The sequence below is a fragment of the Somniosus microcephalus genome, chromosome 2, assembly GCF_052327205.1.
Source record: "Somniosus microcephalus isolate GS21.2 chromosome 2, FLI_Smic_1.0, whole genome shotgun sequence".
NCBI lineage: Eukaryota > Metazoa > Chordata > Chondrichthyes > Squaliformes > Somniosidae > Somniosus > Somniosus microcephalus.
This window is the reverse complement of record NC_140988.1, coordinates 105336751-105405512: the sequence shown is the minus strand read 5'-3', so window position 1 is coordinate 105405512 and position 68762 is coordinate 105336751. Positions and strand designations below refer to the sequence as shown.

Here is a 68762-nt window from a genome sequence, read left to right as displayed (position 1 = left end):
TCTCATAGTAAAGGATCCTCTAGGAAAGAGTGATCATAGCATGGTTGAATTTCAAATTCAATTGGAGAGTGAGAAATTTGGGCCTCAAACCAGTGTCCTGATCTTAAATAAAGGCAATTACAAAGGTATGAAGGCAGAGTTGGCTAAAGTGGACTGGGAAGATAGATTAAAGGATAAGACGGTTGATAAACAATGGCAGACATTAAAGGAGATATTTCATAACTCTCAAGAAAAATATATTCCAGTGAGAAGAAAAGACTTTAAGAGAAGGGAGAACCATCTGTGACTAACTAAGGAAGTAAAGGATGGTATCAAATTGAAAACAAAGGCATATAATGTTGCCAAGATTAGTGGGAGGCCAGAGGATTGGGAAATTTTTTAAAAAACCAGCAAAGGATAACTAAATAAATAATAAAGAGAGAGAAGATGGATTATGAGAGTAAACTAGCAAGAAATATAAAAACAGATAGTAAGAGCTTCTACAGGTATATAAAAAGGAAGAGAGTAGCTAAAGTAAACGTTGGTCCCTTAGAGGATGAGACTGGGGAATTAATAATGTGGAACAGGGAAATGACAGAGACTTTGAACAAATATTTTGTGTCAGTCTTCACGGTAGAAGACACTAAAACCATCCCAATAATACATAATCAAGGGGCTATAGGGAGGGGGAACTTAAAACAATCACTATCACTAAAGAAAATGTACTTGGTAAAATAATGGGACTAAAGGTGGACAAGTCCCCTGGACCTGATGGTCTGAATTGTAGGGTCTTAAAAGAAATGGCTGCAGAGATAGTGGATGCATTGGTTGCAATCTACCAAAATTCCCTGGATTCTGGAGAGGTCCCAGCGGATTGGAAAATCGCAAATGTAACGCCCCTATTTAAGAAGGGAGGGAGACAGAAAGCAGGAAACTATAGACCAGTTAGCCAAACATCTGTCATTGGGAAAATGCTGGAGTCCATTATTAAGGAAGCAGTAGCAAGAAATTTAGAAAATCATAATACAGTCAAGCAGAGTCAGCATGGCTTTATGAAAGGGAAATCATGTTTGACAAATTTTCTGGAGTTCTTTGAGGATGTAACAAGCAGGGTGGATAAAGGGGAACCAGTGGATGTGGTGTATTTGGATTTCCAGAAGGCATTTGATAAGGTGCCACATAAAAGGTTACTGCACAAGATAATAGCTCACGGGGTTAGGGGCAATATATTAGCATGGATAGGGGATTGGCTAACTAACAGAAAACAGAGAGTCAGGATAAATGGATCATTTTCCGGTTGGCAAACAGTAACTAGTGGGGTGCCACAGGGATCAGTGCTGGGGTCTCAACTATTTACAAACTATATTAATGACTTGGATGAAGGGACCGAGTGTAATGTAGCCAAATTTGCTGATGATACAAAGATAGGTGGGAAAGCAAGTTGTAAAGAGGACACAAATAATCTGCAAAGGGATATAGACAGGCTAAGTCAGTGGGTAAACATTTGGCTTATGGACTATAATGTGGGAAAGTGTGAGGTTATCCACTTTGGTAAGAAAAATAAAAAGCAAATTATTATATAAATGGAGAGATTACAAAATGCTGCAGTACAGTGGGACCTGGGGGTCCTTGTGCATGAAACACAAAAAGTTAGCATGCAGGTACAGCAATCAGGAAGGCAAATGGAATGTTGGCCTTTATTGCAAGGGGGTTGGAGTATAAAAGTAGGGAAGTCCTGCTACAACTGTATAGGGTATTGGTAAGACCACACCTGGAGTACTGCGTACAGTTTTGTTTTCCTTATTTAAGGAGGGATATACTTGCATTGGAGGCAGTTCAGAGAAGGTTCACAAGGTTGATTCCTGAGATGAAGGGGTTGACTTATGAAAAAAGGTTGAGCAGGTTGGGCCTATACTCATTGGAGTTTAGAAGAATGAGAGGTGATCTTATTGAAACATACAAGATACTGAGGGGGTGCGACAACGTAGATGCGGAGAAGATGTTTCCCCTCATGGGGGTATTTAGAACTAGGGGGCATAGTTTCAGAATAAGGGGTCTCCCATTTAAAACGGAGATGAGGAGGAATTTCTTCTCTCAGAGGGTCGTAAATCATTGGAATTCTCTGCCCCAGAGAGCTATGGAGGCTGGGTATTGAATATATTTAAGGTGGCTATAGACAGATTTTTGAACAATAAGGGAGTGAAGGGTTATGGGGAGCGGGCAGGGAAATGGAGCTGAGCCCATGATCAGATCAGTCATGATCTCATTAAATGGCGGATTAGGCTCAAGGAGCCAAATGGCCTACTCCTGCTCCTATTTTTTATGTTCTTTATGTTCTTATGGAAGAAGGGGAGGTAGAGTAGCTGTACTAGTTAAAAATAACATAATGGCGATAGAAAAAAAGGATGTAACTAGCAGTAAGATAGATACAGAATCCACATGGATTGAATTAAAAGAAAAGGAGGGATTCTTCACCCTAATAGGGGCATACTATAGAACACCAAATAGTGGAAGGGGATTTGAGGAAGAAATATGTAGGCAAATCTATGAGGTCTATGAGGCATAGAATAATAGTCACAGGAGATTTCAACTACCCTTAATAAACTGGCATGAAGAAGTAGAAAAAGGAGAAAAGAGAATTGAGCTTTTACAGTGTATACAAGACTCCTTTCTCATTCAGAACATAGGGAAAAATTCATGTTCACCAGCAAAGTTGCCGGCAGTTAACGGCTGCTGGAAATGGCTGCAACGCTAACTGAGTGAAATTGGTCTGGGGGGCACGGAGATAGGTGGCGCAACGTTCACCTTCCATGCAACGCCGTCCTGGTGGAAATGCTGCAGGGATCCAGGACAAAGTTCCTGTCCAGGTCCGGTGCTGCAGCTTCCCACAGCCTCTGTGAGTGAAGCTGTGGAGTTCACAAGGAATTGTGGGCAATGAAGGGTTCTGAGAATTAAAGGGGCCATGCATACTGAAGCAATGCTGTAATGTATATACCTTTAAGGGGGGAACTACTTTTTACAGCTCATGTATACTGCAGTACCGGCAGTGACCACACCTGTATATAGCACTGAGTAGTAATCTGTACAGACCAGTTCCCGTGTGAGTCACGTTGAGTAAACACCTGTCATACCGTTCTCCTGCAGTCTGTGTCTTATACACAGACACAACATTGGCGACAAGGCAAGTTTGAACCTACCTGCAACTCTGCATCACCTCCCGGGGATTCGTTCCTGGAGATCAGTGGATTGGAGGTCAAGGCCAGAGACTCGGGTGTCGACCACGGGCAACCGCCCAGTCATCCAGCAGAGACTCGAGAATTGCGGGGGAGGCTGTCGAGAGCCAGGCTTGGCTTTCCAGTCGAGGTGGTCCAGCGAAACGGGCTGGCAACAGGTAGTGTGCAGACCCTTCCCGGACAGCGGCGGGCTAGAGCCCGACCGAGCGGCACAGCAAAGGGCCGAGCAGCGTTGACTGGGGAGAGAGAGAGAGGGCAGAGCGCACAGGGCGCAGCCGGTGTTCAGGGGCCGAGCAGCATCGGAGAGAGGGAGAGAGAGATGCACAGAAACCCGCGAGGCACCACCATTATCATGAGGACCGCCGAGAGCGGTGTTGGCAGCAGCGCAGGAGAAGCACGCGAAACCTACAGGGCGCCGCCATTGCCACGAGAACCACCGGGAGCGGCGTTGGCAGCAGCGGGGGAGGAAGGAAAGCGCGGGAGACGCCATTTTAAGCCATTGGGAGACGCCATTTTAAACCACACCCAAAATGCCGAAGAGTGGCAGTATCACCGCATTTGACAATGAAGTCGAAGATTGGACTACATATGTCGAACGAATAGAGGTATACTGCAAGGCAAATGAGGTGTCAGATGACAAGAAAGCGTTGGTATTGTTAAATTTAATGGGTGCAAAGACGTATGGTTTATTACGAAATCTAGTAACCCCAACGAAGCCAATGGAAAAGAGTTTTGAAGACATAGTGACGATACTACAGGAACATTTAAAACCCACACCGCTGCTGATAGCAGAAAGATTCAAGTTTCACAAACAGAACCAGCATAAGGATGAAAGTAATGCTGATTATTTAACAGAATTGCGCAAACTATCGAAACACTGCCAGTTTGGAGCGGGACTGGCAGATACCTTAAGGGACAAGTTTGTGTGTGGGCTTCAAAGTGAAGGAACCCAGAAACGGCTTTTATCTGAAAAGGACCTTATGCTGGAAAAGGCTTTCAGCATTGTGGTATATGAAGCAGCAGCATGGGGCGCTGCAGAGATACAACAGAGACCGCAAGAATATGGCACAAATGAAATGTCATATAGAACAGAGAAGTGCTATCGCTGCGGCAGAACAACACACGACCAGAATGATTGCTGGTTCAAAGACAAAGTGTGCAGACAGTGTGGAAAAGTAGGACACATAGCACGAGTCTGCAGGTCGGGAAAGAAAACCAGCAATAAGAAACCTACCAAAGGAAAGTACAAGAAGGTACATAAGATGACGGAGAATAGTTCAGACGAACAAAAGAGTGATAACGACTCCAAAAGCAGGGAACTGAGTTGTCTGAAACTACATAATGTGATCACAACGGAGGATCACCGAACCATTTGGGTCACTCTCAAGATAGCAGGAGTCCAGGTAAAGATGGAATTGGACACAGGATCAGCTCTAACAGTCATAAACCGACGGGACTACGAGCGGCTATTCTCACACATACCCTTGAGAGACACAAAAATTATTTTGAAGACGTACACGGGGCAAAAAGTCTACCCCAAAGGAAAAATAAGGGTGACCGTTATATTTAACGGTAATGAAACACCAAAACTAGACCTGTATGTATTGCAAGATGGAGGACCACCATTACTGGGACATGAATGGATCCGGAAAATACAACTGGATTGGCATTCCATACAGGCACTGACTGTGGCTTTAAAAAAGGATGACGACATCACGCCTGGGCGACTGTCAAAGATCCTAACTGACGCGAAAGAAGTGTTCCAGCAAGGACTCGGAACACTAAAAGGCATGACAGCGATGATTAAAATTGAAGAAAACGCAAGCCCAAAATGTTTTAAGGCCAGACCGGTACCTTATGCGATCCACCCAGCCGTTGAAGCAGAGCTGGAGAGTCTGGAACGTTCAGGAGTACTGTCCAAGGTAGACTGGAGCAAGTGGGCTACACCCATCGTCCCTGTGATGAAAAAGTCGTTGAGCAGCACGCCTGGGGAACCAAGGAAGGTTCGCATCTGTGGGGACTTTAAGGTAACAGTGAACCCGGTCCTTCACACCGTACAATATCCACTTCCGCGGATTGAAGATATTTTCGCCTCGCTATCTGGAGGGAAATGCTTCACTAAGATTGATCTGGCCCAGGCGTATCTGCAAATGGAGGTAGAAGAAGCATCAAAAAAATACCTCACAATCAACACCCATAAAGGTCTCTACCAATACAACCGGCTGGTATTCGGGGTAGCATCAGCTCCGGCTATTTGGCAGAGGGCAATGGAACAAGTCCTGCAAGGGATCCCAGGGACCCAGTGTTATTTGGACGACATCCTGGTCACGGGCGAAAATGACAGTGATCACCTTGCCAACCTGGAGCAGGTGCTCACTAGATTGCAGGAATATGGGCTCCGAGCTAACCGCCCCAAATGCGAGTTTTTTAGAAAACAGATCTCGTATTGTGGCCACGTTATCGATAAAGAGGGGTTACATAAGTCCCCAGAGAAGATTGAGGCAGTAGTCAAGGCCCCAGCACCGGAAAATGTGTCACAACTGAGGTCGTTCCTCGGGCTGGTAAACTACTACCATAAGTTCTTGCCAAATTTGTCTACAATACTACACCCACTGAACACCCTACTGCAAACTGGGGTGCCATGAAAGTGGAGTGACGAATGTAGACGAGCTTTCCAGAAGAGCAAAACACTAATCACATCGAAAGAGGTATTGGCCCATTACAACCCAGCATTACCAATTCGGTTGGCATGTGATGCGTCACCCTACGGCATTGGAGCGGTGCTGTCGCACAAATTCTCGGACGGCTCAGAGAGGCCAACAGCCTTTGCGTCACGATCACTAACCTCAGCCGAGCGTAACTATGCCCAGATTGACAGGGAGGCCCTCAGCCTAGTGTGGGGAGTGAAAAAGTTTAATCACTATCTGCACGGGCAGAAATTCACCTTGCTGACTGATCACCAGCCTCTTGTCTCCATTTTTAATCCGAAGAAGGGCGTTCCGGTGATGATTGCGCAACGACTACAAAGATGGTCACTTTTTCTAGGGGCGCACCACTATGAGATTGAATATAAGGGCACGAAACAGCATGGAAATGCTGATGGGCTATCACGCCTGCCACTGCCTACGGCGGAGGAAGCACCAGCAGTGGATCCTGTCGAAATATTCCATTCGACTATAGTTGAATACCTACCAGTAACTAACACTTGTATCAAAAAGGAAACCCGAAATGACCCGACACTGTCTCGGGTATATGATTTGACGGTGAAGGGATGGCCAGCACATGGCGACTCACTGTTGCCAGCATTCTCGACAAGAAGAGAACAGCTGTCAGTGTGCCGGGGGACCTTGATGTGTGGATCCCGGGTGGTAATTCCACCCAAGTTAAGGGATAGAATGCTCAATGAGCTTCATGAGGGTCATCTGGGAGGGGTAAAAATGAAAAGCCTAGCCAGGGCTTATGTGTGGTGGCCGGGAATCAATAAACAAATCGAGGACCTGACCAAGAGCTGCTCAGGATGCCAGAAAGTCCAAAATGCACCACCACAGGCCCCTCTACACCCATGGGAGTGGCCCTCATCTCCATGGCAACGGGTGCATATTGATTTTGCTGGTCCATTCATGGACTCAATGTTTTTAATAGCCGTGGATGCGCACTCGAAATGGCCTGAGGTCATCAAAATGTCCTCCACCACCACGGAGAAAGCTATTGCAGTCCTACGGACCATTTTTGCCAGGAATGGCTTGCCAGAACAAATTTGCTCCAACAACGGACCACAGTTTGTGTCCGAAGAGTTCCGGAGGTTCTTGAAAAAGAATGGGGTAAGGCATTACACATCCGCCCCGTATCATCCAGCCACAAATGGATTGGCTGAGAGGTTCGTACAAACCTTTAAGAAGGCAATAAAGGCTATGTACAATGACAACATTCCGCTGCAGCACAAGGTGGACAATTTCCTGTTCGCCTACCGGAATGCGACACATGCAATCACCAACCAGGCCCCAGCCATGATGTTCTTTAACCGAAGGTTAAGATCTCGCCTGGATTTGCTCAGACCAAATGTACGAAGAGATGTTGAGAGTAAGCAATTCCAGCACATCCATGAGAAGCCAACAAGGAGCTTCAATGTAGGGCAACCAGTCTTGGCCCGCGACTACCGAACAGAAAAATGGCAACCAGGAACGATATGCACACGGCAGGGCCCACTAATGTACACAGTGGACGTTGGGGAGAGCATCGTGAGATGCCATGCTGACCAGATCCTAGAGTCACAGGAACAAGTCAACCCCATGCCTCGCCCATACGTACCTGGTGATGAACCCGACGTACGGGTCGCATCTACCCCAGAAACAGTAGCATCGGAAGCTGATGAACCAACCGACGACAGGGGGCCAGAATCGCCTCCACACCAAGAGCAAGACACTCGGGAAAGGCGCTATCCAGAAAGGATCAGGAAGCCTCCCCAAAGACTGAATATATAAATAGACTATTTTCAGCTAATGTTGCATGTTAAAAGTGTTAATTGTAATTAGTTTGATATTTAATTGTTAAATGAGTGTTATGGTACTGTTAATCTAAAAGGGGAGGAATTGTAATGTATATACCTTTAAGGGGGGAACTACTTTTTACAGCTCATGTATACTGCAGTACCGGCAGTGACCACACCTGTATATAGCCCTGAGTAGTAATCTGTACAGACCAGTTCCCATGTGAGCCACGTTGAGCAAACATCTGTCATACCGTTCTCCTGCAGTCTGTGTCTTATTATACACAGACACAACAAATACAAAATAAAATGCAGTGAATTAATACATTTTTCAGCCCTTTCTGCCTTTTAGTGCTCCTGCCCAGCAGTCATATAATTAGAGCCAAGCTGCCACCAACAACATCATCGAGCGGACCATCGACCTGCTGAAGCAACAGTTCCGCTGCCTTGCGAGGTGCCCTCCAGTACTCGGCTGAGCGGGTGTCCCATTTCATGGTGGTCTGCGGCATGCACCACAACTTGGCCATCATGAGGGCCCAGTCCTTGCCATCAGGGATTGTGGGACCACCTCAGAAGGAGGAAGAGGGAGAGGAGGAGGAGGAGGACAAGGAGGAAGAGGAACAGGAGCGAGGGAGGAGGCAACCACTCAATCGGCCTTCCGGATGGGTTGTCCATGATCGCCTCATCAGACTGCAGTTCGAATGAATTAGACCCCAGATCCCCGTTGCTTACCACATCCCCATCATTCCATCCCTGTGGCAGACCATATCACAGCGCAAAGCTGAAATGAGAGACACCACAAAAAATCCAAACTGAATTAATACATTTATCAATAATCAGTGAACACATGTTTACAACAAAAATATTAACCATTCACCCTTGTGCAATCCCTTAGTGCTTCTCGTTATTGTGCCTGTGCCTACCCTAGTGCTCCTACAAAGTATTGGCTAGCGGCTGCAGCGGGGCTGGTGGAAGACTGCTGAGTGTCTGTGTGGGAGACTTCAGATGGTCTTGCAGGACACCCTCGACCAGCTCTGGGCCTGGAAGGCCCGACTGTAGACTGCACCATCTCAGCATGGGTGACAGCAGTCTGGACTGGCTGGTTGTAGGGGGTGGCGTGTGCCCAGTCAGCGTCACCTCTGATTGTCTCTGAGCGGTTCAAATCGCTCCCACACCCCTGGGTTCTAGATACTAGACTTAGGTACAGGCGGCGATACAGAAAATCGAGTAGACAAGTGGTTTGGTGCAAGAAAGCCAAAATTTTATTAAAAGCAGAATAAAAACACAATCTTACTGAGAATTACTGATATAGTTACAGGCATAAAACAATTACACTTATATGGGAATGGGGAACACACGGCACATCGAGGGAAACAAATACATTAAAAACCCCCTTATCCTTATCCCACCCCCTAATACCTAACTAGATTAAGCTACGAGGGGCCAGGATTTCATGCTCACCAATTCGAAACCTGTTGCTTTAACCGGTTGGGTTTTGAGGTTCACTCTTTCTGTCCTCTGGGGCACTTCGTCGCCACATGGTCGCAGGGCGCGGCGATGGAGTTGATTATGCGAATCACCCTCCTTTTCCTCAGCTAACGTCATTGTCGAGTCGCGATGGGTTTTCTTCTTCTTCCTCGGGCGGTTTGGTCGCTGACGGGTTTTTTAAATGGTTGGGGCTCGGTTGGCGGTTTACACTGTGAAACTGATTTTACTACCTATGCTTCGAATGCCAGTTTATTCGTCATGGACGCTGCTATCCATGCTTCGAACGCCAACTTATTCTTAAATTGGGATTTTACTGTCCATGCATACAACGCCAACTTATTCGTCAAACACCAGCTTATAACTAGGCGTTTGTCCCCCAACGTGTCTTTCCGCTGCTGTTCTCTGCCCTTATCGGTTTACCATATTCTTCATCTCGTCTCGTCTCGTCTGCTTGTTTGTGGCCTGTGTGTCCTGTGAGTTTTTGAATTCGGGTCTCGTTCTCCTCCCGCGTTTGGCCCTCGGTGTAGTAATGGGCGTCCTTGTTGTTGAGCGGCGTGGGGGGCGGGAAGAGAGCCCGCCACGAGGCCAGGGCACGAGAACGAGAGGCAGGAGGCCAAGGCCATAGAAACATAGAAGATAGGAGCAGGAGTAGGCCATTCGGCCCCTCGAGCCTGCTCTGCCATTCAATGAGATCATGGCTTATCATCCAAACTCAGTACCCCGTACCTGCCTTCTCCCCATATCCCTTGATACCTTTAGCTCTAAGAAATATATCTAACTCCTTCTTGAATATATTTAAAAACTTGGCCTCAACCGCCTTCTGTGGTAGAGAATTCCACAGGTTCACCACTCTCTGGGTGAAGAAATTCTTCCTCATCTCTGTCCTAAATGGCTTACCCCTTATCCTTAGACTATGACCCCTGGTTCTGGACTCTCTGACCATTGGGAACATTCTAGCCAAATCAACCCAATCTCTCCTCATACGTCATTCCTGCCATCCCAGGGATTAGCCTTGTGAATCTTCGCTGAACTCCTTCCATGGCAAGAACATCCTTCCTCAGATAAGGTGACCAAAACTGCACACAGTACTCAAGGTGTGGTCTCACCAAGGCCCTGTACAACTGCAGCAGGACATCCTTGCTCCTGTACTCAAACCCTTTTGCTATGAAGGCCAACATACCATTTGCCTTCTTCACCGCCTGCTGCACCAGCATGCTTACCTTCAGCGACTGGTGCACAAGGACACCCAGGTCTCGTTGCACTTCCCCTTCTCCCAATTTATTGCCATTCAGATAATAGTCTGCCTTTCTGTTGTTGACACCAAAGTGGATAACCTCGCATTTATCCACGTTATATTGCATCTGCCATGCCTCTGCCCAATCACCCAACCTGTCCAAATCATCCTGGAGTTTCTCGGTATCCTCCTCGCAGCACACACACCCACCCAGCTTTGTGTCGTCTGCAAACTTGGAGATATTACATCTAGTTCCCTTATCTAGATCATTGATGTATATTGTGAATAGCTGGGGTCCAAGGACCGATCCCTGCGGTACCCCACTAGTCACTGCCTGCCACTCGGAAAAAGACCCGTTAATTCCTACTCTCTGCTTTCTGTCCGCCAACCAGTTTTCTATCCAAGTCAATACCTTGCCCCCAATCCCATGTGCCTTAACTTTACACGCTAATCTCTTATGCGGGACCTTATCGAAAGCCTTTTGAAAGTCCAAATACACCACATCTACTGGTTCTCCCTTATCTATTTTCCCAGTTACATCCTCAAAAAATTCCAGTAGATTATTCAAGCACGATTTACCTTTTGTAAATCCATGTTGACTTTGTCCAATCCTGTCACTGTTTTCCAAGTGCTTAGCTATTACATCCTTTATAATGGACTCTAGCATTTTCCCCACTACCGATGTCAGGCTTACCGGTCTGTAATTCCCCGCTTTCTCTCTACCACCCTTTTTGAATAGTGGGGTAACATTAGCTACCCTCCAATCCATGGTTACAGTTCCAGATTCCAGTGAATTTTGGAAGATGATCAGCAATGCATCTACTATTTCTAGGGCCACTTCCTTAAGTACCCTAGGATGTAGATTATCAGGCCCTGGGGATTTATCGGCCTTCAATCCCATCAATTTCCCCAACACCATTTCCCTACAAATACTGATTTCTTTCAGTTCCTCCCTCTCATCAGACCCTATGCTGTCCAACATCTCTGGGAGGTTATTTGTGTCCTCCTTTGTGAAGACAGAACCAAAATATACATTTAATTGGTCAGCCATTTCTTTGTTCCCCATTATAACTTCCCCTGCTTCTGACTGCAAGGGACCTACACTTGATTTCACTAATCTTTTTCTCCTCACATATCTATAAAAGCTCTTACAGTCAGTTTTTATGTTCCCTGCAAGCTTACTTTCATATTCTATTTTCCCCTTCTTAATTAATCCCTTTGTCCTCCTTTGTTGAATCCTAAACTGCTCCCAATCCTCAGGGTTACTGCTTTTTCTGGCCAATTTATATGCTCTCTCCTTGGATCTTATGCTATCCCTAATTTCCCTTGTTAGCCACGGTTGAATCACCCTTTTTGTTTTATTCTTATCCCAAACTGGGATGAACAACTTCTGTAGTTCATCCATGCGGTCTTTGAATTGACTAGTCTCCGAGTCAACTACTTCATTCTCCATCCTAATGAAGAATTCTATCATATTATGATCGCTCTGACCCAAGGGGCCTCGTACAACAAGATTGCTAATTAATCCTCTCTCATTACATAATACCCAGTCTAAGATGGCCTGATCTCTGGTTGCTTCCTCGACATATTGTTCCAGAAAACCATCCCGTAAAGATTCTAGGAATTCCTCCTCCACAGTATTTTTACTAATTTGGTTAGCCCAATCTATATGTAAATTAAAGTCACCCATGATGACTGCTGTGCCCTTATTGCACGCATCTCTAATTTCCCGTTTAATGCCATCCCCAACCTCCGTATTACTGTTTGGAAGTCTATATACCACTCCCACTAACATTTTCTGCCCCTTGATATTTCTCAGTTCTACCCATACAGATTCCGCATCATCAGAGTTAATATCCTTCCTTTCAATTGTGTTAATCCCCTCTTTAACCAGCAATGCTACCCCACCTCCCTTACTTTTTTGCCTATCCTTCCTAAATATTGAATACCCCTGGATGTTGAGTTCCCAGCCTTGGCCATCCTAGAGCCATGTTTCTGTAATCCCAATCAAATCATATTCGTTTACCTCTATTTGCGCAGCTAATTCATCCACCTTGTTCCGAATGCTCCTTGCATTAAGACACAAAGCCTTCAGGCTTGTTTTTTTAACGCTCTCAGACCTACATGAATTATTATTTACTGTGACCATGTTTGATTTAAACCGTTGAGTTCTTTGCCTTCTAACTTTGTTTTTCTCCTTCCTGTCTTTTGCTTTTTTCCTTGTTTCCCTTTCCTCTGTCTCCCTGCTCAGGTTCCCAACCCTCTGCCACTTTAGTTTAAACCCTCCCCAACAGCACTAGCAAACACTCCCCCTAGGACATTGGTCCCGGCCCGGCCCAGGTGCAAACCGTCCCGTTTGTACTGGTCCCACCTCTCCCAGAACCGGTACCAATGTCCAAGGAATTTGAATCCCTCCCCCTTGCACCATTCCTCTAGCCACGTATTCATTTGAAATATCCTCCTATTTCTAGTCTGACCAGCTCGTGGCACTGGTAGCAATCCTGAGATTACTACCTTTGAGGTCCTATTTTTTAATTTACCTCCTAACTCCCTATATTCTGCTTTTAGGACCTCATCCCATTTTTTACCTATATCGTTGGTGCCTATGTGCACCACGACAACTGGCTGTTCGCCCTCCCCCTCCAAAATGTTCTGCAGCCGCTCTGAGACATCCTTGACCCGTGCACCAGGGAGGCAACACACCATCCTGGAGTCTCGATTGCGGCCGCAAAAACGCCTATCTATTCCCCTTACAATTGAGTCCTCTATCACTATAGCTCTTCCACTCTTTTTCCTCCCAGCCTGTGCAGCAGAACCACCCATGGTGCCAGGAAGTTGGCTGCTGCTGCCTTCCCCTGATGAGTCATCCCCCCCAACAGTATTTAAAGTGGTATATCTGTTGGAGAGGGGGATGGCCGCAGGGGATTCCTGCACTACCTGCCTGCGCCTCTTACTCTGCCTGCTGGGCACCCATTCCCTTCCTGCCTGTACACCCTTTACCTGCAGTGTGACCAACTCGCTATATGTGATATTCACAACGTCCTCAGCATCGCGAATGCTCCAAAATGAATCCATCCGCAGCTCCAGTGCCGCAATGCGGTCTGTCAGTAGCTGCAGCTGGACACACTTCCCGCACACATGGTCGTCAGGGATGCAGGAAGCGTCCCTGATTTCCCACATAGAGCAGGAGGAGCACACTACGGGGCTGGGCTGTCCTGCCATGACTTACCCTTTAACTAATTAATTAAAATTAAATGAATCCCACCAATTTCACTACAGTTAAATGATATATTTAAGGGCCCTGGTTTACAAACTGTCCCCGCTACACCACAGAGACCTTAAAAACTATAAACCACAGACTTAAAGTTTTAAAAGAGAGAGAAATACTCCACCAATCACCTACCTGTTTTGTGGTGACGTCACACCTCGAATACTTTTTACCTCTCTCCTTCCCTGAGATTGGAGATTGGTATGCCTACCTGAGCCTCTGGGGCCTTTTGTAGTCGCTCTGCCACTCCAAGATTCCTCCCGCCACTGCCGATGCTGCACTGTGGCCTACCTGAGCCTCTGGGGCCTTTTGTAGTCGCTCTGCCGCTCCGAGATTCCTCCCGCCGCTGCCGATGCCGCACTGAGGCCTACCTGAGCCTCTGGGGCCTTTTGTAGTCGCTCTGCCGCTCCGAGATTCCTCCCGCCGCTGCTGATGCCAAAAGATGAGGGCGAGAGCAAGAGCCAAGAGAAGAGAGTGATGACCACCGATGGGCCTACAATTATACCCGTTCTTCACCCCCTTACCTGCGTGCCAAATCAGGTCAGTCCTTTGTCTAACTTTTGGCGGGCTCGTTTAAAATTATTACAGCCATTTACTTTAACGACTTCTGGGGTGGTTGTCTCCTGGTATAATGGCCTCGATATCCTGGCTGTTTGTCATTTATGGAACTTAATCGGGTTTCCTGACTTGGCAGCTACCTGTGAGCTGTTACCGATTATTTATGCGAAGAGTAGATGGCTTTCAGATTAGGGCCATCCTGGCTTGATCTGTTCCAAGGTGAAAAATGCATATTCTGTGTTTAGAGTCATAGAGTCATAGAGTCATAGAGTTTTACAGCACAGAAAGAGGCCCTTCGGCCCATCGTGTCTGCGCCGCCCATCCATCCCTGTCCAGTCTAATCCCATTTTCCAGCATTTGGTCCATAGCCTTGTATGCATTGGCATTCCAAGTGCTCATCCAAATGCTTCTTGAATGTTGTGAGGGTTCCTGCCTCTACCACCCTTTTGGGCATTGAGTTCCACATTCCAACCACCCTCTGGGTGAAAAAGTTCCTCCTCAAATCCCCTCTAAATCTCCTGCCCCTTACCCTGAATCTATGCCCCCTTGTTATTGACCCCCCTACTAAGGGGAAAAGTTCCTCTTTGTCTACCCTATCTATGCCCCTCATCATTTTGTATACCTCAATCAGGTCCCCCCTCAGCCTTCTTTGCTCCAAGGAAAACAACCCCAGCCTGTTTAGTCTTTCTTCATAGCTGAGGCGCTCCATCCCAGGTAACATCCTGGTGAATCTTCTCTGCACCCTCTCCAAAGCAATCACATCCTTCCTATAGTGAGGCGACCAGAACTGCACACAGTACTCCAGCTGTGGCCTCACCAGCGTTTTGTACAGCTCCATCATAACCTCCCTGCTCTTATATTCTATGCCTCGGCTAATGAAGGCAAGTATCCCATATGCCTTTTTAACCACCTTATCTACCTGTTCCGCTGCCTTCAGGGATCTATGTACATGTACACCAAGGTCCCTCTGACCCTCTGTACTTCCTAGGGTCCTACCACTCATTGTGTATTCCCTTGCCTTATTTGTCCATCCAAAATGCATCACCTCGCACTTTTCAGGGTTAAATTCCATTTGCCACTTTTCCGCCCATCTGACCAACCCGTTTATATCGTCCTGTAGCCTGAGGCTTTCCTCCTCGCAATTGACCACCCCACCAATTTTCGTGTCATCTGCGAACTTGCTGATCATACCTTTTACATTCTCATCCAAATCATTTATGTAGATCACAAACAACAAGGGACCCAGCACCGATCCCTGAGGTACCCCACTGGACACAGGCTTCCAGTCACAAAAGCAACCTTCGACCATCACCCTCTGCCTCCTGCCACTCAGCCAGTTTAGGATCCAACGCGCCAAGGCACCCTGGATCCCATGGGCTCTTACCTTCTTGACCAGTCTCCTATGCGGGACTTTGTCAAAGGCTTTACTGAAGTCCATGTAAACCACATCCACAGCATTTCCCTCATCCACCCCCCTAGTCACCCCCTCGAAAAATTCAATCAGATTTGTCAGACATGATTTACCCTTGACAAAGCCATGCTGACTATCCCCGATTAATCCTTGCCTCTCCAAGTGGAGACTAATTTTGTCCCTCAGAATTTTTTCCAGTAATTTCCCTACCACAGATGTTAGGCTCACTGGCCTGTAATTCCCTGGTTTATCCCTGCTACCCTTCTTGAATAATGGTACTACATTAGCTGTTCTCCAGTCCTCTGGTACATCCCCTGTGGCCAGAGAGGTTCTGAAAATTTGTGTCAGAGCCCCTGCAATCTCCTCCCTTGCCTCCCACAGCAGCCTGGGATACATCTCATCCGGGCCTGGGGATTTATCCACTTTTTGGCCTGCTAAAACCGCTAGCACCTCCTCCCTCTCGATGCTAATATGTTCAAGTATGTCACAGTCCCCTTGCCCGATTTCTATGTCTGCATCGTCTTTCTCCATAGTGAACACAGATGCAAAAAATTCATTTAAAACCCCGCCTACATCATCTGGCTCTACACACAGATTGCCACTTTGGTCCCTAATGGGCCCTACCCTTTCCCTGGTTATCCTCTTGCCCTTAATATACTTATAAAACATCTTAGGATTTTCCTTTATTTTGCTCGCCAGTGTTATTTCATGGCCCCTCCTCGCCCTCCTAATTTCTTTTTTAAGCATGCCCCTGCACTTTTTATACTCCTCTAGGGCTTCTTCCGTCTTTAGTCTTTTGTAACTGCCAAAAGCCCCCCTTTTATTTCTAATGCATTTTTGTATATCCCTTGTCATCCAAGGTTCCCTTTGCTTGTTGGTCCCACCCTTGACCTTTACAGGAACATGTTGGCGCTGTACTCTCTCTATTTCCCTTCTGAAAGTCTCCCACTGTTTTGATGTGGATTTTCCTATAAGTAGCTGCTCCCAGTCCACTTTGGCCAGATCCTGCCTTTATCTGTCTGGCTTTACAAAGTCTTTTCACAGATTCCTGCATGTTAGGTTTCGTTTCAGGGCCTGCCTGTTTGCAGGGCCTTGATTTTAAAATCCTGCTGGTTTTGGTCACGAGGTTATAGAAGCCATTTTGGGTACCCTTTTTAATAACTTGTCCATACAGGGTCCCTTTATCCATAATTTTTGGGGAATGTGGGAATTTTGAGAGCCCCACACTCCCCCCTGTTGATACTAAACTCGCTTTAAGTATCATCCTGATAATGTGAGCAAAATTTCCAGCCCTCCATAGTCAATTTTCCCCAGTAATTACCTATCTAAGATACCCATGACACATGCATTTCCCATTCTGTAAAATGTAGTGTACATAAGCATACATAGAATAATTACAGTCGTTTACACACACATCCAAGCATGGAGGGGGTCCAACACCCCTACACCACTTGGTACACATACATCTTTATTAAAACAACACATCGAAAATCTTTATTAAAAACAACAAAACACAAAAAAAACAGAAACTCAGAAATACGAGAAAATTCAAACAGGTGTATCTCCCTCCACCTTCACATAATGTTCCTTCCAGGTCCTTTGGTTTTGGAATTCTAGTATTTGACCTTTTCCCTTGCACTGAGTGCATACTAGGTACAATACTATCCCCAGCTGGCAAACCACGAGGATGTGGGAAGCCAGTCTAATTCACGAAGGGACCTCTATATTATTGAAAATGTCCCACTAGGGTGGAATCACGATGTCCAATATCTTAGCCCCTATCTCTACCGTCTTCTGCTCTAACGTGTAGAAATGTTTCTGCGAGACTATTACGGCTTTGAGTATTTTGGTAAGACGTTCTGGGAGAGGGGGAATTTCGTAGCCAAAATGCGCTACATACTTTTGCAGGTTGGTGAAATTCTCCTTCACAGTGAGGTGAACAGTGGAGGGTTCAGGAATGGGGCAATCCGTTCCTGGACCACTTGAACTTCTGCCTCAGGTTTAAAGCAGAAACTGCTGTCACTTACCGGACACCAGCTGTGCTGTCCATGCTGGTAGTGGGACGCACCTGTGGTGACACAATATGTCCCACCTCCTATATATGCTACCTGTGGGGGAACATAGCCTTGTGCCATTGCCTCCATGGTACAATTTATAGGTTTTGCGCCAACAGCTTTAAACCCGCACTGTGGCTTTGAATAGGCGTTCAAGTGCTGGGGACACAGTATTATGTGTGCTCCCCGGCTCCGGCACCCCGAAAGGTCAGTACCTGTCATAGCGTGCTCCCACTTTATGACGTAAGGTGGGACCGCTGTGAAATGAATGTGTGCACCCCCTTGAATGACTCCAATGTTCTCTACCCTGTATACCGGTGCGGGTCGGGCTGTCCTACCCATGACTGGCATCCTTACTACTATACCCATGATGGTGTGGTTGGACCGTCCACAATCTACTGGGACGGGGCAGACCTTAGAAGCTAGCCGGATTTGACACGGGCTTATTGCATTCTCAAATGGATGGAGGGCTGCGAGGTGCTTGTTGCTGATCCAGGAGGGGACTAAATCCTGTTTTAAATCCTCCAGATTACTGCGGCCCTTGCCCAGCAACCACGCCCCGTACAGCACGCACACCTCATTCTGTGCAGCCTCGTCTGAAGCATTTCTGTCCTCTCTTATGAGGGCATTTACAGTCTTTGTGTGCTTCTCCAGCTCCACTAGAATCTCTTTTAAATGGACCGTCATGGCCTGGTCCTCATGTAACTCCGAGCCTACTACCTTATTCTCATCCATTAATATCTTCCTTAACTGTGTTTTTAAACCGTTTATCTGGGTCTGCAGCTCTATGTCATCCAGACTGTTGATGACAGAGGACCCTGTGTTAAACGCAGTAAAAACATCATTCCATACTCCCCTTCTTTGTCTCCCCGTATTACCAAAGTACTCGCGGTGTGTGGTGTACAGTTCGGTTTTGTCTACATTAGCGAAATCGAACTCGTAAAACTTTCTAAACATGTCCTTTAACAGGGCCTGGTGTAGCTGCTCTGTCTCTTTGGGGCACCACTCCGGTAAGTGTACCTCGGTGAGATTTAAAATCACGGAGGCCACCGCGTAGTGTACCCCCTGGTATAGTAACTGATCCGTAGGCACTAGTACCAGCCCATTCCCTGGTCCCTTGGTGGTGGTGGGGCACCCTTCCCTGTTTGTCCTTGCTGCCTGGGTCGTGGGCAGGGTATTCGGGGGCAGGTCACAAGCTCAGTGGCATTCACTGGGATCGGGGAGTATGGGACTGCGCACGCCTTCAGGCTGGAATCCCACTCCACCCCCTCCCTGGCATCTTGCCATTGCCGGCGGAAAATGATGGATATGCCTGAGGGGCAGGCCTTCTCTGACCCCCACATACAGACATAAATCCCCTGATCTGGTTCCCACCACTTGTCCCAGCACACACTCAGTCCCCCATGAGTCCCTGTAATCGTCCGATGGGTATTGTTCCCCAATCATTCCCACCTGACTGCGGGGTTTCCCATATTTTTGCTCAGTTTCCTGAGCCACCACCACCTATCCAAAGGAATCCGTCCCTTGCATGTTAAACATACACGTTTCCCTACGGTGACGCTGACCCTTGTGGCAATGACCTGTACCCTGGGGCACAGGAGGGAGACCTCCCTGTACGTGTACCCGGTCTGGCTGGAGTACTGAGTCGAATTGGACCCCAGCCACCCTGGCCACCTTCCCTCGTGGAAGTAAACGGCGAGCTCCTCCGCATCCCGTTCACCACTTCCGTCGGTAACTATAGGTGCTCTCTCTCCCAAGCACCCATAGATATGGGAGTCCTCCACGTCACCTCGCTTTCCAACGCTCATCCCTATCAGGGCGAGTAGGAGCACACTCCCCTTCATTCTGAAATCCTTTCCTGCAAAGAGACACAAGAGCATATAGCCAGGTCCCAAGGAGATTCTCTGGCTTGGGTGAAGCATAGTCGAGTCTTGCGACCTCGACTCAAATACAAACATTCTTAAAAATACTACTACTGTATTAAAACTACCCATCACCGTGTTTAAACTTAAACTAAACACCCAAACTTAACAATATAAACTTATGTAAAATTATGTACATCCGCCACCCGTCTCCGGGCAGCCAGGCTAATCTCCGTTTGGACTGTGGCACACCGCTCCCTTCGGCGTGGCCGCACTGTCCTGTACTTTCGGTCCCTCGCAGCCTGTGGCTGCCGGCTGGGGACCTCTGTCCTTGGACATCCCCCTAACTCGGGAGGCTGTCCCTTTAAAATGGGGTGCCGGTGACCATGGTTTCCTTGGCTGGGGCGTCCGTGGGGACCTTCTGAGGACTTTGGTGGGTGGGGTTTTCTTGGCTGGTTGGCCTTTAACCCGAACCGCTGCCCCCTCCGGTGCGGTCTGTGGGCTTACCACTGCCGCTGGCTGGGGGTCCTCGCCCTCAGGACCCAAATCTGGGTCCGGGGCGGGGTCTTCGAACTCAGGTCCCTCCTCCTCTAAACCTGGGTTAGGGGCGGGGTCTTCGCCCTCGGGTCCCTCCTCATCTGGAGCCCAGAAGAGTGGGGGAGTGTCCCAATCGGTGGGCGGGATGGCCCCTCCCCTTAAGCAAGCCACAGCGCCTGCCTGTGCAGTCTGTGAGCTCGCTCCCGCTGCAGGCTGAGGATTTCTATCCTCAGACCCTACCCCAACTGGCTGTTTTCTCTTCTCGGGTTTAAACAGTTTACACTGATTAATATGGAACCATTTGGCGCACCGAGGCATCTTAACGGCGTGTACCATGGGGCTTGCCTTGTCTACAATGCTGTAGGACCCCATGTATAATGGTTTCAGACTCCCTATCTGAGCAAAATTCCTCACCATGACCTGATCTCCTATCTCCCACTCGTGGTGTTTTCGGGGTTCTAACAGCAATCGGTTACTCCGATGCTGCTTTCCCATGTTCCCAGCCGTCTGCTCGTGGACCTGTTTAAGGTGCTTGAAGAGGTTTCGGGCGAACCTGTCCCTGTTTACCTCTCTGAGCTGACCTTCCGTGAGCACCGGGGCTAGTACATGGGTGGGGGTCCGCATAACCCTGCCAGTCATCAGCTCGTGCGGGGAGTACTCCTTGCTTTTTGACTGGCTGGCCTGGATCCCCATCAGGACCAACGGTAGGACCTCGGCCCATTTTCTAGGCGAGTCCACCGTCTCTTTCCTCAACCTTTCTTTTAAGGTCCTATTCATCCTCTCCACAATCCCTGATGACTGTGGGTTGTGGGCAACGTGCCACTTCCCCTCGATGCCTAGCAGCATAAGGGTATTCTGCATTACCTGCCCGGTAAAATGACTCCCTTGGTCGGACTCCACATACTGTGGTAGCCCCCACCGCGAGAACACTTCCCGGACCAGGATCCTGGCTGTACCCAGAGCTGTGGCTGTTCTGCAGGGGAAAGCTTCTACCCATTTTGTGAACACGTCTACCAGGACTAGGCAGTACTTATAGCCTCCCTGGGCGGTGGGCAGGGGCCCGATGTAGTCGACCTGGATCAACTGCCATGGTCCCTCTACCCTCCTGATGTGTCCCATAGGTAACTTCCTTTTATGGGGGTCAGGGTTGTTAGCAGCGCACACCAGACAGCTGGCACAGAACTCGCGGACATCTTCCCTGAGTCCTGGCTACCATCCCGCCTGTTCCACCCATTGCCAGGTGGTCTCAGGCACGGGATGTCTTGCTCCTGGACCCTCATGGGCCAGTTGAAGGAATTCCCTCCGGTGTTGCTGCGGCACAATCCACTGTTCCCCCCGGAACAGCATGCCCTCTTTCTCAGAGAGGGTTGCTGTGCCGTAAGGACCCTCTAACCTTTTTCCCTCAGTCACTGCACTGAGGATTTCCTTGAGGATGGGGTCTTGGGCTTGGACCGTCTTAAGGTCCGGGGCTAAAGCTACCCCTGCACTCCCTTGTGTCCCGTCCCTACCTCTGACTGCTGCCATGGGTCTGGACTCATAGGGGTCCCAGAAAGTGCCTGTGCGGGCACCCTCCTTGGCGAGCATGTCAGCCCGCTGGTTGCCTTGACTGCGGGGTTCTGTGGAGGAATGGGCCTTCACCTTGTGGATGAAAACCTCCCCTTCCTCCCCCACTGCTGCTAGGATCTTTTCCAGCAGGGGTTTCACTGTGAGGGGTCTCCCGTCGGCGGAGGTGTATCCGTGGCGGGACCAGATGGCCAGGTACTCCGTACACGAATTGCACATAAACATGCTATCCGAGCAAATCGTGTATGGGGTGGGGAAGATTTCAGGGTGTGTAACGACATACACTACCGCGGACAGTTCAGCCTGCTGGGCGCTCATGGTGCTGGGGAGCTTAATCACCAGGGAAATGTTTGCCGCTGGGTCATAAACTCCACACTCTGTGAGTCGCTCGCCAGCAGATACCGTGCTGGAGCCGTCCACATAGATCTCGCGGCCTGTGGGGTGTATCCCAGCCCGTAAACCTATGTCCACTTTGCAAACCCCTTCTATGGAACACCGGTGGGCTGTTCCAGGATATACCAGGTTGGCTGCGAGCTTTGGTTCGCAGAGACCCTTCACCTCGAGGTCCATCTGTGAGAGGAGCAGGGTCCAGCGAGCAATGTGGGCACTGCTCACCTTTCCATCCTTGATCCTCCCATCCAGGAGCATCTGGGTGGGTGTGTGATGGGTGAGGAGGGTGATGGGAGCGGTACCTGTGAAGATCAGTGATCTTTTCACAGCCCAATGTGTGGCCAAGAGGTGCCTCTCACAGTTGGAGTAGCTCCGCTCCACATCCGTGAGTATCCTGGAGGAGTAGACCACCGGCCTCAGCCTGCCATGCCGCACTTGGAGCAACACAGCACTCAGGCTGTTCCCGCTGGCTGCTACCTCCAGGAAAAACTCTTCCCCCCATCTATTGCCCCTAGAGCTGGGGCAGTCTGCAAGTCCTTCTTGAGGCAAACAAATGTTGCCCGGCAACCCTCATCCCAAACCCACTCCATTCCCTTGTGTAGGATTTGGAGCAGAGGAGCTGCTGTGACTGCATAGTCTTCAATGAAGTCTCTGCAGTACCCGGTTAGCCCTAGAAATGACCTCACACCCGTGACTGTGTTGGGGACTGGTAACTCTTGTACTGCTTCTCTCCAAGCCTTATCTATGGCCCTTTCTCCAGCGCGTATGGTCAGGCCTATTATGTCAGTGTATAATTGAGACAAGGACTGCAGGAGTTGATTATAACAAGTCTTTACTGAATGGAGACAACCTGGAAACTGAAACTACAGAAGCCTGCTAGGGCCTTTTATACAGGGGTGGTCACTGCCGGTACTGCAGTCTGAGGCCAGTTATTCCCTTAAAGGTACAAACACAACAATTCCTCCCCTTTTAGATAAACAGTACATAACATTCATTTAACAACTAAATAATAACTAATTACAATTACAATTACGATTGCTAGATACATTGGTTGAAGTTAAGCAATTATAAGTTCAGTCTTTGAGGAGGCTTCCTGATTCTGTCTGGATAACGCCTCTTTGGGATATCAGGTTCTTCTGGCAAGGTTGAGTCGGGATCAATGTCGTTGTTTGGTTCGTCTGCTTCCAATATCACCGATTCTGCGGTAGATGCAATTGGTACTTTGGTTTCATCGCCAGGTGTATCAGATCGTGATGTGGAGTTGACGTTTTCCAGTGACTCTAGAATTTGGTCAGCATGGCGTCTTACAATGCTCTCTCCAACGTCCACGGTATACATTAGAGGTCCTTGCCGTGTACAGATCGTTCCTGGCTGCCATTTCTCTGTGCGGTAGTCCCGGGCCAAAACTGGTTGACCTATCTTAAAACTCCTGGTCGGCCTTTCATTCATATTCTGAAACTGCCTGTTCTCCACATCTCTTCTGACGTTTGGCTTAACCAAATCCAAGCGGCATCGTAGTCTTCGATTGAAGAACATCATGGCTGGAGTTTGGTTGGTAACCGCATGTGTTGCACTCCGGTAGGCAAACAAGAAGTTATCCACCTTGTGTTGTAGGGGTATATCTTCATTACACATTGCCTTGATAGCCTTCTTGAATGTTTGAACAAACCTCTCGGCCAATCCATTAGTGGCTGGATGATATGGGGCGGGTGTGTAATGCTTAACACCATTGTTCTTTAAGAATCTCCGGAACTCTTCAGACACAAACTGTGGTCCATTGTCAGAGCAAATCTCTTCAGGCAGCCCATTCCTGGCGAATATGGTTCGTAAGACTGTGATAGTTTTTTCTGTGGTGGTTGAGGACATTTTTATTACCTCTGGCCACTTTGAATGTGCATCCACCGCAATTAGAAGCATCGAGTCCACAAAGGGACCAGCAAAATCAATGTGCACCCTCTGCCATGGAGATGAGGGCCACTCCCATGGATGTAGAGGGGCTTGTGGTGGGGCGTTTTGGACCTTCTGGCATCCTGTACAGCTCTTGGTCATCTCTTCGATTTCTCTATCGATTCCCGGCCACCACACAAACGCTCTGGCTAAGTTCTTCATTTTTACCCCTCCCAGATGACCCTCATGAAGCTCATTGAGCACTCTATCCTTCAATTTGGGTGGAATTACTACTCTGGATCCACACATCAAGGTTCCTCTGCACACTGACAGCTGTTCTCTTCTCGGCGAGAATGCTGGCAGCAGTGGTTCGCCATGTGCTGGCCATCCCTTCACCGTTAAATCATAGACCCAGGAGAGTGTCGGGTCATTTCGTGTTTCCTTTTCTATGTTTGCATTCGTCACAGGGAGACATTCGACTATAGTCGAGTGGAATAACTCCACTGGATCCACTGCCAATTCTTCTTCCACCGTCGGCAACGGTAGGCGCGACAATCCATCAGCATTCCCATGCTGTTTAGTTCCATTGTCCTTGATGTCATATTGGTGTGCCCCTAGGAAAAGGGACCACCTCTGTAGCCGTTGTGCCATCATTATCGGTACGCCCTTCTGAGTGTTGAAAATGGAGACGAGAGGTTGATGATCAGTTAGTCGAGTAAATTTCTGACCGTGCAGGTAGTGATTGAACTTCTTCACCCCCCACACCAGGCTGATGGCCTCTCTGTCAACCTGGGCGTAGTTACGCTCGGCTGAAGTTAACGAGCGTGATGCAAAAGCTATCAGCCTCTCTGAACCATCAAGGAATTTATGTGACAGTACCGCCCCAATGCCGTAGGGAGACGCATCACACGCCAGTCTTATCGGTAGTGATGGGTTGTAGTGAGCCAATACTTCTCTTGAAGTGATTAGGTCCTTACTCTTCTGAAAGGCCCGCTTACATTCATCGCTCCATTTCCATGCAACTCCCGTTCGTAGTAGGGCGTTCAGTGGATGCAGAATTGTGGACAAATTCGGCAAAAACTTTTGGTAGTAATTCACCAATCCAAGGAATGACCTCAGTTGCGACACATTTTCAGGCGCTGGAGCCTTAACTACCGCTTCAATTTTGTCAGGGGACTTATGCAACCCCTCTTCATCAATCACGTGGCCACAATACGATATCCGTTTCTTAAAAAACTCGCACTTGGGGCAATTGGCTTGTAGCCCATGTTCACGTAGTCTAGTGAGCACCTGCTCTAGGTTGGCAAGGTGTTCACTGTCATCTTCACTTGTCACTAGGATGTCGTCCAAGTAACACTGAGCCCTCGGAATCCCTTGCAGGACCTGTTCCATCGCTCTTTGCCATACCGCCAGAGCTGATACAACTCCGAACACCAGTCGATTATACTGGTAAAGACCTTTGTGAGTGTTTATCGTGAGATACTTCCTAGAGGATTCTTCAACCTCCATCTGCAAATATGCTTGTGCTAGGTCAATTTTTGTAAAACGCTTCCCTCCAGATAGTGAGGCAAAGATATCTTCTATCCTTGGAAGAGGATATTGTACTGTGTGAAGGACTGGGTTCACTGTCACCTTGAAGTCCCCACAGATGCGAACCTTCCTTGGCTCCTCAGACTTATTGTTTAACGTTTTCTTCATGACAGGAACGATGGGTGTCGCCCACTCGCTCCAGTCTACCTTAGATAACATGCCTGCATGCTCCAGATTCTCCAGCTCTGCCTCGACGGCTGGGCGAATTGCATATGGTACCGGTCTTGCTTTGAAAAACTTGGGAATTGCATTCTCCTCTATTTTTATCGAGGCGGTTACGCCTTTAAGAGTGCCCAGTTCTTGTTGAAATATCTCTTTGGCGTCAGCTAAGGTTGTTGACAATCATCCAGGAGTGACGTTGTCATCCTTTTTACCAGCCACCGTCAGTGCCTGAATGGAGTGCCAGTCTAAACTTATCTTTCTGATCCATTCACATCCCAATAACGGTGGTCCACCATCTTACAGAATGTAGAGATACAATTTCCGTATTTTCTTGCCGTTGTATTCGACAGGCACCCTTATTTTTCCTCTGGGGTATACTTTTTGCCCTGTATACGTCCTCAAGACAATGGATGTCTCTCTCAAGGGTATGTGTGAGAATAGCCGCTCGTAGTCTCGTTGATTCATGACGGTTAGAGCTGATCCTGTATCCAATTCCATTTTGACTTGGGACCCTGCTATCGTGAGGGTGACCCAAATGGTTCGGTGATCCTCTTTTGCGATTACGTTGTGAAGTTTGAGACAGCTTAGTCTCTTGTTCCCGGATTCACAATCGCTCATCTGGTCTTCGGAACTACTGTCCGTCATCTTTTGTACTTTCCTGTACGGTTCCTTAGTAGCCTTTTTGTTGTCATTGGTCTTCTTCCCAGACCTGCAAACTCGTGCAATGTGTCCCATCTTTCCGCATTGCCTGCATATTTTGTCCTTGGACCAGCAGTCCTTCTGGTCATGGTTTGTTCTGCCGCAGCAATAACATTTTGCAAATCCCCATGTCATTTCGTGGGTGCTGTATTCCTGTGGCTTTTGTTGTATTTCACAGCTCCCCTTGCTGCTGCTTCGTACAATACTGCCACGCTGAAAGCCTTACCTAGCGTCAGCTCTTTCTCTGAGAGTAACCTCTTCTGGGTTCCTTCACTCAGGAGTCCACAGACAAATTTGTACCGTAAGGTATCTGCCAGTCCTGCTCCGAACTGGCAGTGCTTTGATAGCTTGCGTAGTTCCGTAAGGTAATTAGCATTGCTCTCATTTTTATGCTGATTTCTCCTGTGGAATTTAAATCTTTCTGCTATCAGCAGCGGTGTAGGATTTAGGTGTTCCTGTAGGATAGCAACAATTTCGTTAAAACTCTTCGCCTTCGGTTTGGCTGGAGTAATCAGGTCCCACAATAGGCCGTACGTTCTTGCGCCCATTAAATTTAGCAATACCGATGCCTTTTTCTCATCGGCTATTTCGTTTGCCTCGCAATATACCTCGACTCTTTCCACATACGTGGTCCAGTCTTTTATAGCATTATCGAAGGCAGTGATAGCGCCAGTCTTTGGCATCTTGAAAATCTAAAATGGTGCCTCCCGCGATTTTCCTTCTTCCCCGCCGTGTTAAGATGGCGCCTCCCGTGCTTTCCCGCCGCTGCCGCTGCTGCCAACGCTGTTGCTGGTGATTATATTTATTCTAATATCCTGTAATGGCGACGCCCTATGGTCTTCGCACCTCCCCGATCGCTGCTGCCCACGCCGCTCTCCGCGGTATTTTTATTTTTCTATCGCGCTTCAATATTTGCTCCGTTAATTGAAGAACCGTTCCCGTCATGGAGCGGACCCTCTGGGACACTTCCCTCCCTCTTCTTAGGTCCGAACGCTGCCCGGCTTCGAAGCACCGGCCGCGCCCTGTGTGCTTCACCCTCTCTCTCTCTCTTTGCTTCCCGACTCTCTGCCCGGCCCCGTTGCAGAGCCACCCGATTGAGCTCTAGCCCGCCGCAGCCCAGGAAGGATCAGTGCACTACCTCCCAACAGCCCGGTTAGCTGGGAAACCACAGACTGGAGAACCAAGCCTGGCTCTCGACAGTCTCTCCTGCAACTTTTCAATTCGATGATTTGGAGGGCGGTTGCCCACGGTCGACGCCCGTTTCTCGAGTTCCATTGGATTTTTTTTTTTTTCTTTTTCTGGCTTCGACCTTCAATAACGTCGTCTGAGGTGCTGCTGAGTTGCAGGTAAGTTCGTTTCTTACTCGTCGCCAGTATTATGTCCGTGTATAATTGAGACACGGACTGCAGGAGTTGATTATAAAAAGTCTTTACTGAATGGAGACAACCTGGAAACTGAAACTACAGAAGCCTGCTAGGGCCTTTTATACAGGGGTGATCACTGCCGGTACTGCAGTCTGAGACCAGTTATTCCCTTAAAGGTACATGCACAACAAGGCCTAGGCATTTCACCTCCTGCTGGCCGATCTGCGCTTTCTTGGGGTTTACTTTAAAACCCTTTTGCCCGAGCAGCTCCAGCAGTTCGGCTAGTAGTGGGCCATGCTCCTCTCTCGAATCGGTGAAGAGAAGCAGGTCATCCACATACTGCACCAACTGTCTGGGCTGACTGAAATCCTTTAAACTGTTTGCCATGCACTGACGGAAAATGCTGGGGCTGTTGTGGAAGCCCTGAGGCAAACAGTTCCAGGTGTACTGTTGCCCTTTATAGGTAAAGGCAAACTTGTACTGATCCTCCCTCCTTAAAGGGATGGACCAACACCCGCTGGAAATATCCAGCACCGTGAAAGTGATCGCAGATGCTGGGATACTTCCTATCAGGTCAGCAACTGCTGCTACCGTGGGTGCACAGGCTGGGATGTTACTGTTGAACACCCGATAGTCCACCGTAGCCCTCCAGGAATTGTCCGGCTTTTTAACCGGCCACAGTGGAGAGTTTACGTGGGTGGCTATCGGTCTCAGAACCCCCTGCTGTACTAAGGAGGACATGGCTGCTTCCATGTCTGGCTCCGCTTCCCTGGGGAAGTTATACTGTTTCTGTGGTCGGGCCATGGGGTCCCCGTCTACGCTGACCTCAAACCCGTTGACCCTCCCGCAGTCGTGTTTGTGTGTGGCAAATGTGGCTAGGTGGGCCTGCACAAATGCCTGGAATTCCTTTGGGGTGTTACTGACCATGAGCTCGAGGTTATAACCCTCCTTGGGCTTCATGGTACATAGGGTTCCCTTCCCTTCTTTCCCTGGGATTACTACTACCTCGCCATCCTTTCCTGTACTTGCCCCCCATAGGCAATGGTTTCTTAAATCGACCAGGATCCCATGGCCTACAATAAAGTCGGCTCCCAGGACCCCTCTTCCACCCTGCACTTCCCACTTCATTAGGACACAGGTCCACTTAGAGCGGAGTGGTCCTAAACGAATAGTGAGCAGGATGGAAAATGAGCCGGCCTGTTCTCTGCCTGTGAATCCCGACAGACTGTATGGGACCCCATTAGATAGAGGTGAGGTGGTGGGGTTAGCTGAATGGACCATGGTGCATGATGCCCCCATGTCCAACAGATAGGTCCCCTTCACCTTTTCTACCTCCATCTCCACGAGGGGTCTTTTCCATTCATCGTACCGAAGGGAACACAGGTAAACAGGCTGCATTGGCTCTAGTCAGGGCTGTGGGTTGGATGGGGCTGATGGGGTCAGAACACCAGTAGTGGCTGCTACTCTCCCGTGGCCAGTCAATAAGGACCTCACGGTGTCCAAAAATGACTCGACCGCGGCGGGAGGGATTCCTGCCTCTGCCTTTTGGGCTAGGGCTGTGGAATTCTTTCCCTTGTTGTCTGTCCAAGGGTTTTTGCACTCCTTCCTCCAGTGTCCGTCCTTCCCACACCCGTAATAATTCAGCTTATTGCTAGAAGGGTTATTCCCTTCCTGATGCCCCTCCTTCCTACCCTGTCCGGGTTTTACCTCATGCACCTTCCCCTTGGGTGGGAGTGCATCGGTTCCCCTACCGTTCTTATAGGCTAGAGTCAACTGTCTGATCACCGTAAGTTCGGCGGTCTGGGTATTCTTGGGGGCGAACCAGACTTCCGCCTTGGCCCGGACCTGTGGCAAGCTGTTTGCCACCAGGCAACGGAGCCAATGGGCCAACTGACCCTGGTTCAGGAATGCCCGATTATGTGCCCCAGGACAGGCGCTCCTATAAACCGGCCAAAACCTGTCCGCGAAAGCCTGCGGGGTTTCCCCTGTGAGCTGGACGGTCGTCTCCACACGGGAGAAAGGAATTCCCTCATTCATCCCCATGGCCTCCAGGACCTCATCCCTGAGCTCCTCATACCCGCACTGCCCCTTCTTACACTCGTCAGAGAGGGATTGGAGGAGACTACTCTCCAGGGAGAATAGCAGCATTTTGGCCTGCTCAGCACCATCGCAGTCGTTGACGCTGGCTGCCTGCTCTACTTCCCTGAAGTGGATCGAGGGGTCCCCTTTTTCAGAGAGCTTTGGGATATGGCTCACCATAGCCCTAAGCTGTTGGGTGCTATAGGGTAATACGAACTGGTTTTGGAGGGGTCCCTCGTCCTCACCATTAACGGGTGGACTGAACCTCCAATACCGAGCTGGGCACATCGGTCCCGGCTCCGGCCTCGCTGGCGGGGGCTGTTCCACCTCCGCTCCCACCACTGACTCCACCCCCTCTTGCTGCCAGACCTCGCGGAAACCTGGTGCTGCGGGTGGTGGTCGTGTGACCACCTGTTCCTCAACCGGGTCGTCCCTTGTAAGAAGTCACACAACACCAGGTTATAGTCCAACAGCTTTATTTGAAATCACAAGCTTTCGGAGTGCTGCTCCTTCGTCAGGTGAAGTGAAGAGTTGCATATAAGCACAGCATATATAGTCAGAAAGTCCTGCCAGATGATTACAGGTCATCTTTCTAACTGCCCTTTATCACACCTTGGCAGAGAGATAATCACAGCAATCACAGGTGTGAATGGTGTCCAAACAGGTCAGTCAGGAAAACATTACATCAAAGAACAATGAGGTGGGGTCACAAGGGGTCAAATGTTGCAGATGCTGGGGTCTGTATGAAAAACAAAAAACAAACAAAAAACTATTTTTTTGCTGGAAATCACAGCAGGTCCAGCCACATCTGTGTAGAGAGAGCAAGCCAATGACGACTCGAGTCTGGATGACTCTACGTCAGGTGGGGTTACATGTAGCGTGACATGAACCCAAGATCCGTCCTCATGAGTGCGGAACTTGGCTATCAGTTTCTGCTCGACAGTTTTGCGTTGTCGTGTGTCTCGAAGGCCGCCTTGGAGAATGCTTACCTGAAGATCGGAGGCTGAATGTTCTTGACTGCTGAAGTGTTCCCCGACTGGGAGGGAACACTCCTGCCTGGCGATTGTTGTGCGGTGTCCGTTCATCCGTTGTTGCAGTGTCTGCATGGTTTCACCGATGTACCATGCTCCGCGGCATCCTTTCCTGCAACGTATGAGGTAGACAACGTTGGCCGAGTCACATGAGTGTGTACCATGTACCTGGTGGGTGGTGTCCTCACGTGTGATGATGGTATCTGTGTTGATGATCTGGCATGTCTTGCAGAGGTTGCCATGGCAGGGTTGTGTGGTGTCGTGGTCGCTGTTCTCCTCAAAGCTGGGTAATTTGCTGCGATCGATGGTCTGTTTGAGGTTAGGCGGCTGTTTGAAGGCGAGTAGTGGAGGTGTGGGGATGGCCTTAGCGAGGTGTTCGTCATCATCGATGACATGTTGAAGGCTGCGAAGAACATGGCGTAGTTTCTCCGCTCCGGGGAAGTACTGGACGACAAAGGGTATTCTGTTGGTTGTGTCCCATGTTTGTCTTCTGAGGAGGTCTATGCGATTTGTCGCTGTGGCCCGTCGGAACTGTCGATCGACGAGTCGAGCATCATATCCCATTCTTATGAGGGCGTCTTGCAGCGTTTGTAGGTGCCCATCGCGTTCCTCCTCGTCTGAGCAGATCCTGTGTATTCGCAGGGCTTGTCCATAGGGGATGGCTTCTTTAACGTGATTAGGGTGGAAGCTGGAGAAGTGGAGCATCGTGAGGATGTCCGTGGGCTTGTGGTAGAGTGAAGTGCTGAGGTGTCCGTCTTTCATGGAGATTTGTGTGTCCAAGAATGAAACCGATTCTGAGGAGTAGTCCATGGTGAGTTTGATGGTGGGATGGAACTTGTTGATGTTATCGTGTAGTCTTTTCAGTGATTCTTCGCCGTGGGTCCATAGGAAGAAAATGTCGTTAATGTATCTGGTGTATAGTGTTGGTTGGAGGTCCTGTGCAGCGAAGAAGTCTTGCTCGAACTTGTGCATGAAGATGTTGGTGTATTGGGGTGCGAATTTGGTCCCCATGGCTGTTCCGTGTGTTTGGGTAAAGAACTGGTTGTCGAAGGTGAAGACATTGTGGTCAAGGATGAAGCGGATGAGTTGTAGGATGGCGTCTGGAGATTGGCTGTTGTTGGTGTTGAGTACTGAGGCTGTCGCAGCGATGCCGTCATCATGGGGAATACTGGTGTAGTGTGCCGAGGTGTCCATCGTGGCGAGGAGTGTTCCTGGTTCAACTGGTCCGTGGGTGCTGAGTTTCTGTAAGAAGTCTGTAGTGTCGCGACAGAAGCTGGGGGTTCCCTGTACGATGGGTTTCAGGATGCCCTCGACGTATCCAGAGAGGTTCTCACACAGGGTTCCGTTGCCTGATACGATAGGACGTCCGGGTGTGTTGGCTTTGTGTATCTTTGGGAGGCAGTAGAATTCTCCCACGTCCCTTGGCACTACCAGTGATGTCTGAACTGTCCTCCCCTCATTCCCTATAAATTCCGCCTGGCCTGCCTTCGAGCTTATGAGGCACACCATGCCTTTTGCCTTCCTCAGGGCCAGGCTCAGATTTTCTACCTGCATCCTCAAACCCCTGTTCGCTCGCTAACTTGTAAGCTGCCTTTACTTCTTTTACCTTCTCCTCCTGTTCTCTCACTTGTCTTGCTAGGCGGGCATTCTTTTCCCGCAACCTCAACTCATTACCCTTGGCTTCGGTGACCTGGCACTGTAGGTATTCCAACTTGGCCTTATGTTCTCCCATTAAATGTACCCTTTCCTGATTCAGGGCCTGCAATGCTACCAGTAACTTCTCCCCTGCTAGAGCCTTGTCCTGGATCTCCAGGGCTGACTCCTTTAACTCGGTTGCCTGTGCTGCAACGAGCCTGTCCAAAAGCTGGACCTGCTTTTTGAAACACATCAGCCAGACTGCCTTCTCTAGGGATTTCTTGTGCTCCTTCCCTTCTGTCCATTTGGCTGCGGCATCTACCGGACGCCCAGCCTTTAACAGAGTGGTGATCCACTTCTTTGTGATATTCACCTTACTAAACACATAATCAGAAATCCTTTCCTCCATCATGGTTTGCTCACCCGACCCATTGTCTACTGTATCGCACCCCTGTTGCCGAAGTCCTGCCGCGGTCGCCATTTCTGTAGGGGGTGGTGTGTGCCCAGTCAGCTTCACCTCTGACTGTCTCTGAGCAGTTCGAATCACTCCCACACCCCTGGGTTCTAGACACCAGACTTAGGTACAGGCGGTGATACAGAAAATCGAGTAGGCAAGTGGTTTGGTGCAAGAAAACCAAAATTTTATTAAAAGCAGAATAAAAACACAATTTTACTGAGAATTGCTGATATAGTTACAGGCATAAAACAATTACACTTATATGCGAATGGGGAACACACGGCACATCAAGGGAAACAAATACATTAAAAATCCCTTATCCTTATCCCACCCCCTAATACCTAACTAGATTAAGCTACGAGGGGCCAGGAATTCATGCTCACCAATTCGAAACCTGTTGCTTTAACCGGTTGGGTTTTGAGGTTCACTCTTTCTGCCCTCTGGGGTACTTCGTCGCCACGTGGTCACAGGGCGCGGCGATGGAGTTGTTTATGTGAATCACCCTCCTTTTCCTCAGCTAATGTCGTCGTCGAGTCGCGATGGGTTTTCTTCTTCTTCCTCGGGCGGTTTGGTCGCTGACGGGTTTTTAAAATAGTTGGGGCTCAGTTGGCGGTTTACACTGTCAAACTGATTTTACTACCCATGCTTCGAACACCAGTTTATTCGACATGGACGCTGCTATCCATGCTTCGAATGCCAACTTATTCTTAAATTGGGATTTTACTGTCCATGCATACAACGCCAACTTATTCGTCAAATGCCAGCTTATAACTAGGCGTTTGTCCCCCAACGCGTCTTTCCGCTGCCCTTCTCTGCCCTTATCGGTTTACCATATTCTTCATCTCGTCTCATCTCATCTGCCCGTTTGTGGCCTGTGTGTCCTGTGTGTTTTCGAATTCGGGTTTCGTTCTCCTCCCGCGTTTGGCCCTCAGTGTAGTAATGGGCGTCCTTGGTGTTGAGCGGCGCAGGGAGCAAGAAGAGAGCCCGCCACGAGGCCAGGGCACGAGAATGAGAGGCAGGAGGCCAAGGCCAAGGCCAAAAGATGAGGGCAAGAGCAAGAGCCAAGAGAAGAGAGTGATGACCACCGATGGGCCTACAATTATACCCGTTCTTCACCCCCTTATCTGCGCGCCAAATCAGGTCAGTCCTTTGTCTAACTTTTGGCGGGCTCGTTTAAAACGATTACAGCCATTTACTTTAATGACTTCTGGGGCAGTTGTCTCCTGGTATAATGGCCTCGATATCCTGGCTGTTTGTCATTTATGAAACTTAATCGGGTTTCCTGACTTGGCAGCTACCTGTGAGCTGTTACCGATTATTTATGCGAAGAGTAGATGGCTTTCAGATTAGGGCCATCCTGGCTTGCTCTGTTCCAAGGTGAAAAATGCATATTCTGTGTTTACTTATCTGTCTGGCTTTACAAAGTCTTTTCACAGGTTCCTGCATGTTAGGTTTCGTTTCAGGGCCTGCCTGTTTGCAGGGCCTTGATTTTAAAATCCTGTCGGTTTTGGTCACGAGGTTACAGAAGCCATTTTGGGTACCCTTTTTAATAACTTGTCCATACAGGGTCCCTTTATCCATAATTTTCGGGGAATGTGGGAATTTTGAGAACCCCACAGGATGACAGGCAGCGACAAGGGCAATGGTGGAGTGGCAGTGGTGGGAGCAGGAATGCTGTCATCCTCAGAGAGGACAGCAGGTTCCTGCTCCGCCGACCCACTGCCACTCCCCCGGGGCAGCAGCTCAGCATCCCTAGCAATCTGCTAGAGCACAGATTACTGGCCTGCTGCGACACTGTGAAAGCCCCGGTCGTCAGTGGTAGACCCAGCCACGATGGCAGCAGTCAGAGCTTGTGTGGCATCAAGCTGAGACTACATGAGAGCAGTCTGAGATTGGATGCCACCAAGCATAGACTGTATTACAGCACTAAGACATTGCGTCGCTTCCACCTGTGCTGCAATGGAAGCTGCGACATCGCCCATCACACATGGCATCAGGTCTGGTTCCCCACGGTCTCTCTGGGAGTCTACCATCCTTTGTAGACTGAAAATGATGGGCTCCCTGCTGCGTGCAGAGCCTTGTGCAATGTTGGAGATGGGCTCCTCCATGCTCCTTACCATTGCCGAGAGGCTCTCGGGCACCCTTGCCATTGCACCTATCATCTCTGTGTGCATGCCCATCACCCATCTTCTAAATGTCTCCCCATTGAGGTCCACATCTGAGCTCTGTGCAGCAGAACTTGCACGTGAACTCGCCCTCCAGGGAGCTGGCCCCTGAGCTACCCTTTACCCTGGCCTTGCTGCAGCCCACTCGTCCCCGGTGCTTCACCCTGTGCAGATCCCACTATTATACTAGCCTCTAAAGAACGCATAGTACCAGTATCTGAGCTGGTGTCTGCGGGTGAGAGATGAGTGAAGCGATGTGTTCTTCCTCCTCCTCTTCTCCCGCCTTGCTCTCTATGGTGCCCTCATGGACAGGCTGCTCAGGTGCTTGCACATTATGTGAAAGAATAAAGGCACAAGAGTCGGGTTAAGGTGAGGGGAGGGGGGCAGGAAGGGAGAAATTCATGCATACAGCATGAATAGCTGGAGAGTACAAAAAGCTTGTGGGGTGAGGGGAAAAGGGGATGTGAGAAGAAGGAGTAGGGATGAACATACCACTGTTGTCCCCAAGGAGGTCAACATCGCTGGTGGCCATGGCGCCCACCACCTGACACCCAATAATCTCCAGCACTCTATTTTCCAGCACACCCAGTGTTTGGGTGTCGGCTTATCCCCCGCCTGTGCGCTCCTGCTCCCTCCTGTTGTGAGCCACCTTGGCCTGCAAGAGAAAGGAAAGTTGTGAGTGAGTGTGGAGCAATGTGTTTGGGTGATGTGCCTGCCATAGTTGAATAGCTGTCATTGTGTGCAAGGTATGAGATGTGGGTGTGAGTGTTGGAGGTAGAGATTGTTGGTGGGTAAGTGCTGGGGGTGTGGTGCTTTGGGCACTGTGTGAAGACTACTGTTCAGATGGTGGTACGTAGCATTTGTAGAAGCATTCACTCACCCTGACCACCCGAGTGAGGTCCTTAAATTTCTTCCTGCACTGTGTGCGGATCCTGGGGACCAGTGTGCTGCCCGATACATGCTGCGCTACCTCCCTCCACATGGTGCAGAAGACTTGCGGCAAGGGCCTCCTGCCACTTGCCGGGTAGAGCATCGCCCTCTGTCTCACAACAGCAAACACCAACGCCTCCAATGCTTGTTCCCAGAATCTGCGGGCTCTCTCCCTGGGGCATGCATCTGCCATGAGTACAGCTGTTTCAGTCCTCTGGCTCCTTCTCCTTGACCTGCTGCTGCTTGCTGAGGTAGCTGCACAGCCAGCAATGCTGAAAATTAGGTTTAAGAACTGGAAAAAGCCTGTGGCAATGATGACTTCCGATTAGACTGCACCTGATATTGGTCCACCTTTGAGTGTAATATCATTGTACTTGGGCTTCAAGAATGAATTAGGACTCCAATCATTTCTTTGAGCAGTGAGCACGAATTTTGCGTGCAGTCTAAAGCATTAGCGCCTGGCGCTAATTCTCCAACTTTTCTAATTATACTGCCCATTCCTGGGCTATAATGAATTTCTAGCCCACTATCTTTGAAAATTCCACTATTCTTACTTTTTTACTTATATTTTTACTTTTTCTGCCTGACTCTTTCATCACTCTCTCTTAATCCCATCTTTCTTTCCCAATCTTTATTTTACATTCTGTACATTAGATTTAAGACTAATTTATACTTCCTGGTTTAGACTCAGGCCCTGATCTTATCTCGGAGGTGGGTAGGGGGTGGGGGAGCGGTGGTGGCGGGGAGGTGCGATTTTGCTTTCGGGAAACCTGGCCGATTGAGTTTCCCTCAGGTCCTGCTGAATTTCATGGCAGGACCTGATTACCAGCTTTTGTCTCCATTTCCCAGCTGTAGCCAGCCAGATTGAGAGGGAGGGAGAGGAAAGGCCAGAGAGGGTAGGGGAAAGATCGGGGTCTGGAGCAGAGGGGAGATCAGAAGCTGGGGTCAGGGGAAGATTGGGGTCTAGAGCAGAGGGGAGATCCAAAGCTGGGGTCGGGGGAAGATTGGGGTTCGGAGGCCAGAGAGGAGATCGGAATGGTCGGGGGTGGCTAGATTGATAGGGTTGGGGTGGTGGGTGAAACAGGTAAATTAGCTCCAGCTGCTATATGGAAAGGCACTTACCTCCTGGATCCAGCAGGTATGTGGAAAGGCACTTACCTCCTGGATGCAGCAGTCCTCGCCTCTCTTTAGTTGCCAGGTTTCCCCAGGCCCGGGTTAATTCTGAGGCATGCAGCCTCATTATAATATTTAAATGACTAACCCGCCTCCTGTGAGCGGGTTGGTTGCCCGCCCCCAGTTCTGCCGCTGTTAAAACTAGAAGTGAGCGTCTTGGACACAGGTTGGGGTTGGGTTTCAGGTTTGAACATTTTTACACCCCACCCAACCCAAACCCACCCATTTTTGAGGGTTAAAATTCTCCCTGCGTGTCTCTGTGAGGATCCTTCAATCTGATTGGTTGAAGAGCCATGCTATTGCTTTCTCTGCTCACACTGCCACCGATCCCCTGTACAGGGTGCCAGGCTGGATCAGACGCCCGATGACAGTAAGTCTCTACTCAAAAGCCTGTGAAAACTTTGTGGGCAGCTGTCAGTGTAGTGAATGGCGAATTCCTTCGCCACTGACCGCAAAATCTGGGCCAATGTTTCAGAAGTGTAGATTTGCTGATTGGCCTATATAAATCAGGTACTCCTCTTAACTCCTCATAATCCCCTCCAAGTCACACACCATCCTGACTTAGAAGTATATCGCCGATCCTTCATCGTTGCTGGGTCAAAATCCTGGAACGCCCTCCCTAACACCACTGTGGGAGTACCTTTAGCACACAGTCTGCAGCAGTTCAAGAATGCAGCTCACCACCACCTTCTCAAGGGAAACTAGGGATGGGTGATAAATGCTGGCCTTGCCAGCAACACCGACATCCCATGAACGAATAAAAAATACTGTAAGTAGATTGTTTTTCAAAGTTTTACAATGTAATTTGTGCAGCACAATAACTTAGTTTTATCCCTTTTGTGGAGTGAGTACCAAGTATTGTAATTAGCTTCCATAGTTAGGTTAAATGATTCACAATAATAATTTGAATTTATAAAATGTTTCTATTTCTTTTTGTTACCTGTTAATTCTCCCCCTTCACCTCCTCTCCTCCTGAAGGTGTTGTCTCTTTGCAGGAAAACCCAACTACATCCCAAGTGGCCATTCTTCATGGGTGAGCCTAAGCAGTAAGTGCTCTCAGTGTTATTTGACTATGTAGAGCACCACATGCAATCCTTCACAGTATGTGTTTGTGCATACTTGTGGCAGGGATCACTGGGTAGTGATCGGGAGTGGGAATTCTGATCAGTTTTCTGCTTCCTAACTCAGGGGTTCACTGGATGAACTGACTGAGCAATCCCAGAGGGGCCAATATTCCTGAAAGGAGGAAATGGACCAAAGGAAATGACAGGAGGTGTCAGCTGTAGCTCAGTGGTAGCACTCTCACCTCTGATTCAGAAGGTTGTGGGTTCAGGTTCCCACTCCAGAGACATGAGCATATAACCTAGGCTGACACTCCAGTGCAGTAGTGAGGAAGTGCTGCACTGTCAGTGGTGCCATCTTTCAGATGAGATGTTAAACTGAAGCCCCATCTGCCCTCTCAGGTGGATGTAAAAGATCCCAAGGCACTGTTTTGTTGAACAGCAGGAGAGTTCTCCTGGTGTCTTGGCAAATATTTATCCCTTAACCAACATTTCTAAAACTGATTATCTAGTCATATATTTCATTGCAGTTTGTGGAGGCTTGATGTGCATGTTTGCTACATTACAACAGTGACTTCACTTCAAAAGTACCTAATTGACTATAAAGTGTTTTGGGCATCCTGAGGTCGTGAAAGGCGCTATATAAATGCAAGTTTCTTTCTTTTTCTTTCTTTCAAATCTCCAATTATCAGTATTTAACTATATTTCATAGGCCTTTAAATTTCAAAATGGATTAAAGAAGACGGATAGTCTCCTTGCTGTTGTCTGTTGTTGTGAAATTAATGGGAAATAAGCGATTTTATTGCCTCATAATATTTTCTTATGTTTCTTGCTATTACTTACTGCAAATCCTTTTCAATTGAGTTTACCACAATTATTAATTATGTGCAGTATTACTCCAAAGCTACGAAATAGTACTCCAATATTTCCTCTGCAAGACAATTGAACTGGAAAACAGTCCACAGGCACACACACAAATTGAAACCATATGGAGATTTCTCTTAAAGTATCATAAATATATTAGGCTGGATTTTGCTCTGAGTGGCAAATGACCAGACTTGCACTTGCCCATTGCCTTTCTATGGGCTTTTGCATGGCAAGTTATTGTCAGCCAAACATCCAAACAGCACAGTGCCCTCTACAGGGGATATGGGACATGAATGAACAAGGCAAGCAACTGTGTATATCGTTAACCAATCAGATTGAAGAATCATTAATAAGCAGCGCAGAGTCTGGACCAGGATGTGTAAGTTAGAATAGTGAATTCAATGTCATATCAGGTACAGAAAGTCAAATAAAGAGAGGGAAAGGAAGATTGGATTAAGAAAGAGAGAGATAAGAGACAGAAAGAAAAAGCAAAATAAAATGTTATTTACATTTTTTTAAACCTCCAACAATAATTAAAAGCTGAAGGAATGAGACTCCATACTTGTAAAAGTTCATTTTCAGTGCCAGAGAGGTTGTTTGGCAGTAATTAAGGCTTACCATGCCATTAAAAGGGTACTTACGCTGGGATGGACAAGCCCTAACTTTTTGTGGCATGATTAGTCCGTATCTACGACGTCAGTACAGGAACTTCACACCCTTCAATTCATTTGAATGGGGAACCAGATGCCGACATGCCATTTTTGCACAGCTTATGGAGGGGCAGCACATCCTGGACAGCAACTTCCAGATTTTCACATTAAACTGCACAGGTGCGCATGCCGGAAGTTGCTGTCCAATTTGCGTATAAATAATGGTGAGCACTGATAGCCTCACCGTTACTTTCACTGCAAAATCAGGCCCATTATTTCTTTCTCTATTTGTGCATGAATACTATTGTGATGTAAATGCAATTTAAAAAGTCATAAGAATCCCAACACCATATTACTTTGCTGTAAGATAGAAGCCCCCAATAGCAATAGTTTGGGTAGCTACTGGGGACTTTTACCGTGTAACCTAATTTGTAACTCTGACATATTTATTAGCCTGGAAATTACTGAGAGTGATTTATCGTACAAACTCTTATTGTATTTGAATCAACTTCCTTCACTATTTTAATGGAGGCATTAACCAGTTAAATTAAATAGGTTAACATCTCTATTAAAATCCTGGAAAGAGGGATTTGATGCAAGTGCATTAAGTGCTTGTACAATAATACTGCTTATAATCGTTTCAGACTATTGATTTTGAATTGCAATGAAAATGTAACAAGGTTTATGGTAATAATTTCAATTCCATTTATTCCTCCTCTTCCTACACAGCGTAAAAATCTACAAAATAAAAGGACTTGATTGCATTTAGTTCACAATACATTAATTATATAGAATCTATTATTTCATCAAAAATACTTTTCCCATAGCTTGATAGAGCACAATCCCTATTAGAACAACTTACATTTTGAGAAGTAAGCTTATTTTTCACGCGTAATTAAAATATATACAATGTGATTAAAATAAAAGGAAAAGTAGGTGTGAAATTTAAAATAGTTATATAAAAGCTTTCTACATACATATTTTGCACATCTGTTTGAACAACTTAAAAGTATCTACAAGGAAAAGAGTCTTATATCATTTAAATGCCTGCATCTCATAATTTCAAAGGCATATAACCACTGTTCCTGGAAATACTTGAGCATTGTTTTGACAGTAATTAGCTGTATGCTATGATCGTACATTTTTGATATCCATTAGGTTCACAAAGTATGCTAAGAGTTTATAAAATGCAAGTTCAAACATTTCACACAACCTTTCTGGTTGCAGTGGTACCTAGGAATCTTTGAACTACTTAAAAATTGCTTTGATTAGCTACTTATAAACTTGCAGGAAACAACATGCATATATGATTTATTGCTTGATGTGCATGTCAAAGTGTTCTCATTAACTTAATGTTAAGGACTGTGGTAACTGTTTCAAAGCCTGGATGTTGGCATTTGGCACACTGCTGTGGTTAAAAGCCAAGAAGTACAGAAATCAGTCATTAGTTAGTTCCATTACTGAGCGCTAAAATTGATAAATTGCCAACAAAGCTGCATCGATATTTTATTTAACGCTTTATTACTTTATGTACCATTGTTATTTAATGTGTGTATATGTTTCTTTTACGCTAAGAAATTCATTACAGATAAAGAATGTCTTTAAGCCCATCTGATTTCATTCTTCCAGAATATCAACCCTACTATATGTGCCCTTGACAACTGTTTATTAAACAACTCTAATGTCCTGCCTCAATAACCCTTCCTGGCAACCTGTTCCAGCCAGTTAGCACCCTCCATGTAAAGAAAGATTTCTTGATGTCCATCCTAAATTTTTTCTCCCACAATGTTGAATCTATGCAACCTAATCCTACTGCCTTAATGTATCTGGAAGTATTTTTCCTGGCTTACTTTCTCTATCCTCTTACTTGTCTTGCTACAAAGATCAGCATTTTTAAAATTCTCATCCTTGTTTTCAAATCCCTTCATGGCCTCATCCCTTCCTATCTCTGTAATCTCCTCCAGCTCTACAACCCTCTGAGATCTCTGCACTCCTCCAATTCTGGCCTCTTGTGCCGATTTTCATCGCTCCACCATTGGCAGCTGTGCCTTCAGCTGCCTAGGCCCTAATCTCTGGAGTTCCCTTCCTAAACCTCTCCGCCTCCTATCTCTCTCTCCTTCTTTAAGACACTCCTAAAACCTATCTCTTTGACCAAGCTTTTGGTAACCTGTCCTAATATCTCCTTAGTATTTTGCTTCTGTCTATTTTGCTATGTGGCTTGGTCTCACACTTTGTTTGATAACACTCCTGTGAAGTGCCTTGGGATTTGTTACTACATTAAAGATGCTACATAAATGCAAGTCGTTGTTGTCTATGTTTTGCATTGCAACCTGCTCCTACTGAGCCTGTTAGTGAATTCACTGTAAAACTCCCACTCCTCTTCTTCACACATTTTCAGTGTTAATTGCCTCAATTGCCACTTCTGTATGCCATCACGAGAACTGAATTTCCGTGGCAATTGGGGCCATTAACAAGTGAAATGGAGGAATGGTGTCTGTCCAGTGCATTAGCCAACGATGTTTGGTAGAAGCAGGGAGAGGGGAGAGTGCATGGGTGAGGCAAGGGAAAAGAAAATGCGAGGGAGGGCAAGGAGTGGAGAGAACTTGAAGGGAGGGCAAGGGAAGAGGTAGAGGGGCAGAATGCATGACAAATGAAAATGGATTGCAATAGGGAATGAATGGCAGTGAAAAAGGGGCAGAATGTATGGCAGTTAAGAAGAGAGTAACAAGAAGGGGAGTCAGAAACAAAGGAGCAAAATAAGGAGGAGTAAAGGGAAAATCAATGGCAATGAAGGGGGAGGTAAATAGATAGCAATAGAGGAAAGAAATTCATTGAAGAGATCAAGTTGTAGATGCTGGGAGAAGCACTTTGGGGGAGAGAGAGAAGAGAAGCTGTGAATGGTGCTTTGGGGTAGGGGAAGAAGGAGAGTACCAGCATGATCTGGGAGGGGTTGGGGGGGGGGGGTGTGGTGGGGAAGGGGGAAGAGAGGAAGAAGAATATGGAGATGAACTGGAGGAGAGGTGGAACAAAGTGCCGAAAACAACTTGGAAGGAAAAGAGCAGAGTGCCAGCTTGAATGGAAGACATTGAGGAAAAGAGCAGCAGCACAACTAGGGGGGGAGAGGGAGACGAGGGTCTGTAGGAACTGTATTGTCAGAGAAGAGCATCTCTCTGGAAGGGTGGGGAGCTGGATGGAATACCATGTCTCTGTGAATTGGGTCTGGAGGGGGTAGAGGGCCTTTGTTACTTGGGATGATGGGGGTGTATGTGGGATAGTGACTGTTGAGGTAACTTTTTGGTAAGTGATTCTGTTGAAAGTCCAAATATCACTTTGTTTTTCCCTTTTTTAAATTAAAAATCTGTTAATTGTGAAGTATCAAAGTGCTTAAAATGAACCAGCATAATTTTTAATGTGCAATGCAACTTTTTCCAGGGAAGCATGCACCACACCTCTCGACTTAGAAATGCACAATCAATGTTGTGCCTTCAGCATGCTGACTTCTACCTCAGGTTTTCTTGTAGTTGTGTATTGTTTTTCTTCAGTACAGGTGAAGCAATGCTGTGTATCTCTACCACTTAAGGGATAACGCCTGTGTAACCACTTTTTTTTCCACATCAGGGCCCTCTTGAGTTGCCAGATTTTTGGTGGCTGCATCAGTTATTTTGAAGCTATTGATCAGCTTTTGCCAGGTTTCTGGTTGGCATGTAGGAGGCGCAATGATTCTGAAGTGTGAGGGCCAAGGTAGAAGTGGAGAGCTGTTGGCCACAATTGAATAGAAGAGATCTGAGAATGAGGAGATATCTGGAGTTTCCCTTGATTACTTTGAGGACCGGGGAACATTTACGCAAAACCGTCCAGCAGCAGATTTAATAAGGTGTATTAGAGTCCATGATAGGTTAGATTGTATATAGGTTATGTAACATGTGTGAGTTTGACAAGCCAAGTAATTTATTGCTCATTTGATTCTTCATTTCTGATCTTGCCAAGCCAAGGAGCTACATTTTTGTACACAAAATTACTTTATAACCTTAGAGGTGCAGAGGCGGGTTGAAGTCTGTTGTAGCCATTTATTGAACTTCGAAGGCAATTCTCTTCAGTTAAGCATGATCACATTACCGCTATGTCAATGGATGTCTCCAAGCTGTGTAATCACTGCTGCTGCAGCTCAGGCAATGTTATTTAAAAACATAGGTTTACTTTAATGCAACATAATACTGAAAATATTTACAAAGGTTCACTTGTATTTTCATCTCCTCTTAATGCAATTTTTAAATTAAACCAGAAGATTTGCTGTTCCACTTCATCCTGAGGCCATTCCAAATAGGTTTTTGTATTCATCAGTTTCCTAAGCTTGCAGAATCTCCGTGGAATGGTCTCCTTTGGGATCGTCTCCAGCAGAACAAGTATGGCTGTATCATTGTTCTCATCAAATAGACGGAAATGAGTATAGTCAAGCTCGTACTTGCACCACTCACTTTGGACAAAATGTTGAGACAAAACAAATAGGGTTTTCCTGCTTTTTTCAATGGACTCAATGATGTTGTCAATTATCCACTTCCCTGGGATGAAATCACGCTTATGAAGGCAGAGTGTCAGTGGTGGATGAACACTTTCTAACTCTCTTAACAAGAAACTTTCCACCCACTCGGAGTCCATCTCACTGTAAGAAACAAATGCATCATAACAAATATCAGTATTCCTCACTTTCTTTGGTTTCCTCTTTGCCTGCAGCCATGCCCAGGTCATTTGGATATACCAGATCCCATGATATTTGTAGCACATTATCCCAACAATGGCTACTGTCAAAGACATGCCAACAGACAGTAAGGCAACAGACAATGTCATGTGACAGTCAAAGAAAGAGCGCTTAGTATTTTGCACCAACATTCCCCTGAGAGTTAGAGGTGAATCACATACATAGTTTTCTGGTCGGTCCAACAGTTGTACTGTTATGTGATGGTTCATGTAAAGCAGGAATTCACATGAACAAATGTAGTTATTTTTTCCAGCCTCCAAAGATTCGAGCTTCTTAAACGCCATGATTTCTTCACCTGTGAGTGAGATGAGTTTATTGCTGCTGATTTTCAGAACTTCCATCTTTGGTAAGTAACTATCACCCGGTAAACTTTTAAACTTGTTATTGGACACATTCAGTTCTTTGAGAGAAGGCAGATTAACAGCAAAACTGCTGATGTCATTGTTACTTAAATCCAATACCTCAACATTTGGAGGGACACATTGTGATATACTTTTTATATCACAGCTCGAAAGGTTTAGAAATTGTAGATTTTCGGACCATTTACATGAAGTCCTAGTGTCACTGAAGCTATTCTGGCTCAAATCTAAATGGGTAAGCGTAGAAAGTATAGATAATTTTGGGCTTGTTGTACCGAGGGATCTCAAAATATTCTTTCTCAGAATAAGATAACGCAGAGAAGGCCAAGCTCCTGGACAAACCATTTCTCGCATAATTTCATCACTGAGCAAATTGTGTGTTAAATCAAGATACTCCACACTTTTTAACTCTCTGGATACAGTGCAGGGCATCAGAAACATATTTAGTTTTGTAAATGTCGCTGTTTTAATGGGTTCAAGTAGAGGACTAATACTTGAAAGTTCATAGAATCTATAAAAATGTTTAATGGATATATTATTTAATGTTAATGAATGAAGTAAGTTGATTTTTATTTTGTCTACCTTGGGCCATTTCCCAGTTCCTGAAAGCACACAGTCCTTCACTACTAGTTCAGATAATTTTGTGTTTTTTATACAATTTATAAAAGTAAATACAGTATTGTCGGTAAGAAAAGTATTTCTGAAGGTGAATTTCCTCAGCAATGAATTGCTTGGTACTGAAAATATCCGACTGTCAGTTTTGTCAGGAAATGTTAAGTCTCTCAGCTCTAAGTGGGTGGTGGATCCTGACAAATCTGTAAGAATCTGCTGAGCTTGGCCTGGTTTTTTCAGAAATGTGTAATTCAAACTCAAGGCAACGTGACTTATATTTCTGAAAGAACTGAAACTTCCCTTCTGATACGAATCTAAATTCTTTGCTGTTAAAACAAACTCATCCAGATGTGTAATTCCTACAAAGTCATCTTTCTTTAGAAGAGACAGGGAAGGATTGCCAAATTCTAACCATCTGAGCCTTGTCAGATTTGAGAAAATTCTCCCTGATCCCAGATTCTTGTAACTGTTCCCTAAAATCTTGAGGTATTGTAATTTGGAAAGATGTTTAAACCAATTCGGTAAGAGTTGGGTTAAAAGATTATCAGACAAGTCAAGGTAGTCTAGGTTTGTGTTGAGCTGGAAGGCCTGATCAGCAATAGACTGGATTCGATTTGATTGCAATAGAAGTCTTTTGAGCTTCACATATGTTCTGAAATCAGTGACCTTAATCTGCGAGATGGTGTTGTGGGACAGGTCAAAACTGAATACATTTTCCAACACATGTGGAATATGCTCTAACTTCACTGAAGAGCAGTTGCAGAAGTTGTCGGAGTTACATTTTTGACAAGCATTGTGTGGAGCGTCCTCTTCTGAGAAGGTTGTATGTATGAAAATACACTCGACAAGCAGGATCCACAGAGGGGGAGCTCTCATTGTTGTCATTCAGATGTGTCTGAAATGAAAAATACAAACAAAAAATAAACTTCTGTTCCAATGCTTTTAGTTGACAATCTGCATGTTTTATAGAATGCAAGAAAGTCTTTTATTGAATACTTACAGCTTCAAAAGTAATGCTGAACTATGAATAATCTCACTGTTAATGCCAAATGAAAGCAAGACACTTATTAAATCACTGTCAAGTCAAGACAGTTTAAATTTGAACTGATTTGAAATAGCTTTCCTAAATTAATAAGTTATAATTGAAATCAGGGCAATGTTTGCTTTTCAGATATGTGATTTGTGAGAATGCAATTTTGTTAGCAGCAATGAAAAGTTAGCAGCCAATCACACAGTAACTGCAGACATGGGGTGGGAGGAAATTCGGTTGGTTAGCACCTCCCGTTAGTGCCTCCAGGGGGCGCTAACGACTTACCGCCCCTGCACGGCGATTTTAGTGCTACCCGCGAAGTTCAACTGGCGGTTTGCGGTGGCACTAAACACTAACACCACGATCTCCTGCTCCTGGAGATCGTGACGTCATCCAAGTGCGCATCGCCCCGGTAGTGCCCCAGACCGGAAATTGATTTTCGCCCCCTGCCTCAGCGCCTGCCGCTAGGAACGACAGGTAGAGGGGGACGGTTTGCAGTTGGCTGGGAGCTGGAGGGGCGCTATTTAAAGGCGTGCACTGCCTATTTTTACCTGTCGGCAATCAATTCTGCCTACGCAGGTTGTGAGAGGGAGATAGGCATTTGGAGACATTTCCGCAACCACAAAGGCTACCACTCTCTGAATGTGCAGTTGGTGTGCAACCACAGACAACGCATCCTCGCCGTCAATGCCCGCTATCTTGGCAGCAGCCACGATTCATAAGAACATAAGAAATAGGAGCAGGAGTAGGCCAATCGGCCCCTCGAGCCTGCTCCATCATTCAATAAGATCATGGCTAATCTGATCCTAACCTCAAATCTTCTATCACTCTCCATCCACCCGAACCCATGTGATCTCCCGGGAGAGGCGAAAAACTAGATAAAAGACCCAATGCCCAATTTGGGAGAAAAAAATCTGGGAAATTCCTCTCCGACCCATCTAGGCGATCGAAATTCTTCCAGGAGATCACTCTGTCCCTATATTTTCTACAGTACTTACCTTCTGTAAAGGCGATCTCCACCCCAGCCAGGAACAGGAATAAAACCATCTCCTGGAATCTAACACAGAATTAGAACACAGTAGGAGCAGAACCAGGCTACACGGCCCCTGGGCCCACTCCACTACCCACAGGGCCATGACCATTCTGAACCTAGACTCATGTCCAATTTCCTGCCCGCTCCCCGTAACCTTTAATTCCCTTTACTTCTAGGAAACTATCTATTTCTGTTTTAAATTTATTTAATGATGTAGCTTCCACAACTTTCTGGGGCAGCAAATTCCTCAAACCTACCACCCTCTGAGTGAAGAAGTTTATCCTCATCTCAGTTTTGAAACAGCAGCCCCTTATTCTAAGATTATGCCCCCTAGTTCTAGTTTCACCCATCATTGGGAACATCCTCACCGCATCCACCCGATCAAGCCCCTTCACAATCTTATATGTTTCAATAAGATCGCCTCTCATTCTTCTGAACTCCAATGAGTAGAGTCCCAATCTACTCAACCTCTCCTCATATGACCACCCCCTCATCCCCGGGATTAACCGAGTGAACCTTCTTTGTACTGACTCGAGAGCAAGTATGTCTTTTCTTAAGTATGGACACCAAAACTGTATGCAGTATTCCAGGTGCGGTCTCACCAATACCTTGTACAACTGCAGCAATATCTCCCTGTTTTTATATTCCATCCCCCTAGCAATAAAAGCCAACATTCCATTGGCCTTCTTGATCACTTGCTGCACCTGCATACTAACTTTTTGAGTTTCGTGCACCAGGACCCCCAGATCCCTTTGTACTACAGTACTTTCCAGTTTCTTGCCATTAAGATAATAACTTGCTCTATGATTTTTCCTGCCAAAGTGCATAACCTCACACTTTCCAGTATTGTATTCCATCTGCCAAATCTCTGCCCACTTACTTAGCCTGTCTATGTCCCTTTGCAGGTTTTTTATGTCCTCCTCACTCACTACTTTCCGTCCCATCTTTGTATCATCTGCGAACTTTGATATGTTACACTCGGTCCCCTCCTCCAAATCGTTAATATAGATTGTAAAGAGTTGGGGACCCAGCACTGACCCCTGCGGAACACCACTAGTTACTGGTTGCCAATCTGAGAACGAACCATTTATCACAACTCTCTGCTTTCTGTTAGAGAGCCAATCCTCCACTCATGCCAGAATATTACCCCCAATCCCATGATTTTTTATCTTGAGCAATAATCTTTTGTGTGGCACCTTGTCAAATGCCTTTTGGAAGTCTAAATACATTACGTCCACTGGTTCCCCTTTATCCACCCTGTATGTTACTTCCTCAAAAAACTCAAGCAAATTTGTCAAACATAACTTCCCCTTCATGAAACCATGCTGAGTTTGTCCTATTAAATTATGTTTATCCAAATGTCCCGTTACTGTCTCCTTAATAATGGACTCTAACATTTTACCAACCACAGATGTTAGGCTAACAGGTCTATAGTTTCCAGCCTTCTGCCTACTACCCTTTTTAAATAAGGGTGTTACATTAGCAGTTTTCCAATCTTCCGGGACCTTTGCTGAGTCCAGGGAGTTTTGGAAAATTATTACCAATGCATCCACAATCCCTATCGCCACTTCCCTCAAGACCCTAGGATGGAAGCCATCAGGTCCAGGGGATTTATCTGCCTTGAGTCCCATTATTTTACCAAGTACCACCTCCTTAGTGATTTTAATCGCATTTAGTTCCTCCCCCCCACCCAGAGCCCCCTGTTTGTCCAGTGTTGGGATATTCTTAGTGTCCTCTACTGTAAAGACTGACACAAAATAATTGTTCAGCGTTTTTGCCAACTCCATGTTTCCCACCATTAATTTCCCGGTCTCATCCTCTAAGGGACCAACATTTACTTTAGCCACCCTTTTTCTTTTTATATAACTATAGAGACTTTTGCTGTCTGTTTTTATATATTTTGCTAATTTACTTTCATAATCTATCTTCCCTTTCTTAATCAATCTTTTAGTTATTTTTTGCTGTCTTTTAAAGACTTCCCAATCTTCCCTCCTCCCACTAGATTTGGCTACCTTATATGCCCTTGTTTTTAGTCGGATGCTATCCTTAATTACTTTACTTAGCCACGGATGGCTATCTTTTCATTTACACCCTTTTTTCCTCAGTGGAATATATATTTTTTGGAAGTTGTAAAATAACTCCTTAAATGTACACCACTAATCATGTACCGTCTTTCCCATTAATCTATTTTCCCAGTCCACTCTAATCAATTCCACTCTCGTACCTTCATAGTCGCCTTTATTCAAGCTCAGCATGCTTGATTGAGATCCAACCTTCTCACCCTCTAATTGAATATGGAATTCAACCATGTTATGGTCACTCATTCCAAGGGGATCCTTTACAAGGACATTTTAAATTAATCCTGTCTCATTACACAGGACCAAATCTAAGGTTGCTTGCCCCCTGGTCGGTTCAGTTACATACTGCTCAAGAAACCCATCCCTAATACACTCAATGAACTCATCCTCAAGGCTGCTCTGCCCAATTTGATTTGTCCAGTTAATATGATAATTAAAATCCCCCATAATTATAGCTGTTCCCTTATTAGAAGCCTCAACTATTTCCTGATTAATACTCCGTCCAACAGAGTTGCAACTGTTCGGAGGCCTATAGACTACACCCACTAGTGTTTTTTTCCACTTATTATTCCTTATCTCCACCCAAACTGTTTCACTATCCTGCTCCTTTGACTCAATATCATTTCTCTGTATTATAGTGATTCCTTCCTTTATTAACATAGCCACCCCACCTCCTCTCCCTTCCTGCCTGTCCTTCCTGATTGTTAAATAACCTGGTATGTTTAATTCCCAGTCATGGTCACCCTGCTGCCATGTTTCTGTAATGGCCACAAGATCATACCCATATGTCGTTATTTGTGCCGTTAACTCATTCATTTTGTTGCGAATGCTACGTGCATTCAGATAAAGAACTTTCAAATATGTTTGTAACACTTAGTTCCTGTTTTTTCCCTTTTTAGTACTTTACTTTTTACTCCATAACTTCTGTCCCTTCCTGACACGTTCTGTTTTTTAATTTCCCCACTGCTACCTAAGTCTATGACCTTCTCTGTTGTCATTTCTATTATTTGCTCTCTAGAAACCTCCCCCCGACTAATTAGTTTAAAGCCCTCTCTACAGCCCTAGTTATATGATTCGCCAGGACTCTAGTCCCAGCACTGGCCAAGTGGAGTCCGTCCCAACGGAACAGCTCCCTCCTGTCCCAGCACTGGTGCCAGTGTCCCAAGAAGCAAAACCCATTTCTCCCACACCAGTCTTTGAGCCATGCATTTAACTCTTTAATTTTATTTATCCAAGCCAAATTCGCTCGTGGCTCAGGTAATAACCCAGAGATTATTACCCTTGAGGTTCTGTTTTTTAATTTGACCCCATGCTGCTCATACTCCTTTAACAGAACCGTCTTCCTTGTCCTATCTACGTCGTTTGTACCAACATGGACCACGACAACTGGATCCTCCCCCTCCCACTCCAAGTTTCTTTCCAGCCCAGAAGAGATGTCCTTAACCCTGGCACCGGGCAGGCAACACAGCCTTCGGGACTCCCGCTCTTGACTGCAGAGAACCCTATCTATCCCCCTAATGATACTATCCCCTACCACTACAACATTTCTTTTTACTCCCTCCACTTGAATGGCCCCCTGTACCACGGTGCTGTGGCCAGGTTGCTCATCCTCCCTGCAGTCCCCGCTCCCGCCCTCACAGGGAGTAAGAACCTCGATCCTGCTTGACAAGAGCAAGGGCTGCGTCTCCTTCAACACTACATCCTGGATCCCTGTACCTTCCTCACTCGTAGTCACACCGTCCTGTCCCTGACCACGGACTCCATCTGCAGTAATTAACTTCATAGGTGTGACCATCTCCTGAAACATAGAGTCCAGGAACTTCTCCCCCTCCCTGATGTGTTGCAGTGTCTGAAGCTCGGTCTCAAGCTCTTTAACATGGAGCTTGAGTTCCTCTAGCAGCAAACACTTATCGCAAATGTAATCACCGTGAGCCTTAATGGGGTCCACCAGCTCCCACATTTCGCAACAGTGACACATCAGCTGTTCATCCATATCTATGTAATTAATTAAATTTATTATTATTAGTTATAAAGGCCCTCTGCCCCGATGTAGATGATACTATTACACCACTATTCAATAGTACTTACCAACTTAAAGGAATAAAAGAGAAGGAAGAAAACCAACCAACCAGCTGATCACCAACCTCCTCCTTGAATACTGTCTGTGGGGCCTGTTTGGTTGACTCGTCTCGCTGCTCCGCCTCTGCAGTGCTGTCTAAGCCAATCTCTAGCAGCACTCATCCTGCACCAAACTGGTGTCCTAGACCTCTTCCAACCACCGCATCAAGCTCACGGCTGGCTCCCCGGGGACAAGGGTTATCCACTCTGCACCTGGTTAATGACACTGCTCCGTCACCCCAACACTCCTGCTGAGCTCACCTACAATGAGAGCCATAGTGCCACTAGGAACCACATTGAACAGACTATCGGTGTGCTGCAGCAACGGTTCCGGTGTCTTGACCACTCTGGAGGAACCGTGCAGTACTCCCCTGATCGAGTATCGGTTTTCATTGGTGCACAACCTCGCCATTCTGAGGACCTAGCCATTGCCATCAGGGATTGGTGGACCACCTCAGGAGGAGGAAGAGGGAGAGGAGGAGGAGGAGATGGAGGAGATGGAGGAGGTGGATGAAGAGGAGGAGAAGCAGCAACAATGTGGGAAGGAGGCGCTCAATGTTGCTTCTGCTAGGGCCGTTCATGAATGCCTCATGAATGAGAGAGAAGATGGCATTTGCGCAGACCAGCTACATCATTACAGCAGCTCGCAGCCGCTATGACCAGCCAAAGTTCCAATGAGAAACATGAGGAAATTTGTAACATTTAAATTAAAACATTTATTATTCTGAACAACAGTGTCTTATTAAGCACAACCAATAACAAACAAATACACCAATTTATTAACAAACACAACTGGTTCTTAGCACATCGAAATAATTGTTAAGATAGTGAACAATATATTTACAAACACATTCAACTTTGGTACAAACACACACCCCATTTGGTCAAAAATATTTAGTTAGTGGACCTTCTTCAATGATCTCCCTCCCCTTCGCACCCACCCTACTGCTCCTCTGTAATGTGGCCCCAGTGGCTGCAGCAAGGCTGGTGGATGGCTGCTGAATCTCGGATCCAGAGACTGGAGATGGCCTTGAAGGATGCTCTCGACCAGCGCTAGGCCTGGAGGGCTCGGCTGCAGACAGCACCAACTCTGCATGGGTGGCAGCAGTCTGGGCTGGCTGTGTTACAGGCTGTGGCAAGTGCAATGGCAGAATGGCAGTGGTAGGAGCAGGAATGCTGTCATCCTGTGAGAGGACAGAACCATCCTGCTCGACCAACACACTGCCACTCCCCCGGGGCAGAACCTCAGCATCAGGAGCAATCTGCTCGAGCACAGATTGCTGGCCTGCTGCGGCACCGTGAGTACCCCGCTGAACTGTGGGTGACCCAGCGATGATGGCAGCAATCAGCGCTTGCGTGGCATCAACATGAGACTGCATCAGAGCAGTCTGAGACTGGATGGCACCAGCAATGACTCGATTCCAGCACAAAGCTATTGAATTGCCTCAGCCTGTGCTGCAATAGATGCTGCCACCACAACCATTACACGCAGCATGGGGTCTGGGTTCCCATGATCTCCCTGCAAGTCAACCATCCGCTTCAACGAGGCAAGGATAGGCTCGAGGGTTTGCGCGCAGATGAGAGCAGTGCTGGCGGCGGACTCCTCCATGCTCCTAGCCAGTGCATGCATGCTCTCGGGCACCCTTGCCATCATACCCATGAGCTCAGTGTGCATGCACATCACCTCGCAAACGAGACTCCAGGATGGTATGTTGCCTCCCTGATGCAAGGGTCAAGGATGTCTTGGGGCGGCTGCAGGGCATTGTGGAGGGGGGAGGGTGAACAGCCAGTTGCCGTGGTGCATATAGGTACCAACGATATAAGTAAAAAATGGGATGAGGTCCTAAAAGCTGAATATAGGGAGTTAGGAGGTAAATTAAAAAATAGGACCTCAAAGGTAGTAATCTCAGGATTGCTACCAGTGCCACGTGCTAGTCAGAGTAGAAATAGAAGGATATTTCAGATGAATACGTGGCTAGAGGAATGGTGCAAGGGGGAGGGATTCAAATTCCTGAGACATTGGAACTGGTTCTGGGGAAGGTGGGACCAGTACAAACTGGACGGTTTGCACCTGGGCGGGACCGGAACTGATGTCCGAGGGGGCGTGTTTGCTAGTGCTGTCGGGGAGGGTTTAAACTAAAATGGCAGGGGGTTGGGAACCTGTGCAGGGAGACAGAGGAAAGGGAAGCAAGGATAGAAAAAAAAGACAGGAAGGAGAAAAGCAAAAGTGGAAGGCAGAGAAATCAAGGGTGTAAATCAAACAGGGCCACAGTAAATAATAATTCTAAAAGGACTAAGAGTGTTAAAAAATCAAGCCTGAAGGCTTTGTGTCTTAATGCGAGGAGCATTCGTAATAAGGTGGATGAATTAGCTGTGCAAATAGATGTAAATGGATATGATATATTTGGGATTACGGAGACATGGCTCCAGGGTAACCAAGACTGGGAATTCAACATCCAGGTGTATTCAATATTCAGGAAGGACATGAAAAAAGGAAAAGGAGGTGGGGTAGCATTGCTGGTTAAAGAGGAGATTAGCACAATGGTAAGAAAGGATATTAGTTCTGATGATGTGGAATCTGTATGGGCAGAGCTGAGAAATACCAAGGGGCAGAAAACATTAGTGGGAGTTGTATACAGACCCCCAAACAGTATTGCTGAGGTTGGGGATGGCATTAAATGGGAAATTAGAGATGCGTGCAATAAGGGCACAGCAGTTATCACGGGTGACTTTAATCTACATATAGATTGGGCTAACCAAATTAGTAACAATACTGTGGAGGAGGAATTCCTAGAGTGTATACGGGATGGTTTCCTGGACCAATATGTTGAGGAACCAACTAGAGATCAGGTCATCTTAGACTGGGTATTATGTAATGAGAAAGGATTAATTAGCAATCTTGTTGTGCGAGGCCCCTTGGGGAGGAGCGATCATAATATGATAGAATTCTTCATTAAGATGGAGAGTGAAGTAGTTGACTCAGAGACTACGGTCCTGAATTTAAATAAAGGGAACTATGATGGTATGAGGCACGAGTTGGCTAGGATGGATTGGGGAACGTTACTTAAAGGGTTGACGGTGGATAGGCAATGGCAAACATTCAAAGATCACATGGATGAACTACAGAATTTTTTCATCCCTGTTTGGTATAAAAAAATTAAAAAAGGTGACTAACAAGGGAAATTAGGGATAGCATAAGATCCAAGTAGAGGACATATAATTTGGCCAGAAATAGCAGCAAACCCAAAGATTGGGAGCAGTTTAGGATTCAGCAAAGGAGGACAAAGGGATTAATTAAGAGGGGGAAAATAGATTATGAGAGTAAGCTTGCAGGGAACATAAAAAATGACTGTAAAAGCTTCTATAGATATGTGAAGAGAAAAAGATTGGTGAAGTCAAGCGTAGGTCCCTTTCAGTCAGAATCAGGGGAATTTATAATGGGGAACAAAGAAATAGCTTCCAATTAAATACATACTTTGGTTCTGTCTTCACAAAAGAGGACACAAATAACCTCCCAGAGATGTCGGGGAATATAGGGTCTAATGAGAGGGAGGAATTGAATGAAATCAGTATTTGTAGGGAAATGGTGTTAGGGAAATTGATGGGATTGAAGGCCGATAAATCTCCAGGGCCTGATAATCTACATCTTAGGGTACTTAAGGAAGTGGCCATAGAAATAGTAGATGCATTGCTGGTCATCTTCCAAAATTATATCGACTCTAGAGCAGTTCCCATGGATTGGAGGATAGCTAATGTAACCCCACTATTCAAAAAGGTGGTAGAGAGAAAACGGGGAATTATAGACCGGTAAGCCTGACATCGGTAGTGGGGAAAATGCTAGAGTCCATTACAAAAGATGTAATAGCAGAGCACTTGGAAAACTGTGACAGGATCGGACAAAGTCAACATGGATTTACAAAAGGTGAATCATGCTTGACTAATCTGCTGGAATTTTTTGTGGATGTAACTGGTAGAATAGATAAGGGAGAACCAGTGGATGTGGTTTATTTGGACTTTCAGAAGGCTTTCAATAAGGTCCCGCATAAGAGATTGGCGTGCAAAGCTAAAGCACATGGGATTGGAAGTAAGGTATTGTCTTGGATAGAGAACTGGTTGGCAGACAGGAAGCAAAGAGTTGGAATAAATGGGTCTTTTTCCGAGTGGCAGGCAGTGACTAGTAGGGTACAGCAGGGATTGGTGCTAGGACCCTAGCTATTCACAATATATATAAATGATCTAGACGAGGGAACTAGATGTAATATCTCCAAGTTTGCAGATGACACAAAGCTGGGTGGGCATGTGTGCTGTGAGGAGGATGCAGAGAAACTCCAGTATGATTTTGACAGGTTGGGTGATTGGGCAGATGCAAGGCAAATGCAGTATAATGTGGATAAATGCGAGGTTATCCACTTTGGTGGCAAAAACAGGAAGACAGATTATTATCTGAATGGCAATAGATTGTGAAAAGGGGAAGTGCAATGAGACGTGGGTGTCGTTGTGCACCAGTCGCTGAAGGTAAGCATGCAGGTGCAGCAGGCGGTTAAGAAGGCAAATGGTATGTTGGCCTTCATAGCGACAGGATTCGAGTACAGGAGCAAGGATGTCTTGCTGCAGTTGTACAGGGCCTTGGTGAGACCACACCTTGGGTATTGTGTGCAGTTTTGGTCGCCTTATCTGAGGAAGGATGTTCTTGCCATGGAGTGAGTGCAGCGAAGATTTGCCAGACTGATACCTGGGATGTCAGGAATGACGCATGAAGAGAGATTGGGTCGATTAGGCTTATATTCGCTAGAGTTTAGAAGAATGAGAGGGGATCTCATTGAAACTTATAAAATTGTAACAGGACTAGACAGACTAGATGCAGGAAGGATGTTCCTGATGGCAGGGGAGTCCAGAACCAGGGGTCACAGTCTAAGGATAAGGGGTAAGCAATTTAGGGCTGAGATGAGGAGCAATTTCTTCACCCAGAGAGTGGTGAACCTGTGGAATTCTCTACCACACAAGACAGTTGAGTCCAATTCATTAAATATATTCAAGAAGGAGTTAGATATATTTCTTAAGGCTAAAGGGATCAAGGGATATGGGGAGAAAGCAGGGACAGGGTACTGAATTTGGATGATCAGCCATGATCTCATTAAATGGCGGAACAGGCTCGAGGGGCCGAATGGCCTACTCCTGCTCCTATCTTCTATGTTTCTATGTTTCTATGTGTTCATCATCCTGATATCGAGGTCCTCATCTGAGTCCTGTGTAGCAGAACTCGTGCGCGCACTCACCCTGCAGGGAGATGGCCCCCGAGCTTCCCTTTCCCCATGGCGTTGCTGCAGCCTGCTGGGTCCCGGAGTTTCACCCACATCAGAGCCATTTCCTCTGCTCCCCTCCAGCGACCACATGGCCCCAGTGTCAGATGTCTCGCCCTCGGGAGACGCAGGCAGTGAGGCTCCGGCTTGGTGTTCCTGATCCTCTTCCATGTCACTACCACTGGGAGGCTGAGAGACAGGCTGTTCAGATGGTGGCTCACTATCTGAAAGCTTTAACATGAGGGGAGGGGGGCAGGAATGGAGCAAGGGATGTAGACAGTATATTTAGATGGAAAATGGGAAGGGATCATGTTGTGAGGGGGAAGTGGTATCAGAGAGGAGGGAGAGATGATGAACATACCGATGTGGGTGTGACTTTTATTAGATGGGCAAAATTGTTGGGTGAGTGTTGGGGATTTGACAGTTTATACCGTCTGTGCACAGAGTGAGGTTGAGATGGTGGCATGTAGAGGTATTTCAAGGATCTACTCACCCTGACCACCCAAGTGAGGTCGTTGAATTCTTGTGGCACTGGGTGTGAGTCCTTTGGATCAGGCTTCTGGACATGACGTAATGGGCCACCTCCCTCCACATCTTTGTGAACTCCCGGGGCAATGGCCTCCTGCCAGTGTCTGGGAACAACACTGCCCGTCGGCGTTCCCCAGCCGCAACCAGAGCCTCCAATGCCTGGTCGTTGAACCGGCGAGCTCTCTCCTTGGGCCTCTGAGCAGCCATGATATTCCTGGTTCAAGAATTGCACCTCTTTGCCGGCCCAGGTCAAAAGCAGCAATGATCAGGGTGAGGCTGTGCAGCATGATTGAACCTCCCCTTTAAGAACTGGAAGACGCCAGTCTGTCTGAGTATTAGGTAATTGACAGCGCCTGAGCTTGAGTAGCGCTCTGAGGTAGCGCCCTGCTCCCCGACGTTAGCTCCCTAAGAGAAGTGTGTAGCACTTGATTTAGCGCTCCAACCACCTCCAGGGGCGCTGGAGACGGATTTCGCGGTCGCCGGTGCTAATCTGCCCTGGGCGCTAAAGTTTGCGGCCGGCCACTGTTAGCGCCCCAAAATGGTCGATACCAAATTTTACCCCCATGATCTCTTAATGCACCGAAGCAGCTAACAAGCCATTTGGCCAGTGTAAATGTTGAAAAGTTTGTTAATCCAACTGTGAAATATTCCATTTTTAAAGAAAATTCTGAAGGCTAACAGAGTTTTAACAGTGGTGTCTGCTCCATAATGGATCAGTAAGTGGCAGTGCTATACATTCTAATTCAATGAATAATAATTTAAGCAGTCTTTTTGCAGAGTGCATATTGACACCACAGTGCCAGCCAATGAGTTGCTCTGTGCCAGCCAATGAGTTGCATTGTGCCAGCCAATGAGTTGCTCTGTGCCAGCCAATGAGTTGCATTGTGCCAGCCAATGAGTTGCTCTGTGCCAGCCAATGAGATGCACTGTGTTGGCCAATCAGTTGGTCTGTGTTGGCCTATCAGTTGGTCTGTGCCAGCCAATGAGTTGATCTGTGCCAGCCAATGAGTTGGTCTGTGTCGGGCAATGAGTTGCTCTGTGCCAGCCAATGAGTTGCATTGTGCCAGCCAATGAGTTGCTCTGTGCCAGCCAATGAGATGCACTGTGTTGGCCAATCAGTTGGTCTGTGTTGGCCTATCAGTTGGTCTGTGCCAGCCAATGAGTTGATCTGTGCCAGCCAATGAGTTGGTCTGTGTCGGCCAATGAGTTGGTCTGTGTCGGCCAATGAGTTGGTCTGTGTCGGCCAATGAGTTGGTCTGTGTCGGCCAATGAGTTGGTCTGTGTCGGCCAATGAGTTGGTCTGTGTCGGCCAATGAGTTGGTCTGTGTCAGCCAAAGAGTTGCACTGTGTTGGCCAATGAGTTGGAGGTGGGGCAGGATTTGCGGCAAACAATCTATTTTACAGCAAACAGAGTCTATTTGCATCTTTTTGTCTTGGTAGGGGACATCCCCTAGCATGTAAAGCATGCTGGGGGTAATTTTCAACTTCTCTGGGGACAGAAAGCTGGTGATAGTGGATCGGCCACCTGTTATACACCCTGCCTAGGTTTTCTGTTCCATTGACAATTACCCCTGCTATTTCTACAACTTGAAGGACCAAGCTGAGGGTCTGGAAGAAGGTGCACATGAGAATTCCACAGGGTTCAGTGTTGGGACTGTTGCTTTTCACCGTCTTTGTCCATGATCCATGAGAAGGCCTTGGGGAAACTGTCTGCAATTTCACAGGTGCTACAAAGATTTGTGCAGGTGTTAGAATCTTAGGTGAGAAAACAGATTACAGGTGGATCTAGAAGTAATGGGTGAATGGGCCACATCTGGCAGATATCATTTAATATAGTTAAATGTTGTGTTATGAACATAGGTAGGAGAAATGCCAAGTGTACATTATTCAGGGTTACATACTTAATCTTGTTGAGCAGCAAAAGAACCTGGGTGTTAGAGTGTATGAATCTCTGAAGGTCCACAGTCAGTGCTGTGAGGCTATTGTTAAAGCAAGTAGAGTCTTGGGCTGTATTACCAGGGTGAATAAATACAAAACCAAAAATACTATGCTGTTTGTGCAAGGCCTTTGTTAAACCTCATTTAGAATGCTGTGTCTGGTTTTAGTCTGCTCATATTGTGAGGGATATAAAGGCACTGGAAAAGATTCAGAGGAGAGCCATTATATTGATACCTAGTTTAAATGTCCTTAAATGCTACAGTAGGCTTAGAGAGATGGACCTTTTTACTCTCGTAAAACATAGATTTTGAAGAGATTTGATTACGGTCTTTAAAATACTGAAAGGATTAGATTGGGTCCATGTGGATGAGCTATTTGAGTTGAATAGGTTAGGGAGGACCAGGGGACACGAAAATAAGTTGCAGAAGCAGATAGCTAGGTTAAATGTCAAGAAGCATTTCTTTTCACAGAGAGTCATCGACCTATGGAAGAAGTTGCCAGTCCGTGCAGTGAGTGCGGATGAGTTCCTGAGCATGGCCGACATAGCTGCATATGGAGGGTGGGTGGGTATTGGTGGAGATGTCTCTCAGTCACTGTGGTGTCCTGGAAATTGTTTAATCACCTTTTCTGGGTCCGAGAGGAATTTCTCAGAGTTTATTCTAAATTGGCCTAAGGATTTTGCTTTTTTCTTCATCTCTCCTTGGAGATTGCATGTCTGGTGGTGGAGGGGGGCAAGGGGAGGGGGAGAAGGAGAAGGATTCATGGCCGACAAAAGTTACAACACAACAACAACTTAAATAACAACAACAACTTGTATTTATATAGTGCCTTTAACGTAGTAAAACGTCCCAAGGCGCTTCACAGGAGCGTTATCAAACAACATTTGACACCGAGCCACATAAAGAGATATTAGGGCAGATGCCACATAAGGAGATATATGGGCAGATGACCAAAGGCTTGGTCAAAGAGGTAGGTTTTAAGGAGTGTCTTAAAGGAGGAAAGAGAGGTAGAGAGGTGGAGAGATTTATGGAGGGAATTCCAGAGCTTAGGGCCTTGGCATCTGAAAGCACGGCTGTCAATGGTGGAGCGATTAAAATCAGGAGTGCTCAAAGGGTCAGAATTGAAGGAGCGCAGATATCTTGGAGGGTTGTAGGGCTGGAGGGGATTACAGAGATAGGGAGGGGCAAGGCCATGGAGGGATTTGAATACAAGGATGAGAATTTTGAAATCGAGGCAGTGCTTAACCGGGAGCCAGTGTAGGTTGACGAGCACAGGGGTGATGAGTGAATGGGACTTGGTGCAAGTTAGGACACAGGCAGCAGAGTTAATAGATAAGAGGATAAGAACATAAGAAATAAAAGCTGGAGTAGGTCATTCGGCCCTTTTGAGCCTGCTCTGCAGTTCAATAAGATCATGGCTGATCTTCTACCTCAACTCCACCTTTCCGCACTATCCCCATATCCCTTGATTCCCTTAATATTCAAAAATCTATCGATCTCTGTCTTGAATATAGTCAATGAATAAGGCCGGAATCGTGCAGGGGTTCAGCGGGCGCGATCGGCGGCGGGTCGGGTGGGAAAGTGGCCTTTTTTCACAGTGGGCTGGGAACCCACTGTGACTCCGCTGCCACGCGCCTTTCCCAATGTCGGGTCAGTCAGCGCTGAGCAAACCCAACACGCAGTGGCAGGGGACCCAATTCAGATAATTAATGGCTTGTTTAGAGCCAGTTAAGAATGATTTTCAGCTCACCTTTTGCATTTGCCAGCTCGCCCACGGGTTCCACGCTGGTCATGGACCATGTCTGTCAAGCTGAAGCAGGCGTTCAGTGGCCATTGAATCAGCTGTTGATTTGACAGCTTCAAATGTAAAGTAAAAGCTCCCACCTTACAGAGATATCTTCCCTCAGCCACAAGTTCTTCTTTATCGCATTTCCACAACAGATTCACCATGCTGCAAGTCTTTACACAAGTCTCCATCCAGTCTGACCTCATTACCTCTCTCACCATTGACAGATTGCTTCCGTCATCTCTACTTCACCTGCCATCTATTCCATCAGCATGGGTGCCCTTTATAACCTCTCACTTTGTTCCTCAGAATCCCACCATGATCAGCCCCAACACCAGCAGCACCAGGCACACCAGCAGCAACAACACCAACATTCTCCGCAATCAACGGATGCTGCACAGGACAGAGGGCATCAGCACCCAACCACATTGCTGCCCGGGATACCAGTGATGGCCTCACCATGGCCAGATTTACTTCACTTAAAACTACACCCTGGCTGCCACATGATGCGCCAGGTTGGCACCACCCCACACCAGCACCATAAAACATCCCTACAATGTCCAAGCCATTCCTTTCACACTCATCACCATTGTGGGGGATACCATTATGCCTCACCATTCACTGCAACTCACTAAGCCACTTCCAAAGGTACACTGAAATCTGTCCAAGAACGCAAAGTGTTGAAAATAAAGATTTCACTGTTTGACACCACATTAACAGAAACTTTACATGAACATTGCATGAAACACCCAAGTGCCTAACCTTGTGTGTTGTTAGTTGGTATGATTACACTAGGATGAGGGTGAGTGTTAGGGGTGCCTAGTGAGATGGGGATGTGATAATGTAGATAGAGAGGGATGGGTGGAGGTGCAAGGTAAGTTGATGTGAATAAGGATGTGCAGGAGTAAGAACATAAGAACATAAGAAACAGGAGGAGGAATAGGCCATTTGGCCCTTTGAACCTGCTCCACCATTCAATAAGATCATGGCTGATCTACTACCTCATCTCCACTTTCCTGTACTATCCCCATATCCCTTGATTCCTTTAATATTCAAAAATCTATTGATCTCTATCTTGAATATACTCAACGACTGAGCCGCCACAGCCCTCTGGGGTAGAGAATTCCAAAGATTCACCACCCTCTGAGTGAAGGAATTTCTCCTTATCTCAGTCCTAAATGGCCGACCCCTTATTCTGAGACTGTGACCCCTGGTTCCAGATCCCACAGCCAGGGGAAACATCCTCCCTGCATTTACCCTGTCACGCCCTGTAAGAATTTTGTATGTTTCAATGAGATCACCTCTCATTCTTCTAAACTCCAGAGAATATAGGCCTAGTCTACTCAATCTCTCCTCATAGGATAATCCCCCATCCCATGAATCAGTCTGATGAACCTTTGTTGCACTCCCTCTATGGCAAGTATATCCTTCATTAGGTAAGGAGGCCAAAACTGTGCACAATACTCCAGGTGTGGTCCCGCCAGGGCCCTTTTTAATTGCAGTAAGACGTCTTTACTCTTATATTCAAATCCTCTTGTAATAAAGGCCAACATACCATTTGCTTTCTTAATTGCTTGCTGTACCTGCATGTTAAATTTCAGTGATTCGTATACAAGGACACCCAGGTCCCTCTGAACACCAACATTTCCCAATCTCTCACCATTTAAAAAATACTCTGTTTTTCTATTTTTCCTACCAAAGTGGATAACTTCACATTTCTCCATATTATATTCCATTTGCCATGTTCTTGCCCATTCACTTAGCCTGTCTATAGCCCCTTGAAGCCTCTTTGTATCCTCCTCACAACTTACATTCCCACCTAGCTTTGTATCATCAGCAAACTTGGATATATTACATTTGGCCCCCTCATCCAAATCATTGATATAGATTGTGAATAGCTGAGGTCCAAGCACTGATCCTTGCCAACTAGCTTGCCAACCCAAAAATGACCCGTTTATTCCTACTCTGTTTTCTGTCCATTAACCAATCCTCAATCCATGCTAGTACATTACCACCAATCCCATGAGCCCTAATTTTGTTTCATAACCTTTTGGTTAGGGTAGGGAAGGCAGAGTGAAGGGGATGTGATGAGAGGCACAGCAGGATGAGGTTGAGTGTGGCTTTCTACTAACGTTTCGTGATCTACTGAGATCATTGAAACGTTTGTGACACTGCGCCCAGGTCCTCCTGACCACATCCCTGCTTGTGCCCTCCTCTGCAATGTGCAGCCAGGCTGTATTAATCTCCTGGGGAGGCCTCTTCTGCCCGTGGGAAGGGAAGAGGACCACCCTGTGTGCTGTGACACCATCCATAAGCATATGGCGGGAGTCATGGGGGAGCCTAAGTGCAGCCCGGTGCCTTCATGCAGTCATTGTCAGTGTTTGCAGCACCTCACAGCTGTAGAACACTGACAGCACAAACGTAAAAATAAAGTTGGCCATGGTCCCTTTAAGGAAATCGGCTGATGGCGCGTCATCAAATGACGTCAACAGGCGCACTTCCTCTAGCTTCCACTGGCTGGGCTCAACAAGCCCTATCAAGGGAAAATCATTTTGGACAGCGAGATGGAGCCAGCAGCGGAGCTTCTACAAGTTTGTGAAAAGGAAGAGAGTAGCAAAAATAAACGTTGGTCCCTTAGAGGCTGAGACAGGAGAAATTATTATGGGGAATAAGGAAATGGCAGAAACGTTAAACATATATTTTGTATCTGTCTTCACAGTAGAAGACACAAAAAGCAATCCAAAAATGGTCTAATGAGGATGAGGAACTTAACGTAATTAAAATAAGTAGAGAAAAAGTACTAGAGAAACTAATGGGACTATAAGCCGACAAATCCCCTGGATCTGATGGCCTACATCCTAGGGTTCTAAAAGAGGTGGCTGCAGAGATAGTGGATGCATTGGTTTTGATCGTACAAAATTCCCTAGATTCTAGAATGGTCCCAGCGGATTGGAAGGTACCAAATGTAACATTGCTATTCAAGAAAGGAGGGAGAGAGAAAACAGGAAACTACAAACCAGTTAGCCTGACATCAGTCGTCGGGAAAATGCTGGAATCCATTGTTAAGGACATGGTATCAGGGCACTTAGAAAATCATAACATGATTAGGCAAAGTCAACATGGTTTTATGAAAGGGAAATTGTGTTTGACAAATTTATTAGCGTTTTTTGAGGATGTAACGAACAGGGTAGATAAAGGGGAACCAGTGGATGTAGTATACTTGGGGGGGGGGGGAATTTTATCAATGGGGGCACGTAGGGGGCGGGACTGCTGCTTGTCAGGTTTCAGTCCCGCCCCCAACGATGTTCGGCCAACCCACGCTATTTTCCCTTGATTGACCTTGTTAAGCCTGCCCTGTTAACGGGCAGTTAAGTGGCTGTAATCCCCTTCCCATCTCGAGGAGATGGGTCCCAGCGCGAGTCGGGGACCCGCCTCCTGGGAAGATGGCACGGAGGTGGGCTGAGGGCAGGTTCGGTACCCGCTCCCAGTTTCTCCCAATTTCCCAGCAGTCCTGCCTCCAAACCCATCTCCCTAGGGCTGGAAAAATCACCCCCTTGGATTTCCAAACGGCATTCAATAAGGTGCCACATAAAATATTATTATACAAGATAAGGGTTGGAGGTAATATAGTAGCGTGGATAGAGGATTGGTTAATGGACAGAAAACAGAGAGTAGGGATAAATGGGAAAAAGATTCACAAACCTTTGAGTGAAGAAATTTCTCCTCATCTCTGTCCTAAATGGCCTACCCCTTATTCTGTGGCTGTGGCCCCATGTTCTAGGTTCCCCAGCCAGGGGAAACATTTTCCCAGCTTTAACCCTGTCAAGCCGCTTAAGAACGTTATGGGGGAAAAATTTGGTTTCGCCCCATTTGGGGTGCCATTATTGGCGGTGCGCAAAGTTTAGCGCCTGGCGCTAATTATCGCCTCCGACAGCAAACTTGGCTTTTATCGCCCCTGGAGGTGATTGGAGCACTAAATCAGGCGCTTTACACCTGTCTTAAGGCGCAAAGGCCGAGGAGCGAGGCGCTACCTCAGAGCGCTGGCGAAGCAAGGAAGGGCAAATCAAAATAAACCTGCAAAGTGCTGCTCAGTACTCAAAACTCCTTCACACAGCGTTGGATCTCTCCAGAAGTCTCTCTCTCTCTCTCAGAATGTGTGGTGCAAAAATGTCACCGACAAAAAAAGGCAGGAAGCGGTCGCCTTTAAATAGCACTCCCCTAGTCCCTTTCTGACAGCATAACGCTCCCCTCAACCTGTCGTTGCAAGCGGCAGGCGGTAAGGCAGGGGGCACCACTCAATATCTGGCCCGGGGCGCTAACGGGGCGCTGCGCACTCGACTGACATCATAATCTGCCGGCGTAGGAGACCGTGGCGGTAGTGTTTAGCGCCGCCACAAAATGTCTAGTTAATTTCGCGAGTGACACAAACATCGCCACACCCGGCCTCGAGTTCCTTTGCGCCCCAATTGGCACCCTCTTAAGGCGCTAATGGGAGGCGCAAACAACTGAATTTTTCCCCCTATGTGTTTCAATTAGATCACCTCTCATTCTTCTAAACTCTAAGGAATATAGGCCTAGTCTACTCTCTCTCTCCTCATAGGGCAATCTCCTCATCCCAGGAGCCAGTCTAGTGAACATTAGTTGCACTCCCTCTAAGGCAAGTATGTCTTTCCTTAGGTAAGGAGACCAGAACTGTACAGAGTACTTCAGGTGTGGCCTCACCAATGCCCTGTACACTTGTAGTAAGACTTCTTTACTCTTATACTCTAATCCTTTGTAACAAAAGCTAACATACCATTTCTTAATTGTTTGCTGTATCTGCATGTAAACTTTCTGTGGTTCATGTACAAGGATACCCAGGTCCCTCTGAGTGCAAAAATTTACCAGTCTCTCACAATTCAAAACATATTCTGCTTTTTGTTTTTTTCTACCAAAGTGGATAATTTCACACTTCCCCACATTGTATTCCATTTGCCATGTTCTTGCCCACTCAGTCAACCTGTCTATATCTCTCTGCAGCCTCTTTGCATCCTCCTCACAGCTTACTTTCCCACCTAACTTTGTATCATCAGCAAACTTGGAGACATTACGCTCAGTACCTTTATCTAAGTCATTAATATAGATTGTAAATAGCTGAGGCCCAAGCACTGATCCTTGCGGTACCCCACTAGTTACAGCCTGCCAACCTGAAAAAGTCCCGTTTATTCCTACTTTGTTTTCTGTCCATTAACCAATTCTCAATCCATGCTAATATATTACCTCTTATACAATAAGTCCTAATTTTGTGTAATAACATCTTGTGTGGCACCTTATTGAATGCTTTTTGAAAATCCAAATACTCTACATCCATTGGTTTCCCCCTTATCCATCCTACTAGTTACATCTTCAAAGAACTCTAACCGATTTGTCAAACACAATTTCTCTTTCATAAAACCATGTTGACTCTGCCTAATCATATTATGATTTTCTAAGTGCCCTGTTACCATAATAATAGATTTTAGCATTTTGCCTACTACTGATGTCAGGCTAACTGGCCTATAGTTCCCCGTTTTTCTCTTCCTCCTTTCTTAAATAGCGGGGTTATGTTTGCTACCTTCCAATCCTTGGGGACTGTTCTAGAATTTAGGGAATTCTGGAGGATTAATACCAGTGCATCCACTATCTCTGCAGCTACCTCTTTAAAAACCCTAGGATGCAGGTCGTCAGGTCCAGGGGATTTGTCGCTATTTAGTCTCATTCATTTCTCCAGTACTATGTCTTTACTGATGCTGATTTCTTTAAGTTCCTCATTCTTTCTAGACCCTTGGTTCCCCATTATTTCTGGAATGTTTTTTGTGTCTTCTACTGTGAAGACAGATACAAAATATTTGTTTAATGTCTCCTTTTCCTCATTGCCATTTCCTTATTGCCCATTATAATTTCTCCTGTCTCTGCCTATAATGGGCCCACTTTTACTTTCACTAATCTCTTCCTATTTACATACCTATAGGAATGTTTACAATCTGTTTATATGTCTCTTGCTTATTTACTCTCATATTCTTTTTCTCTTTCCTTGTCAATTTCTTGGTCCTCCTTTGTAGATTTTTTAAATCCTCCCGATCCTCAGACTTATTACTCTTTTTGGCAACATTATAAGTCTCTTCCTTTAATCTAATACCATCTTTAACTTCTCTTGTTAGCCAGTTTTGGATGACCTCAAGTTTACAGAGGTTAGAAGATAGGAGTTCAGCAGGTGTGCATTGAAATAGTCAAGTCTGGATGTAACAAAGGCATGGATGATGGTTTCAGCAGCAAATGAGCTGAGTGCAAGTCACATTGAGTTTAAGCAGAGTTTGGTAAGTCGCTGAAAAAGTCTTTTAAGTGCATTTACTGAATTTTAGTGAGTAAAAAAGTTAATTATTTGAAGTAAGTTTAATTTTTTAGTGTAAATAAAGCTGTTGGGGAGTTTAAACCAGAAGTAGAATCCGGGTATAAAATGGGGCGTGCTTAGTGCGGTAGGCTGAGTGCAAGTCGCATTGAGTTTAAGCAGAGTTTGGTAAGTGGCTGAAAAAGTCTTTTAAGTGCATTTACTGAATTTTAGTGAGTAAAAAAGTTAATTATTTGAAGTAAGTTTAATTTTTTAGAGTAAATTAAGCTGTTGGGGAGTTTAAACCGGAAGTAGAATCCAGGTATAAAAAGGGGCGTGCTTAGTGCGGTCGCGCTGAGTGCGGTTGCATTGAGTGTAAGTAGAGTTTGGTAAGTGGGAGAGTTCGGGCAAGTGGGAGGTGAGGGGTGCTTTTTGCCCTGTTTTGCTTCCCACTCTCAGGCTAATCCAGCACTGCGGAAGCGGAGCAGCGAGACAATTCAACTGGACAGGTTCCCCAGACAGCATTCACGAGGGAGGTTGGTGAATAGCTGGTTGGTAGGTTCTCTTCGTTCTCTTCTATACCTTTAAGTTGGTAAGTCCTATTAAATAGTGGTGTAATATTATCATCTATATCGGGGCAGAGGGTCTTCATAACTAATAATAAGAAATTTAATTAATTACATAGATATGGGTGAACAGGTGATGTGTCACTGTTGTGAAATGTGGGAGCTGGTGGACCCCATTGAGGCTCACGGTGATTACATTTGCGATAAGTGTTTGCTGCTAGAGGAACTCAAGCTCCATGTTAAAGAGCTTGAGACCGAGCTTCAGACACTGCGACACATCAGGGAGGGGGAGAAGTTCCTGGACTCTATGTTTCAGGAGGTGGTCACACCTATGAAATTAATTAATGCAGATGTAGTCCGTGGTCAGGGACAGGACGGTGTGACTACGAGTGAGGCAGGTACAGGAATCCAGGAGATAGTGTTGAAGGAGACGCAGCCCTTGCTCTTGTCAAGCAGGTTCGAGGTTCTTACTCCCTGTGAGGGTGGGAGCAGGGACTGCA

At 46.6% G+C, this 68762-nt stretch overlaps 1 protein-coding gene across 1 annotated transcript; it reads right to left on the bottom strand.

Annotated features, from left to right (window-relative positions):
- Window positions 1-40504: 40504 nt before the first annotated feature.
- LOC147122856 (toll-like receptor 2) lies at window positions 40505-46658 on the bottom strand. The gene has a single exon (XM_085961352.1). The coding sequence runs from the start codon at window positions 46423-46425 to the stop codon at window positions 44038-44040; it is 2388 nt and encodes a 795-aa protein (XP_085817478.1). The 5' UTR covers window positions 46426-46658; the 3' UTR covers window positions 40505-44037.
- Window positions 46659-68762: the final 22104 nt, after the last annotated feature.

What these genes read in the sequence shown, in the direction of transcription:
- LOC147122856 (XM_085961352.1), bottom strand. Translation starts at nt 46,425, where the DNA reads ATGACAACAATGAGAGCTCCCCCTCTGTGGATCCTGCTTGTCGAGTGT.